General features: G+C 33.0%; 1 protein-coding gene and 1 non-coding gene across 2 annotated transcripts; both read left to right on the top strand.

The window, feature by feature from the left end:
* Positions 1-24,208: 24,208 nt before the first annotated feature.
* On the top strand, positions 24,209-24,317 carry LOC130977993 (small nucleolar RNA R71). The gene has a single exon (XR_009085658.1). It is a non-coding gene; the product is annotated as a small nucleolar RNA R71 (small nucleolar RNA).
* Positions 24,318-55,107: 30,790 nt separating this feature from the next.
* LOC130973504 (1-aminocyclopropane-1-carboxylate synthase 1-like) lies at positions 55,108-59,563 on the top strand. The gene is made up of 4 exons (XM_057898060.1): positions 55,108-55,383; positions 55,650-55,781; positions 56,249-56,409; positions 58,288-59,563. Exons 1-4 carry the CDS (start codon positions 55,228-55,230, stop codon positions 59,276-59,278), a joined length of 1,440 nt encoding a protein of 479 aa, XP_057754043.1. The 5' UTR covers positions 55,108-55,227; the 3' UTR covers positions 59,279-59,563.
* The last annotated feature ends 12,526 nt before the right edge of the window (positions 59,564-72,089 follow it).

Below are 72,089 nucleotides of genomic sequence, written 5' to 3'. Positions count from 1 at the left end.
TTTTACATTTTCTACCATTTTAAATACTAGAAATATAACCATTCATGTTATTTTCTACTATTAGTTTAAACTTTTGGGATGATTAATTTCATTTCATGAGATGGTATCTGAGCTCTATGTCCGAAAAGTCAAGAGTTCGATCCATGGTAAATTCCAAAAATAAAAAATAGCATAAGACAAATAAAAAAAGTCTTTGCAAAAATCAAGCAAACCTAGAAAAAAGGCTCTTACTTGAGGAATATTAGAGATACAACCACTTATGTTACCTCTTATCAACTTAAGCTTTTGAAATAAATAATTTTATAATATTAAACTAAATTCTTGTTGTTGTTGTAGAGAAATTTTTATCTTTAGTCGAGACAATTTGAAATATATATAATCTCTATAAACACCCTACTTTTTATTTTCGATCTTTAGTTGAAATACTCAATTATGAACTGAAGAACAAAATTCTAGAGCTCAACAAAACAAAATAAATTGATGAGCCAACAAAATAACAACACTCAATCTCACAAGTGAAATAATACAACACCCATACAACCAAACAAAACAAAACTCAAATGTCCAAAATACGTAAAAAAAAAAAAAAGACATTACAACAAGACCACCAATAAATCCTATTATCAAACTCTTCAAAAGATGAAATTCAATATATTTTATAATAAAATTCTGGTTCCTAACTCTACACCACTTTTCGTCTTCTTTAATTTTTTTTTCTAGTTATGTTGTCATCTATTTTGATATTTTCTTTCAGCTCCTCCTTACACAAATAATTCACCACAATTTTTTCAATATTACATTGCAAACCAAATTAAAATTCAAGTTCTTAAGTTTTTGTTTCCTCTTCTGAGTCATATATATCACTTTCATGACTTGTTCTTGAACTCTTTCTTTTCTTTTCTCTGAGTTTTGTACACCTCCTTTTTTTTTGTTTGATGATATTTTCTGCTTTCTTGTTATACCTTTTTTTTTAATTTGTGCCCGCTATTCTTTTATTTGTGTATCCTTCTATTTTTTTTAATTACTTTTGTTTTATTTTCCTCCTTTTTTAAAATTGCTTTCTCTAAATTTATCACTATTATTAAGGGATATTTTACTTATCTTCTCTCTCTGTCTCAGTTTAACTTGTTCCAAACACAAAAATATTTTTTATATCAGAATAATTAAATTTATTGTAGTAGAATAATTAAATATTAATTTTTATGAATGTTAAATATATATTTTTATCGATAGCTATATATATATGTCACGATTGAAATTTTTTTAGAATATTATTTTTTATTGGTGAATTCAAGTTTTAGTTAATTTATATGTTTCTTTTTAATTGACTACAAATCTTTAACCGTGAAAAAATAAGGCTAAGAAAAATGTATTATGATAGTTGAGACTTTAGACTGAAATTTATAATTAATGTATGTTACCGTACATTTTGTCTAACTTTTACTATCATTCTTAGTATAACCGTGATAAACGACTTTTTATATTACACTCAATTAATGTAAACAAATTTTATTAAAAACTTTTATGATTTATAGTTATTAAATAGTTATTAATAATAATTTTAATAGTGTAAAATTTTATTTAATAATATAAAATTATTTATTTTTTTTATACTAGTTATATATTAGATAAAATTTAATAAAGTTATTGAGCCTAGATTTTTCTATTTCGTTATATTATCTCAAGGAAGTAAAGCTACTTATAGCTACATACAGTTTGACTAAGTTGTAATTAAGTCAGTTACTTTGACCCCAACGCACAAGTTACGTGAGGCACAAGCACTGACCTTAGTAATCTATTCCTGTACTAACATGAGTAATAAACAAAAGGGTTTTCTTCTTCTTTTTCTTTAATTGAGGCTGGTGAATTTAAAAATAAATAATCAACCAGTTTTATTTGCATATAATAATTGAATATTGGAAGGAGAATTTTAAACAAAGAAATTTGCAAAAAGAAATTTTGAAAAGGAAATGATGAATATATATATATATAAAGACTGCTTTGCTAGCAGCTTTAGCTTATATATTGGGAATAAATATATATAATAATTTCTTAATGATTTATACTTTATTAAAATAATAATAATAATAATAATAATATTTTGAATAACAAAGGTTATATAAATGTATGTAAGTCTATTTGATTTACATATGCTAAATAACTTTTTAAACATGATAAATTTTATAAATTCAAATGTATAATAATCATATTATATTATTTCGATAAATAAGTATAAGGACTAATTTTTAATTATTTTTTTATTGTAAAATTATTCTTTTAATTCTCATTTTTTTAGAGTTTAGGATATAAATTTAGAATAAAAAATAATTTAAAAAATTAGATAATAAAAAAAGTTGACCCCTTAATTAAATTCTATCTTGATAATCAAGCTTACTAAATTTTAGAAAAATCATATATATATATACTCTTCTTTTCTACTCTAATTAAGCCACTTGTCATGGATATCTCGGCCTAACATATGTACAAGAATTTCCTCCTTAATTTCTTGTGTGTCATTGCTTTCACTTGGTTTATTTACACTATAAAATCTTATTGGCGTATTTTGTGGGAGGATTTGATGAGGGGACCAATTTTATGAAACCATGTTATCTTTGTCTCTAGGGGGATATCCCTATGGTTTTATATATAATACTCCTATGTTTATCAATGATTATGTTCCTACTTGTTTTTTGCCTCTTAAGTATTAATTCTTGGCTCCTTCCTAGCTACTTTTTGTTGAGAATTTCAATAGAAAATTAATTTTAATTAATTAGTTAATATTAGTTATTTTTATAATTTTTATTTTTTAGAAAATTTAGAATTTATGATGTAAGATTTAAAATGTAAAATAAACAAAAAAAATAAAAAAATTATCTGATGTTAGATGAAAAAAGTTAATTTTCTAACATTATTTTTTCAAAAAATATTAAAAAAAAGGAGGAATAATAATGTACGGATAGCAATAATTATACTTGAAAACTCGAGAGTCAAACTTCATTAACACGTGAAATACGTACAATGCATGACTTACTAGAATTTGACTTTTATACACAGTTGAAACTGGAAAATATGGTGTCACATCTTTCATTTTTGTACATTTATTCAATAGACTTATTGTTTGTTTATTATTATTTGATCCATAATTCAACGCAGAAGAAACATTAAAAAGAAAAATTTTAAGAGAAGCAAATAATAATCGGTTGAAATAACAAATGTTATTTTCCTCCAATCTATAATACATGGACTTAAATTTAAGTCCATAAATGTAGAATTATTAGTATTGGAAGTAAATTTTACTTGTTATAGTATTTTGAAAATTAAATTAATTATGCAAAATACTGAAACATTTTTTGACCACCTACTCATTTTAATTGATGCAAAAAACTGAAAGTATATTATTTTGAATTCTAATTAATGTTGAAAAATGATCTAAATATTAAAAAACTGTTGGGATAAACATGAAATAAATGCCCATTTATTGGGCGGTTAATAATCTTTCCCATGCAAAGAGGTTTATTTTCAAGGAAGAAATTTGAAGACCAACCTTTAATGAAGGTTGATTTTGTACTACTATAAATAAGGCATCATAGCCTTTACGTAGAACATACAATAATACAAAATAAAGCATTCCTCTCTTTTCTATATACAAATACTCTCTCTTTTCTTTCTTACACAGAAGCAAGTAATAAGAAATCTATTTCCTCTTTATGCTACAATCAAATACTATTCTCCTTATATTTCTACTACAATTCTTTCTCCTATTTTATTTTATAAGCATTTTAAATTCTATTTTCTATTACTCTTTACATATAATATTAATAGCAATATTAATCATCTTTATTATTTTGAGATAGTAACGATAAATAAATGCAATTCTCTCTCTCTTTATTTTTAATACTTTTTCTTATCTTTGTATATATATACACAATACAACATATAATATTATTATATATATATAAATTATTGAGCTAATTATATTAATAAAAGAGTCTTCTATCTTTATTTTATATATCTTTATTTTACAACACGTTATCAGCACGAGACTCTGATCAAATCTTTAGAAAGACTCAGGTAATATTTTCATTATGTCGAAACTCTCTCATCTTGAATTCAATGCTCTTGATATATCTGGAAACAATTATTTATCATGGATATTGGATGCTGAAATCCATCTTGATTCAATGGATCTTGGAGATACCATTAAGGTTGACAATAATGCATCCCAGAAGGATAAAGCTAAAGCCATGATTTTTCTCCGTCGTCATCTTGACGAAGGATTGAAAAATGAATATCTCACATTAAAAGATCCTGCAGATCTTTGGAAAGACCTTGAAGAAAGGTACAATCATCAGAAAACGGTGATACTTCCTCAAGCCCGGTATGAATGGACGCATTTGCGTTTACAAGATTTTAAATCTATAAATGAATATAATTCTGCAATGTTTCGAATCACCTCACGAATGAAATTGTGTGGGGAAAAAATAACTGATCATGATATGTTGGAGAAAACTTTCTCAACCTTCCATGCCTCGAATGTGCTCCTGCAGCAGCAGTATCGAGAGAAAGGGTTTAAAAAATATTCTGAGTTAATTTCTTGCCTTCTTGTTGCCGAACGCAACAATGAGTTGTTACTAAAAAATCATGAAGCGCGCCCAGCTGGCGCCGCCCCATTTCCTGAAGTAAATGCGGCAAATCATTACCCCAGAAGAGGTAAATGGCAAGCTTTTAATAACAAGAAAAATTATGGAAGGAAAAGGAATTATGTTCAAAAGAGAGGATCTCACCAGAAGTGGGACAAAGAAAAGAATATCGGGCAGAATAAATCAACCGAGGAGAAGTGTTTCCGCTGTGGTGGAAAGGGCCATTGGTCACGTACCTGTCGTACCCCAAGGCACCTAGTCGATCTTTACCAGGCATCTTTGAAAAAGAACGACAAAGGAAAGGAAACAAATTTTGTTTCAAATGATGCTGAGAACTCCACCACTCATTATGATGTATCTGATTTCTTTGAGGACCCTGAAGGAAATATTGGTCATTTGATCAATGATGGAATAGTTTAATATGTGAGATTGTGAAGTATTTATGTAAATAAATAATGTAAAGAACTTATTGTTAAGTTTTATTTTCTATGTATTTAAGTTTCAAATGTGATGTACATAAATAATGAAATATTAATGTTTATGAATTTTGAAATTATTAAATGTGTTAAAATAAAATTTTAGTATATGACATTATTTTATGTACAGTATTTCTTAGAAAAATAATTCTGATCAAGTATTCAATTTAACTGTGCATACTACTCATTTTATTATTATTTGTTTTTGAAGAATGGCAAGGATATGTAATGAAGATGTATGCCTTGCGGATAGTGCAAGTTCACACACTATTCTCAAAAGTGATATATATTTTACCCATCTTGTGCCAAAAGAGGAATATGTTGACACTATTATTGGCTCAGGCAATGTGATAGAAGGCTCCAGAAGAGCTATAATTTTGTTTCCTGGAGGAACAAAATTTATAATAAATAATGCACTGTTATCTACCAAGTCTCGAAGAAACTTGTTGAGTTTTAAAGATATTCGCCGAAATGGATATCATATTGAGACTATGAATGAGGGAGATCATGAGTATTTATATATCACAACTCATGATTCAAATAAGAAAGTTATATTAGAAAAATTACCCTCACTTTCATCTGGGTTGTATTATACCAAGATTAGTGCAATTGAATCACATGCCATTGTAAACCAGAAGTTTACTAACTCAAATGAGTTCATAACTTGGCACGACCGATTGGGTCATCCGGGAACAACCATGATGAGAAGAATTATTGAAAACTCTCATGGGCATTCACTAAAGGACCAGAAGATTCTTAAAACTAGTGAATTTTGTTGTGCTGCATGTTCTCAAGGGAAGTTAATTTTAAGGCCATCACCAGTAAAGATTGGATTTGAGTCTCCTGAATTCCTAGAGAGGATTCAAGGTGATATATGTGGACCTATTCATCCACCATGTGGATCTTTTAGATATTTTATGGTCCTGATAGACGCATCTTCGAGATGGTCACATGTGTGCTTATTATCTTCTCGCAACCTGGCGTTTGCGAGATTACTGGCTCAAATTATTCGATTAAAAGCACAATTTCCAGAAAATCCAATCAAAGCAATTCATCTTGATAATGCTGGTGAATTTACTTCCCAAGCTTTTGATGCTTATTGTATGGCTAATGGAATAAGTGTTGAACATCCAGTGGCTTATGTTCACACACAAAATGGGTTAGCAGAATCACTTATTAAACGCCTCCAATTGATTGCTAGACCTTTACTTATGAGAACAAATCTCCCAACCTCGGTTTGGGGGTATGCTATTTTACATGCCGCAGCACTTATTCGTTTGAGGCCAACGAGTTACCATCGGTTCTCTCCTATGCAATTAGCTTTTGGCCAGCAGCCAAATGTCTCCCATTTAAGAATATTTGGGTGTGCGATATATGTTCCCATTGCACCACCTAATCGCACCAAAATGGGACCCCAAAGAAAATTGGGGATATATGTTGGATATGATTCTCCCTCTATAGTGAGGTATCTTGAGATACAAACTGGTGATGTGTTTAAAGCCCGGTTTGCGGATTGTCATTTTGATGAATCAAAATTTCCAACATTAGGGGGAGAGAATAAGCTTCCTGAAAAGGAACTTAATTGGAATGCATCATCGTTGATGCATTTAGATCCTCGATCAGGGCAATGTGAACTAGAAGTTCAAAAGATTATACATTTGCAAAGAATAGCAAATGAATTGCCTGATGCATTTTCCGATACAAAGAGGATAACCAAATCTCACATACCAGCGGAAAATGCCTCAATTCGAATTGATGTCCCAGTAGGACAAGTAGCCACTGAAGCAAATTCACGCCAAAAGCGTAGCAGAGCGGAAAGTGCCCCAATTCGAATTGATGTCCCAGTAGGACAAATAGCCACGGAAGCAAATACACGCCAGAAGCGTGGCAGGCCTGTCGGTTCCAAAGATAAAAATCCTCGAAAGAGAAAAGAGGTAAATACGATTCCTGTTGAAAAAGACATTGTAAAGACACCGGCAGTTGTCCAAAATTCTGATATAACGCCAGAAGACGTTCAGGTACCTGAAAATTGTGAAAATGACGAGATCTCGATAAATTATGTCTTTACAGGAGAGAAATGGGACCGAAATAAGACAATTGTCAATGAAATATTTGCATATAATGTGGCATTAAATATCATGCATGAAAGTAAGGATCTTGAGCCAAGATCAGTTGAAGAATGTCGACAAAGAAATGATTGGCCAAAATGGGAAGCAGCCATGAAGGCTGAATTAGACTCACTTACAAAACGTGAAGTCTTTGGACCTGTAGTCCGTACACCAGAAGATGTAAAACCTGTTGGATACAAATGGGTATTTGTGAGAAAACGAAATGAGAAAAATGAAGTTGTGCGCTATAAAGCCCGACTTGTGGCACAAGGTTTTTCACAAAGGCCCGGTATAGATTATGAAGAAACGTATTCCCCTGTAGTGGATGCGATAACATTGCGTTATTTGGTCAGTTTATCTGCATATCATAAACTGCATATGCATTTAATGGATGTGGTAACAGCCTATTTGTACGGCTCATTAGATCGGGATATCTATATGAAAGTCCCTGAAGGACTAAAGATATCTAAACCATCCAATGAATATTCGCAAGGGTTATACTCAGTCAAATTGCAAAGATCTTTATATGGTCTAAAGCAATCTGGACGAATGTGGTATAATCGTCTTACTGAGTATTTGGCCAAAAACGGATTCAAGAATGATGATATCTGCCCATGTGTTTTCATAAAGAAATCTGCATCTGGATTCATTATAATTGCTGTGTACGTTGATGATTTAAATATCATTGGGACTCCTGAAGAGATTCCAACAATTATAAAAACTCTAAAAGAAGAGTTTGAGATGAAAGATCTTGGAAAGACTAAGTTTTGTCTCGGCCTGCAGATCGAGCATATAAAAGGTGGGATCTTTATTCATCAAACAACATACACAGAAAGAATCTTGAAAAGATTTTATATGGACAAGTCACATCCATTAAGTACACCAATGATCATAAGATCTTTGGATGTGAAAAAGGATCAATTCCGTCCTAAAGAAGAAAATGAAGATATCCTTGGTCCTGAAGTACCATATCTTAGTGCCATTGGAGCGCTAATGTATCTTGCTAATAATACGCGACCTGACATATCATTCGCGGTGAATTTACTAGCAAGGTATAGTTCCTCTCCAACCAGAAGACATTGGAGTGGAATCAAACAAATCTTTCGATATCTTCATGGGACGGTTGATATGGGATTGTTTTATCCCTATGGATCCAAGTCACAACTAGTTGGCTATGCAGATGCCGGATACTTGTCTGATCCACATAAAGGGAGATCTCAAACAGGATACTTATTCACATATGGTGGAACAGCTATATCATGGAGGTCTACGAAACAGACGATTGCTGCAACATCCTCTAATCATGCCGAAATACTGGCGATTCATGAAGCTAGTCGCGAGTGTTTTTGGCTGAGGAGTCTGATCCAATATATTCTGTCATCATGTGGACTGATTGATCATAAGATAGCTCCAACTATCCTGTTTGAAGATAATGCAGCATGTATTGCTCAACTTAAAGGCGGATACATCAAAGGTGATAGAACAAAGCATATTTCTCCCAAATTCTTCTTCACTCATGATCTTCAAAATCAAGGGACAATTGATGTGCAACAGATCCGCTCAAGTGACAATCTGGCAGATTTATTCACAAAATCACTCCCAAAATCCTCCCTTGAAAGATTGGTACATGAGATTGGAATGCGCCGATTTCGAGACATTAAATGATGTCGGCAAGAGGGGGAGACTGTACTCTTTTTCCCTTGGTCAGGTTTTTTCCCATTGGGTTTTTCTTGACAAGGTTTTTAATGAGGCAGTCCCCATCACTAAAGGATATTGTACTCTTTTTCCTTCACTAAGGTTTTTTCCCATTGGGTTTTCTTTAGTAAGGTTTTAACGAGGCATAATCCTTAATGGGCATTCAATGGGGAGTGTTGGGATAAACATGAAATGAATGCCCATTTATTGGGCGGTTAATAATCTTTCCCATGCAAAGAGGTTTATTTTCAAGGAAGAAATTTGAAGACCAACCTTTAATGAAGGTTGATTTTGTACTACTATAAATAAGGCATCATAGCCTTTACGTAGAACATACAATAATACAAAATAAAGCATTCCTCTCTTTTCTATATACAAATACTCTCTCTTTTCTTTCTTACACAGAAGCAAGTAATAAGAAATCTATTTCCTCTTTATGCTACAATCAAATACTATTCTCCTTATATTTCTACTACAATTCTTTCTCCTATTTTATTTTATAAGCATTTTAAATTCTATTTTCTATTACTCTTTACATATAATATTAATAGCAATATTAATCATCTTTATTATTTTGAGATAGTAACGATAAATAAATGCAATTCTCTCTCTCTTTATTTTTAATACTTTTTCTTATCTTTGTATATATATACACAATACAACATATAATATTATTATATATATATATAAATTATTGAGCTAATTATATTAATAAAAGAGTCTTCTATCTTTATTTTATATATCTTTATTTTACAACAAAAACGTGTTTCTTTTGTGAACAAGGGAAAAATAAACACACTCTTAGACTTTTTTGATAATAAGAAGATCAAAGGAGATCCCTTGATATAGACAAATAATTAAATGGTATATATGCTGTTTAAATTACGTGATCTTCATAATTATTGCAAAACACAATCTATCATGAAAGGAGCACAAGTGAAAGGGAAAACCTATTTGAATAACAAAAGTCTTCCTAGATAGATATCACAAAATGGGGACAAGTCTATGCTTATCTTTCAAAAACACAATTGTTCTAAATGTCTTGTGTTTTATTTTTTTTTAATTTTTATTTATAGAACCACCGCTATTAGGCTATAATTAGATAGTTAGTTATAAATAAACTAAGTCAAATTATAACCATCTAGATTTGAAATATAATAATTTTATTTGTGTTCTATCACTTCCTTTAAACTAGACATTGCTACACAAAAGTTATGTTTGGATCATAACTATACATCGAAAACATATAATGATTCTAGATCTTGATGAATTGAAGGTGTATATATAAGAGTATTAATGAAAATGAGTCTTTTTTAGGACGCAAGTAGAGTTAAAATTGAAAAATTTTTAACTCGTAAAAAGGGTTAAATTTTAGAAAAAATTTAAACTAAAAAATAGAGTTAAAATTAGAGTAAAATCTAAATTCTATCTTATTTTATTCATTGTGAGTCCTAATTACAATAAAATATTTGTTATAAAAGTAAATTAAGCAATTACAATGACAATTGATTAGGTAAAACAAAATGATAAACTAAATTCTAAATCTAATAATAAGTTTAAAACAAATAAAATTATTCGAAATATAAAATAAATTTTAATGATACCTACTTTATTTATATTCTATCATACTACGTCCTATATTTTTAATATAATGATGTTATTTGTATATAAAAAATTAATTATTAAATAAGTTATTTTATAAAATATATATTAAAAATTATGAGAAATAACACATATTTATATTTCAATGCATAATAATTTATTTGATGGCTAATTATTTATGTATACAAAATATTTTTATTTTAACATAAAATTAAAGTAAATGTTTTTTCAAGTAATAATATATATATAGTTTTATACATGTAGGGGTGGAAATAGACTTTTGAAATAGCCTGTTGGATCTGTCAGGCTGGCTTGAATTTGCAAATATTTATAAAGAGTTTTATTATACTAGTAAAAATGCTATTGGAAGGATTTAAACTTGGATTTTTTATCTTAAGAAAATGCCTTTATCCACTCAACCATTTGTCTCTTTAATTATATATCTGTATTTTGTATCAATATTATTCATAAATTTATTATTTTATATTTTATAATTTTAAAAATTAAATTATATCTTAAATTTAATTATTATTAAAAAAAACAGACCTGTTGACAGACTTTAGGCCAGGCCAGATTTAACAACAGGCCAGGTTCAATACTCATTAAAAAATTTATATTAGACTAAGGTCAATATACTTTATTATAGGCCTGGCCTGTTTCTACCCCTACATATATGCTTCGTGAGATAGTAATTATTGTCATAAGTAAACATTTTTAAATGGTAATTATGATTAAATCTTTTTGTAAAATAGCTTTTAGTTTCCACCAAATATATAAATCTTTGTAACAGACTTTTATTCAAATTATTACCAATAATATGTATTTGTCTTTAAGGGATACGAACTTTAACAAACACTAACATAATGTCTTTTTCTCCACTTTGGTATAAAGTTAAACTTTTGACGAAAGAGAACCGAGTAGAAAGAGAATTAATAAGAACAAAGAAGGAGAATGGATATAGATTCTATTAGAAAGCAAGGAGCCAAGGAGTCCTCTTCATATTTTCGTTCTCACTTTCCTCGTTTACTTAATTAGAATTTCAAGGTCATTATTAAATGCGTAAGTAATGACGATTCAAACTTCCTCAATTTGTGACATGGATAAAACTTCGTAGATGTTTCTCATATATATAAAAAAAAACAACACAAAAATCAAGCAAATTTTAAAAAAAGTATTTTTATTTTAAAAAAAATTAAAAATATAATTATTTATCTTGCCTCTTTCTGTTATAAAATGTAACACCCTACCATACAGAGTCTTATGCTTAAGTCATAATTCAGAGATGGCAAGGTATTACGACCTCTAAAATAAAAATTTAGTACCTATAGTAGTATGAATGATTGATTATAACTAGGAGCCTTTGTAGAAAAAGGGGTAAACAAAAATCGCAACTCGAAAGCGCAACACTCCGATCGACATCGTAACGAACAAGGATAACCAACGCGAGATTATATATATACAAAGGAGTGTCAAAAACAGGAATATCAAGGCTCAAGATCCGGATGCGAAGATAACCGGTCCGAGCATAGCAATATATACATATGATAAAATAAGGAAAACCCCAAAGGAAACCCAAAGGGACACAAATACATAAAACCTATTCTCCAAAATCTCCCATAAGAGGAGTCATCACAGTTTGTATTATTTAATGGAGATAAAAGTATCTAAGCAAAACATATAAACCAAAACATAGCCCCGAGAACAAAGGATCTTCGCAATATAGAAGTCTCCAGCATGCATCAGCGGGACACCTCACGTCCTGCATCTGAAAACCACAAAATCCGCATGGGTGAGAACCAGAGGTCCCCAGCATGGTAACAGTTTCCACATATATAATACATAATAATAGAGGAAAGCCAAAGGCAATCCTATAACTCCCTCTAGATAATATCAAAGCTCATAAACAAGCTAAACCATATAAGGGCATCTGACTAAAGATTCTTCAGTCTAACTAATACTTCCCTTTCCAATCCCTTCAAACCTCCCAACCACCAGCAGGAGTATATTATAGCAAACACAGATATATCAAACAAAGAATATACAAATAGTAGCAGTTAAGACATTTAGACAATTAGCAAGTAATATGCAGTCAAATAGGCAATCTCAAACAATTCACATAGTATGCATATGATGAATGCCTGTCCCTAGTGGCCGATGATATCATCTTGTCGGTTATATAGCCAACCCGACAAGTCCTGGTCGCTAACCATTGGACTGTCCCTCTGTCGTGCATCCCCAAACTCGAGTTATACTCGTTATAAACTTGATCATAACATGATCCATATCCATCACCCTCACTGGTGATTATTTACGGGGTTCGAGCTCATCCGGGCCTTTCACAGTGCCCGGCCACACTTACGACATAGGGTTAACAGAGCTTCGAGTCTCGACCTGGAGCACGTGGTGGCTAGCCACTGCTACTACCCAAGGAAACTCGTACCTCAGATAGTGGAAGTGCAATTCACAATTATCAATAATTCAGCATCAACATGCATGAATTCTCATCCATGGATCAACATCCATATCAGCCATTCCGGCTCACGGTTAAATCCATAACCAGCCAATATTCATAGCATACACAGCTATTCCGGCTCACGGTTAAATCCATAACCAGCCATTTCATTAACAATTACAGCCTTTCGGCCCATGGCATAACAAACACTTCCACCACCATCCTCCGCATCTCACATAATCATCTTGATCCTCATTGATCATACATTTTTCCCTTGCTTCACTCGCAAGTTATCACATTCACTAGCCCCTTTCTAATAGCTAGGCATATTAGAATGATTTAAGACATGAATGGTGAGATCGGAGGCTTAGAAGTATGAGATTTGGCTTTTAAAACTCAAAAATCAACTTTGGGATGAAAACAGGGCCACGCGTACGCGCACTCCACGCGCACGCGTGGATGGCCTCAAAAACTCATCGACGCGCAAGCGTCATGCACGCTAACGCGTGGATTCAAAACTTGCCAATCGACGCGCACGCGTCAACCACGCGTACGCGCAGGTGTTCTCGTGCCCTAGGCACAACACAGGCACAGTTTTGGCATAACTCTCGGGTAAATGACTGGGCATTGGGTGCAGCACAATCGGCGCGCCCGCGCACATCACGCGTACGCGTGGATGGCACTTTTCGGAAGATCGGCGCGTACGCGCCAGGTGCGCCCACGCGCAAGGGGTCATTCTGCTAAAATTTTTCTAAGTTAAAGGCTGCAGAATTCACAGATTTACACCCCAATCTTCCAACGGACATAACTTCCTCATTTTAAATCGTTTTTCACCCGTTCTTCGAACGGCATGGACATCCCGGATCCAATTTCATTTCTAAACAGATTTGGTACAAAACGGAGATCCGTAGTCCAAGTTATATCCCGTCAAAGTATGCCCAAAAACCATATTTTCATACAAAACCACAATATGCCATTTTCAAAACAAACCATTTTCAACCCTTTTCAAAATCAATCAAAACATGTCAATTTCATCCCTTTTCTTTGAAATCAATCAAAATATCAAATTCAACATCAAGCCTCCTCAACTCACACATTGACACATTACCACAATATACAAAATCACTATCTCATCATTTTAGCCCACTTCACCCAAGTGGCTCAAACTCAAACATATTGACATATCATATACTAATCCTCATGCCAATTCTCAACAACATCAATTCCAATAAATCATCATTGTACATAATCAACATCATACTCACCATCAACATGGTTCAACCCACAATTCAACCATAACCAATCATCAAGCATATATCACGACATGCATATTTCTCATACATCATACCACCAAGGCATCAATATTCATCATCACATATATGACCACATCATATATCTCAATCATTCATCAACATCAACAATTCAATGCCTATCTTAGGGCCTCTAGCCTAAGTATTTCCTACCACATTACATATTAGATACGGAAAACTGAAACCATACCTTAGCCGATTTTCCCAAGCTCAACCGGAGCACTTCCAAACCACTTATCCACAAGCTCTCAAGGTCTCAATACCTCCAAGAACAGATTTTTCACCACCAAGCCCTTTCCAAGCTTTTCAAAATCACCAATCAAGCTCCAATATCCACACACACACAACCTAAGCCACAACCATCATACCCATACACAACATCTCAAAACCCAAACATCATAAAACAACAAAATACACTAGGGTTGAGAATCTTACCACCTCCAAGGTCCAAGGAGACAAGATTAACCTTCTCCTTCAAGAGAGTTGGGTCCTATAACATCAAAGAACCCAAAATCTCAACATTTAACCCATGAAACTCGAAAATAAGGGCTGAGATTTCGAACAGCAACACGTGGCTTACCTCAAGATTGGTTGTATGGGTTTTGTAGAGCTCTCCGCGGTGAACGCGTGGCCGCAAACGGGGCGGCAATCGGAGCTCTAGATCAAAAGTTATGGTGGTTTGAAGATCAACCAAGGGAGAGAACTTGAGAGAGTGTTCTTCCTCCCTTTCTTTCTAATTTCAGCTTGTGTGTAACAAATGAGGAGAGAGAGTGCTGAAAACTAGGGTTTTGGTTAAGTTATGTTGGGCCAAGGGCCCACTTTGGGTCCGGTTGGCCCGGTTTGGCCCGTTCGGTCCAATCTTGGTCCGAATTCTATAAAATTGGTACCAAAATTCTCATCTCAGTCTCCTCTATCACATTTAGCCATAAAAACCACATTTTAGGCTTTCTAGAATAAATTCTCATTTATGGGTTAATTAGCCGTTAATTAACCGGGTTTTACATTCTACCCACCTAATTGGGAATTTTGCCCACAAAATTCAAATGCAATTACCTGAGAATAAATGCGGATAATCCGTTCGCATCTCCGACTCAAGTTCCCAAGTGTGTTCCTCAACACCGCCTCGACTCCAAGCCACTTTGACTAATGAAACCTCTTTTCCACGCAACCGTTTGATACTAGTATCATCAATTCTGACTGGAGCCACTGGAAGCGTCAAATCTTCCCTCAACTGAACCGATTCAGGTTCTAACACATGGCTAGCATCTGGAGTGTACTTCCGAAGCTGCGACACGTGAAACACGTCGTGCAGGTTCGAAAGATGAGGTGGTAGAGCCATCCGATACGCCACCGGTCCAATCCTCTCCAGGATTTGAAATGGACCAATGTATCGAGGATTCAACTTCTTTGCCTTAATCGCCCTACCTACTCCCGTAGTCGGAGTAACCTTAAGAAAGACATGGTCTCCTTCCTCAAATTCTAAGGGCTTTCGCCTTTGATCGGCGTAACTCTTTTGACGACTCTGTGCCGTAAGCATCCTATCACGGATTTTCTTGACTTGTTCAGTAGTCTCAGCTATCATTTCTGGCCCCAACAAGCTTTTCTCTCCAGCTTCATACCAACATAGCGGAGATTGACATTTTCTCCCATACAAGGCCTCATACGGAGCCATTCCGATGCTCGCATGATAACTATTATTGTATGCAAACTCCACTAATGGTATATACCGATCCCGACTCGCCGGTTGGTCCAAAACACAAGCTCTCAACATATCCTCTAGGGTTTGGATCGTCCTCTCAGATTGACCATCTGTTTGAGGATGGTAAGCCGTGCTCAAGCTTAATCGGGTTCCAAAAGCTTTCTGAAATGCACCCCAAAACCTTGAAGTGAAACGAGGATCTCTATCAGAGATTATAGTAGCAGGTACACCATGGAGTCTCACAATCTCCTTTATGTATAACCGTGCTAGCTCCTCAAGGGTGTAAGTCATCCGAATGGGTAAAAAGTGAGCTGACTTCGTCAATCGGTCCACAATCACCCAAATAGCATCAAAACCAGCCCTAGTCCTTGGCAATCCTGACACAAAGTCCATTGCAATACTTTCCCACTTCCATTGTGGAATCTCTAAAGGTTGCAACATACCGGCGGGCTTTTGATGTTCAATCTTTACCTTTTGACAAGTTAAGCACTTTGAAACATACTCCGCCACATCATTCTTCATACCCGGCCACCAAAACATCGCCTTTAAATCATGGTACATCTTAGTACTTCCCGGGTGAATGGAGAATCCGCTTTTGTGTGCCTCTTTTAAGATATCTTGCCTCAAAGTGCCAACATCCGGCACAATGATTCTACCCTTGAATCTCCATATCCCATCTTTTTCTTCCGACACTCTCCACTGTTTCCCTTGCTCAATGGCCGGTAACACTTTCCATAATGCTTCATCATTTTGATGAGCCTTTAGGAGTTCGGACTTGAAATCACTTGAGATCTCTAATCGGCTCAAACACAAAGTTCCGGATACTTCTCGAGCACCAATTTTCAAACTCTCAAATCCCTTGAGCAACTTCTCCTCTTGAAGCATCATCCAAGCCGCATATAACGACTTCCGACTTAACGCATCCGCCACCACGTTCGCCTTTCCCGGATGGTAATGCAACTCAAAGTCGTAGTCTTTCAACAATTCCATCCACCTCCGCTGCCTCATATTGAGCTCTTTCTGATCAAAGAGATACTTCAAGCTCTTATGATCAGAGAAAACTTGGAACTTAACCCCATAGAGATAATGCCTCCACACCTTCAAGGCAAACACAACCGCAGCGAGTTCCAAATCGTGCGTAGGGTAACTAACTTCATGAGGTCTCAACTGTCGTGAGGCATACGCCACCACATTACGATGCTGCATCAGCACGCACCCTAGACCCTTCAATGAGGCATCACAATACACCTCAAAAGGCTCGTTCGACTCGGGTAACACTAACACAGGTGCAGTAGTCAACTTTTTCTTCAATGTCTGAAAGCTCTCCTCGCATTCAGGAGTCCAAACAAACGGAGTATCTTTGCGGGTTAACTTTGTCATTGGCAAAGCTATCTGTGAAAAGCCCTTGATAAACCTTCGGTAATAGCCAGCTAAACCCAGAAAACTCCTTATCTCTGTTATGGTGGTTGGTTGTTTCCAGTCCATCACCGCCTCCACCTTAGTTGGATCTACTGCTATTCCCTTCTTACTCACCACATGACCCAAAAACTTCACCTCACTCTTCCAAAACTCACACTTAGACAGTTTTGCATAAAGTTTCTTCTCCTTTAGAATCTGCAACACGGTCCTTAAGTGTTCCGCATGCTCTTCTTCAGTCTTGGAATAAATCAGTATGTCATCAATGAAGACAACAACGAATTTATCCAGAAACGGACGGAAGACTCTATTCATGTAATCCATGAATACCGCAGGAGCGTTCGTCAACCCAAAGGACATCACAGTGTACTCGTAATGACCATAACGAGTTCTGAAAGCGGTCTTAGGGATATCCTCACCCCTCACCCTTATCTGGTGGTAACCGGATCGCAAATCAATCTTAGAGAAAACTCCAGCTCCTTGTAACTGATCCATGAGATCATCAATTCTCGGCAATGGGTACTTATTCTTTATTGTAACCTTGTTCAACTGCCTGTAATCCACACAGAGCCGCATACTCCCATCTTTCTTCTTCACCAATAACACTGGAGCACCCCATGGAGAAACACTTGGTCGTATAAAATTCTTTCCCAACAAATCCTCTAGCTGAGACTTTAGCTCGTTCATCTCTAACGGTGACATCTGGTAGCGCGAAATTGTGAACAATACTTTTCACAACTCTCATAATCCCTGGTCATGAACTCCAAAAACTTGGTGGTTCAATTCCATGGCATTACACAACTTCGCACAACTAACCAGCAAGTGCACTGGGTCGTCCAAGTAATACCTTACGTGAGTAAGGGTCGATCCCACGGAGATTGTTAGCATTGAAGCAAGCTATGGTCATCTTGTAAGTCTTAGTCAGGCAAACTCAAATATATATGATGATGAACGAAAATAATATAAAAGATAAAGATAGTGATACTTATGTATATCATTGGTGTAAGAGCTTCAGACAAGTGTATGAAGATGCCTTCCCTTCTGTCTCTCTGCTTTCCTACTGCCTTCATCCAATCCTTCTTACTCCTTTCCATGGCAAGCTCGTGTAGGGTTTCACTGTTGTCAGCAGCTACCCTCCCATCCGCGCAGTGAAAGCTAATGCACGCACTCTGTCACAGTACTGCCAATCACCGGTTTGGTTCCCTCCCCTACCGGAATAGAATCCCTCTTTTGCGTCTGTCACTCAACCATGCATCGTGCAATCGGGAATCCAAGAGATATTCACTAAGCCTCAGATGCTTGTAGAACAAGAATGGTTGTCAGTCACCTTGTTCATGAGTGAGAATGGTGATGGGCGTCAATCATCACCTTCATCATGTTGAAGAACAAGTGATATCTTGGAAAGAACAAGCGGAATTGAATGGAAGAACAATAGTAATTGCATTAATACTCGAGGTACAGCAGAGCTCCACACCTTAATCTATGGTGTGTAGAAACTCCCACCGTTGAAAACTCCACCGTTGAAAATACATAAGAACAAGGTCTAGGCATGGCCGAATGGCCAGCCTCCAAAGGTCTAAGATAGCATAAAACAAAGATAGCTACCCAAAAGTCTCTCTCAATACAATAGTAAAAGGCCTACTTATAGAAAACTAGTACATAGATGAGTAAATGACATAAAAATCCACTTCCGGGCCCACTTGGTGTGTGCTTGGGCTGAGCAATGAGCTTTTTCGTGTAGAGACTCTCCTTGGAGTTAAACGCCAGCTTTAGTGTCAGTTTGGGCGTTTAACTCCCAATTAGGTGCCAGTTCCGCGTTTAACGCTGGAATTTCTTGAGGTGACTTTGAACGCCGGTTTGGGCCATCAAATCTTGGGCAAAGTATGGACTATATATTGCTGGAAAGCCCAGGATGTCTACTTTCCAACGCCGTTGAGAGCGCGCCAATTGGGCTTCTGTAGCTCCAGAAAATCCACTTCGAGTGCAGGGAGGTCAGAATCCAACAGCATCTGCAGTCCTTTTGAGTCTCTGGATCAGATTTTGCTCAGGTCCTCAATTTCAGCCAGAAAATACCTGAAATCACAGAAAAACACACAAACTCATAGTAAAGTCCAGAAAAGTGAATTTAACTAAAAACTAATAAAAATATACTAAAAACTAACTAGATCATACTAAAATATACTAAAAATAATGCCAAAAAGCATACAAATTATCCGCTCATCACAACACCAAACTTAAATTGTTGCTTGTCCCCAAGCAACTGAAGATCAAATAAGATAAAAAGAAGAGAATATGCAATGAACTCCAAAAACATCTGTGAAGATCAGTATTAATTAGATGAGCGTGGCTTTTATCTTTTTGCCTCTGAATAGTTTTGGCATCTCACTCTATCCCTTGTAATTCAGAATGATTGGCTTCTTTAGGAACTCAGAATCCAGATAGTGTTAATGATTCTCCTAGTAAAGTATGATGATTCTTGAACATAGCTATTTCTTGAGTCTTGGCCGTGACCCAAAGCACTCTGTCTTCCAGTATTACCACCGGATACATACATGCCACAGACACATAATTGGGTGAACCTTTTCAGATTGTGACTCAGCTTTGCTAAAGTCCCCAATTAGAGGTGTCCAGGGTTCTTAAGCACACTCTTATTTGCCTTGGATCACAACTTTATTTCTTTTTTATTCTTTCTCTTTTTTTTTTGGTTTTTTTTTTTTTTTCGTTTGCTTTTTCTCTTTTTTTTTCTGCTTTTTCTTGCTTCAAGAATCATTTTTAATGATTTTTCAGATCCTCAGTAACATGTCTCCTTTTTCATCATTCTTTCAAGAGCCAACATTCATGAACCACAAGTTCAAAAGACATATGCACTGTTCAAGCATACATTCAGAGAACAAAAGTGTTGCCACCACATCAAAATAATTAAACTATTATAAAATTCAGAATTCATGCAATTCTTTCCTTTATCAATTAAGCACGTTTTATTCAAGAAAGGTGATGGATTCATAGGACATTCATAACTTTAAGGCATAGACTAAGATACTAATGATCACAAGACACAAACATGGACAAACATAAAGCATAAAAATCGAAAAACAGAAGAATAAAGAACAAGGAAATCAAGGAACGGGTCCACCTTAGTGATGGCGGCTCTTTCTTGCTCTTGAAGATCCTATGGAGTGCTTGAGCTCTCAATGTCTCTTCCTTGTCTTTGTTGCTCCTCCCTCATGATTCTTTGGTCTTCTCTAATTTCATGGAGGAGAATGGAGTGTTTTGATGCTCCACCCTTAGTTGTCCCATGTTGGAACTCAACTCTCCTAGGGAGGGTTTAATTGCTCCCAATAATTTTGTGGAGGAAAGTGCATCCCTTGAGGAATCTCAGGGATCTCATGGTGAGAGGGGTCTCTTGTGTACTCCATCCTTTTCTTGGTGATGGGCTTGTCCTCATCAATGGGAGTATCTCCCTCTATGTCAACTCCAACTGAATAACAGAGGTGACAGATGAGATGAGGAAGGCTAACCTTGCCAAAGTGGAGGTCTTGTCCGCCACCTTGTAGAGTTCTTGGGCTATAACCTCATGAACTTCTATTTCTTCTCCAATCATGATGCTATGGATCATGATGGCCCGGTCTATGGTACTTCGGACCGGTTGCTAGTGGGAATGATTGAGCGTTGTATGAACTCTAACCATCCTCTAGCCACGGGCTTGAGGTCATGCCTTCTCAATTGAACCGGCTTTCCTCTTGAATCTTGCTTCCATTGTGCGCCCTCTTCACATATGGTTGTGAGGACTTGGTCCAACCTTTGATCAAAGTTGACCCTTCTAGTGTAAGGGTGCTCATCTCCTTGCATCATAGGCAAGTTGAACGCCACCCTCACACTCTCCGGACTAAAATCCAAGTATTTCCCCCGAACCATAGTGAGATAATTCCTTGGATTCGGGTTCACACTTTGGTCATGGTTCTTGGTGATCCATGCATTGGCATAGAACTCTTGAACCATCAAGATTCCGACTTGTTGAATGGGGTTGGTAAGCACTTCCCAACCTCTTCTTCGGATCTCATGGCGGATCTCCGGATATTCACCCTTTTTGAGTGAAAAGGGGACTTCGGGGATCACCTTCTTCAAGGCCACAACTTCATAGAAGTGGACTTGATGCACCCTTGAGAGGAATCTATCCATCTCCCATGACTCGGAGGTGGAAGCCTTTGCCTTCCCTTTCCTCTTTCTAGAGGTTTCTCCGGCCTTGGATGCCATAAATGGTTATGGAAAAACGAAAAAGCAACGCTTTTACCACACCAAACTTAAAATGTTTGCTCGTCCTCGAGCAAAAGAAGAAAAAAGAGAATAGAAGAAGAAGAAATGAGGAAGAGGGGGAAGGTGGTGTGTTCGGCCAAGAAGGGAAAGAAGGGGTGTTTAGGTTGTGTGAAAATGAAGGGTTGAAGAAGGGTATATATAGGAGAGAGTGGGGGTAATGGTTCGGCCATGATGGGTGGGTTTGGGAGGGAAAGTGGTTTGAATTTGAAGGGTGAGGTTGGTGGGGATTTATGAAGGATGGATGTGAGTGGTGAAGAGAAAGATGGGATTTGATAGGTGAAGGGTTTTTGGGGAAGAGGTATTGAGGTGATTGGTGAATGGGGAAGAAGAGAGAGAGTGATGGTGGGGTCCTGTGGGTCCACAGATCCTGTGGTGTCAAGGAAAAGTCATCCCTGCACCAAGTGTTGCTCAAAATCACGTTTTGAGCTATTTCTGGCGTTAAACGCCGGGCTGGTGCCCATTCCTGGCGTTTAACGCCAGGTTGTTGCCCTTTACTGGCGTTTAACGCCAGTCTGGTGCCCCTTTCTGGCGTTAAACGCCCAGAATGGTGCCAGACTGGGCGTTAAACGCCCAACAGCTAGCATTACTGGCGTTTGAACGCCAGCTTCTTCTCCTCCAGGGTGTGCTGTTTTTCTTCCTGTTTTTCATTCTGTTTTTGCTTTTTTCATTGTTTTTGTGACTTCTTATGATCATCAACCTACAAAAAAGATAAAATAACAAAAGAAAATAGTTAACTATAAAACATTGGGTTGCCTCCCAACAAGCGCTTCTTTAATGTCAGTAGCTTGACAGATGGCTCTCATGGAGCCTCACAAATGATCAGAGCAATGTTGGAACCTCCCAACACCAAACTTAGAGTTTGAGTGTGGGGGTTCAACACCAAACTTAGAGTTTGGTTGTGGCCTCCCAACACCAAACTTAGAGTTTGACTGTGGGGGCTCTGTTTGTCTCTGATTTGAGAGAAGCTCTTCATGCTTCCTCTCCATGATGATAGAGGGATGTCCTTGAGCCTTAAACACCAAGGATTTTTCATTCACTTGAATGATCAACTCTCCTCTATCAACATCAATCACAGCCTTTGCTGTGGCTAGGAAGGGTCTGCCAAGGATGATGGATTCATCCATGCACTTCCCAGTCTCTAGGACTATGAAGTCAGTAGGGATGTAATGGTCCTCAATCTTTACCAAAACATTCTCTACAAGTCCATGAGCTTGTTTTCTTGAATTGTCTGCCATCTCTAATGAGATTCTTGCAGCTTGCACCTCAAAGATCCCTAATTTCTCCATTACAGAGAGGGGCATGAGGTTTACACTTGACCCTAAGTCACACAAGGCCTTCTTGAAGGTCATGGTGCCTATGGTACAAGGTATAGAAAACTTCCCAGGATCTTGCCTCTTTAGAGGCAGTTTCTGCCTAGACAAGTCATCCAGTTCTTTGGTGAGCAAAGGTGGTTCTTCCTCCCAAGTCTCATTTCCAAATAACTTGTCATTTAGCTTCATGATTGCTCCAAGGTATTTAGCAACTTGCTCTTCAGTGACATACTCATCCTCTTCAGAGGAAGAATACTCATCAGAGCTCATGAATGGCAGAAGTAAGTCCAATGGAATCTCTATGGTCTCATTTTGAGCCTCAGATTCCCATGGTTCCTCATTGAGGAACTCAGAGGAGATTGGTACACGCCCACTGAGGTCTTCCTCAGTGGCGTCCTCCTCCTCTCTTTCCTCTCCATATTCGGCCATGTCTATGGCTTTGCACTCTCCTTTTGGATTTTCTTCTGTATTACTTGGAAGAGTACTAGGAGGGAGTTCAGTAATTTTCTTGCTCAGCTGTCCCACTTGTCCTTCCAAATTTCTGATGGAGGACCTTGTTTCATTCATGAAACTTTGAGTGGTCTTTATTAGATCAGAGACCATTGTTGCTAAGTCAGAAGTATTCTGCTTAGAACTCTCTGTCTGTTGTTGAGAAGATGATGGAAAAGGCTTGCTATTGCTAAACCTGTTTCTTCCACCATTATTGTTATTGAAACCTTGTTGAGGTCTCTCTTGATTCTTCCATGAGAAATTTGGGTGATTTCTCCATGAAGAATTATAGGTGTTTCCATAGGGTTCTCCTAGGTATTCACCTCTTCCATTGAAGGGTTCTCAGGATCATAAGCTTCTTCCTCAGATGAAGCATCCTTAGTACTGTTTGGTGCATTTTGCATTCCAGACAGACTTTGAGAAATCAAATTGACTTGTTGAGTCAATATCTTGTTCTGAGCCAATATGGCATTCAGAGCGTCAATCTCAAGAACTCCTTTCTTCTGACTAGTCCCATTGTTCACAGGATTCCTTTCAGAAGTGTACATGAATTGGTTATTTGCAACCATTTCAATCAATTCTTGAGCTTCTGCAGGCGTCTTCTTCAGATGAAGAGATCCTCCAGTAGAGCTATCCAAAGACATCTTGGATAGTTCAGAGAGACCATCATAGAAAATACCTATGATGCTCCATTCAGAAAGCATGTCTGAGGGACATCTTCTGATTAATTGTTTGTATCTTTCCCAAGCTTCATAGAGGGATTCTCCATCCTTCTGTCTGAAGGTTTGGACTTCCACTCTAAGTTTACTCCATCTTTGTGGTGGAAAGAACTTTGCCAAGAAGGCATTGACTAGCTTTTCCCAAGAGTCCAGGCTTTCTTTAGGTTGAGAATCCACCCATATTCTAGCTCTGTCTCTTACAGCAAAAGGGAATAGCATCAGTCTGTAGACCTCAGGGTTAACCCCATTAGTCTTGACTGTGTCACAGATTTGCAAGAATTCAGCTAAGAACTGATGAGGATCTTCCATTGGAAGTCCATGGAACTTGCAATTCTGTTGCATTAGAGAACTAATTGAGGCTTAAGCTCAAAGTTGTTTGCTCCAATGGCAGGGATAGAGATGCTTCTCCCATAAAAATCAGGAGTAGGTGCAGTGAAGTCACCCAGCACCTTCCTTGCATTGTTGGCATTGTTGTTGTTTTCGGCTGCCATGTGTTCTTCTTCCTTGAAGAATTCGGTCAGGTCCTCTAAAGAGAGTTGTGCTTTAGCTTCTCTTAGCTTTCTCTTCAAGGTCCTTTCAGGTTCAGGATCAGCTTCAACAAGAATGCCTTTGTCTCTGCTCCTGCTCATATGAAAGAGGAGAGAAAAAGAAAATGTGGAATCCTCTATGTCACAGTATAGAGATTCCTTGAAGTGTCAGAGGAAAAGAGAAATAGTAAGAAGAAGGAGAAGAAGAATTCGAACTTTATTAGTTAGAGTTCGAATTGTGCATTAAGAAGGAGTAGTACTCCATAAATAGAAGGATGTGGGAAGGAGGGAAGAGAATTTTCGAAAATTCAATTAAAAGGATGTTAATAATTTTCGAAAATTGAAAGTGGAAAAGAATTAAAGTGATTTTTGAAAAAGATTTTGAAATTAAAAATTAAAAAGATTTGATTGAAAACTATTTAAAAAAAATGTGATTAAAAAGATTTGATTGAAAAGTTATGGTTTTAAAAAGATGTGATTGAGAAGATATGATTTGAAAACAATTTTAAAGGATATGATTTGAAAACAATTTGAAAAGATGTGATTTAAAAAAAAAAAAATTGATGACTTGCCTAACAAGAAAAGATATGATTCAAACATAAAACCTTCCTTAATAGAAAAGGCAAAAAATGTTCAATCAAATCATTAATTGTTAGTAAGTATCTTTGAAAAAGGAAAGAAATTGATTTTGAAAACATTTGATTGAAAAGATATGATTTGAAAAATATTTGGTTTTGAAAAACTTTGAAAACTTGAAAAAAAATTGATTTGAAAACAAAATCTTCCCCCTAGCACCATCCTGGCGTTAAACGCCCAGAATGGTATACATTCTGGCGTTTAACGCCCAAAATGCTACCTTTTTGGGCGTTAAACGCCCAACCAGGTACCCTGGCTGGCGTTTAAACGCCAGTCTGCCTTCTTCACTGGGCATTTTTGAATGCTCAGCTTTTTCTGTATAATTCCTCTGCAGTATGTTCTGAATCTTCAATTCTTTGTATTACTGACTTGAAAAGACACAAATTAAAAATATTTTTGGATTTTTTTAATAATCAAAATGCAACAAGAATCAAATAACAATGCATGCAAGACACCAAACTTAGCAGTTTGTGTACTACTGACACTATATGAGACACATAAATACTCAAGCCAAAAGAATTCAAAGATCAGAGTAAGAAATCATCAAGAATTACTTGAAGATCCTTAAGACACATGAATGAATGCATGTAATTGACACCAAACTTAAGATGAGACACTAGACTTAAGCAAGAAACAGCAAATATTTTTTTGGTTTTTATGATTTTGTAATTTTTTTGTGTTTTTCGAAAATTAAGTGGAAAAAGGTATCAAAATTCTTAATGAGAATTCCAGGAATCAGTGCAATGCTAGTCTAAGACTCCGGTCCAGGAATTAGACATGGCTTCACAGCCAGCCAAGCTTTCAAAGAAAGCTTCGGTCCAAAACACTAGACATGACCAAAGGTCAGCCAAGCCTTAGCGGATCACTGCTCCCAAAAGCAAAATTGATGAAAATCAACAAGCTCTTGTGGTGATAAGTTGAAACCTCGGTCCAATCAGATTAGACATGGCTTCTCAGCCAGCCAGATTTCAACAAATCATCATGAAACTCTAGAATTCATCTTCAAGAATTTCGAAAAAATAAATACCTAATCTAAGCAACAAGATGAACCGTCAGTTGTCCAAACTAGAACAATCCCAGGCATTGTTACCAAAAGCTTGCTCGAAACTTGAACAATCCCCGGCAACGGCGCCAAAAACTTGGTAGCGCGAAATTGTGAACAATACTTTTCACAACTCTCATAATCCCTGGTCATGAACTCCAAAAACTTGGTGGTTCAATTCCATGGCATTACACAACTTCGCACAACTAACCAGCAAGTGCACTGGGTCGTCCAAGTAATACCTTACGTGAGTAAGGGTCGATCCCACGGAGATTGTTAGCATTGAAGCAAGCTATGGTCATCTTGTAAGTCTTAGTCAGGCAAACTCAAATATATATGATGATGAACGAAAATAATATAAAAGATAAAGATAGTGATACTTATGTATATCATTGGTGTAAGAGCTTCAGACAAGTGTATGAAGATGCCTTCCCTTCCGTCTCTCTGCTTTCCTACTGCCTTCATCCAATCCTTCTTACTCCTTTCCATGGCAAGCTCGTGTAGGGTTTCACTGTTGTCAGCAGCTACCTCCCATCCGCGCAGTGAAAGCTAATGCACGCACTCTGTCACAGTACTGCCAATCACCGGTTTGGTTCCCTCCCCTACCGGAATAGAATCCCTCTTTTGCGTCTGTCACTAACGCCCAGTAGGTTACAGGTTTGAAGCACGTCACAGCCATTCAATCATTGAATCCTACTCAGAATACCACAGACAAGGTTAGACCTTCCGGATTCTCTTGAATGCTGCCATCAAGTCCTGCCTATACCACGAAGACTCTGATCTCACGGAATGGTTGGCTCGTTTGTCAGGCGAGCACTCGGTTGTCAGGCGATCAACCATGCATCGTGCAATCGGGAATCCAAGAGATATTCACTAAGCCTCAGATGCTTGTAGAACAAGAATGGTTGTCAGTCACCTTGTTCATGAGTGAGAATGGTGATGGGCGTCAATCATCACCTTCATCATGTTGAAGAACAAGTGATATCTTGGATAAAGAACAAGCGGAATTGAATGGAAGAACAATAGTAATTGCATTAATACTCGAGGTATAGCAGAGCTCCACACCTTAATCTATGGTGTGTAGAAACTCCACCGTTGAAAATACATAAGAACAAGGTCTAGGCATGGCCGAATGGCCAGCCTCCAAAGGTCTAAGATAGCATAAAACAAAGATAGCTACCCAAAAGTCTCTCTCAATACAATAGTAAAAGGTCCTACTTATAGAAAACTAGTACATAGATGAGTAAATGACATAAAAATCCACTTCCGGGCCCACTTGGTGTGTGCTTGGACTGAGCAATGAAGCTTTTTTCGTGTAGAGACTCTCCTTGGAGTTAAACGCCAGCTTTAGTGCCAGTTTGGGCGTTTAACTCCCAATTAGGTGCCAGTTCCGGCGTTTAACGCTGGAATTTCTTGAGGTGACTTTGAACGCCGGTTTGGGCCATCAAATCTTGGGCAAAGTATGGACTATTATATATTGCTGGAAAGCCCAGGATGTCTACTTTCCAACGCCGTTGAGAGCGCGCCAATTGGGCTTCTGTAGCTCCAGAAAATCCATTTCGAGTGCAGGGAGGTCAGAATCCAACAGCATCTGCAGTCCTTTTGAGTCTCTGGATCAGATTTTTGCTCAGGTCCCTCAATTTCAGCCAGAAAATACCTGAAATCACAGAAAAATACACAAACTCATAGTAAAGTCTAGAAAAGTGAATTTTAACTAAAAACTAATAAAAATATACTAAAAACTAACTAGATCATACTAAAAATATACTAAAAATAATGCCAAAAAGCATACAAATTATCCGCTCATCAACATCCTGTAAGGAGCACTTGAGATTGGTCCCGCCCCGGGCACCAACTCAATAGCAAACTCAACCTCTCGGTTAGGTGGAAACTCATCAATATCATTGGGAAACACTTCCGGAAACTCACACACAACCGGAATCTGTTCCAACCTTTGATCATCTCCCGAAACACCCGCGGCTAACAACAAGATACCCTGACATTCGGTTCCGGAACAATTCACCATCATCGAATTCAAGTAATAATTATTCACTACGACCGGTCCTTCAGTATCCTCCGGCATAAAGTACACCGATTTTGTAGAACAATCAAGCAGAACATGGTTCTTAGATAACCAGTCCAATCCCAAGATAAGATCAAGACCAATCATCGGCAAGCAGATTAAATCATGAACAAAATCACGCTGCTTGAATCTAAGGGAAACTTCCGGACATCCTAGCCTAGTTACCATGGCTTCATGGGTAGCATTATATACCTTTAGGTCATAATCTAAGGTTACAATCTTCAATCCTAACTCATGAGCTTTCTCAAATGCAATGAATGAATGTGATGCTCCCGAATCAAATAAAGCATTTAAAGTTTGACCAGCTATTTCACAGTTACCTCGAATGAGTGTCTCAGATCCCTCAGCTCCTACAGCCGAAGTGGTGAACACCCGACCAGTCTGTTGTGCCTTCCCAGCACCTTGTTTCTGCCTCTCCAGACAATTGGCGGCTTTATGCCCCGCTTTTCCACAATTGTAGCACAAATCCCATCCGGCCTTGCATGGTGCTCCCGGATGGTGACTCCCACACCTAGTGCAAGCTTGATCATTCTGAGGCTGCTTCCCAAACTTCTTTCCTTGGGAGTTGTTGTTGTTGGGCCTCCTGAAGGAGCCTCCCCTCTTGAAAGGCGGACCTCTAGGTGCAAAGCTCTTCCCTCGGTTCTGTGGGAATGATCCTTTGTGACTCCCCTTCTCAGCGGTTGCCCTTTTTACACACTCTTCAGCAACCCTACACTTGTTCACCAACTCGGAGAAAGTCCTAATCTCCATTGGTCCCACTGAACTGAAGATATCACTCCGGAGTCCTCCTTCATACTTAACACACTTCCATTCCTCATATTCCACCGGGTCCCTTGGCACATACGAGAGAACCTGAACAGCTCCTCAAACTTGTCAGTATACTCTGATATGGACATAGTACCCTGCTTCAGCTGTAACAATTCAAGTTCCTTAGCCGTCCTAGCAGAAGTCGGAAAGTACTTCTTATAGAACTCTTCTTGAAAGACATTCCAGGTGATATAGTCATCACCCTGCTGCAGAAGACGTCGGATACCTTGCCACCAATGCGACGCTTCACCGACAAGCATATAGGTAGCAAACTCGACACGCTGTCCTTCAGGCACCACTTGCGCTTGCAACGCTCGCTCTATAGCCTGAAACCATGTATCAGCCTCAGTCGGACTAGTAGTTCCCTTGAACTTAGGTGGATTAACCTTCAAAAAGTTTGCCAGTGTCATCGGGCCTTGAACTCCACCTCCATCATTACCATGGTTGTTCATCTGTTGACCAAGAGCCTCAGCAGTGGCTTGCATAGCAGCAGCCATGTTCTCCAACGCAGTCATGAAGTTCACCGGGTCATTAGGGTTATTCTCCGGTGCACGAGCATTCGCACGACCTCTCGCACTACCTCTACCGCGTCCACGAGGCGCCATCTGGTTCCTATACATACCAAACAATCGATATTAAGTTGATCAGTCTCAATATCGGAAGTCTAGTACTTCAAAGTCCCAAATGCATGCTCATGAACGTTTATGCCAATTATATCAAGCAGATATACTAATAGCACATAACACACGCACAGAGAATGCACAGAAGCATAATCAGTCCATCCCTCAGGCTCTACAGGAACGAACTGCTCTGATACCATAATGTAACACCCTACCATACAGAGTCTTATGCTTAAGTCATAATTCAGAGATGGCAAGGTATTACGACCTCTAAAATAAAAATTTAGCACCTATAGTAGTATGAATGATTGATTATAACTAGGAGCCTTTGTAGAAAAAGGGGTAAGCAAAAATCGCAACTCGAAAGCGCAACACTCCGATCGACATCGTAACGAACAAGGATAACCAACGCGAGATTATATATATACAAAGGAGTGTCAAAAATAGGAATATCAAGGCTCAAGATCCGGATGCGAAGATAACCGGTCCGAGCATAGCAATATATACATATGATAAAATAAGGAAAACCCCAAAGGAAACCCAAAGGGACACAAATACATAAAACCTATTCTCCAAAATCTCCCATAAGAGGAGTCATCACAGTTTGTATTATTTAATGGAGATAAAAGTATCTAAGCAAAACATATAAACCAAAACATAGCCCCGAGAACAAAGGATCTTCGCAATATAGAAGTCTCCAGCATGCATCAGCGGGACACCTCACGTCCTGCATCTGAAAACCACAAAATCCGCATGGGTGAGAACCAGAGGTCCCCAGCATGGTAACAGTTTCCACATATATACATAATAATAGAGGAAAGCCAAAGGCAATCCTATAACTCCCTCTAGATAATATCAAAGCTCATAAACAAGCTAAACCATATAAGGGCATCTGACTAAAGATTCTTCAGTCTAACTAATACTTCCCTTTCCAATCCCTTCAAACCTCCCAACCACCAGCAGGAGTATATTATAGCAAACACAGATATATCAAACAAAGAATATACAAATAGTAGCAGTTAAGACATTTAGACAATTAGCAAGTAATATGCAGTCAAATAGGCAATCTCAAACAATTCACATAGTATGCATATGATGAATGCCTGTCCCTAGTGGCCGATGATATCATCTTGTCGGTTATATAGCCAACCCGACAAGTCCTGGTCGCTAACCATTGGACTGTCCCTCTGTCGTGCATCCCCAAACTCGAGTTATACTCGTTATAAACTTGATCATAACATGATCCATATCCATCACCCTCACTGGTGATTATTTACGGGGGTTCGAGCTCATCCGGGCCTTTCACAGTGCCCGGCCACACTTACGACATAGGGTTAACAGAGCTTCGAGTCTCGACCTGGAGCACGTGGTGGCTAGCCACTGCTACTATCCAAGGAAACTCGTACCTCAGATAGTGGAAGTGCAATTCACAATTATCAATAATTCAGCATCAACATGCATGAATTCTCATCCATGGATCAACATCCATATCAGCCATTCCGGCTCACGGTTAAATCCATAACCAGCCAATATTCATAGCATACACAGCTATTCCGGCTCACGGTTAAATCCATAACCAGCCATTTCATTAACAATTACAGCCTTTCGGCCCATGGCATAACAAACACTTCCACCACCATCCTCCGCATCTCACATAATCATCTTGATCCTCATTGATCATACATTTTTCCCTTGCTTCACTCGCAAGTTATCACATTCACTAGCCCCTTTCTAATAGCTAGGCATATTAGAATGATTTAAGACATGAATGGTGAGATCGGAGGCTTAGAAGTATGAGATTTGGCTTTTAAAACTCAAAAATCAACTTTGGGATGAAAACAGGGCCACGCGTACGCGCACTCCACGCGCACGCGTGGATGGCCTCAAAAACTCATCGACGCGCAAGCGTCATGCACGCTAACGCGTGGATTCAAAACTTGCCAATCGACGCGCACGCGTCAACCACGCGTACGCGCAGGTGTTCTCGTGCCCTAGGCACAACACAGGCACAGTTTTGGCATAACTCTCGGGTAAATGACTGGGCATTGGGTGCAGCACAATCGGCGCGCCCGCGCACATCACGCGTACGCGTGGATGGCACTTTTCGGAAGATCGGCGCGTACGCGCCAGGTGCGCCCACGCGCAAGGGGTCATTCTGCTAAAATTTTTCTAAGTTAAAGGCTGCAGAATTCACAGATTTACACCCCAATCTTCCAACGGACATAACTTCCTCATTTTAAATCGTTTTTCACCCGTTCTTCGAACGGCATGGACATCCCGGATCCAATTTCATTTCTAAACAGATTTGGTACAAAACGGAGATCCGTAGTCCAAGTTATATCCCGTCAAAGTATGCCCAAAAACCATATTTTCATACAAAACCACAATATGCCATTTTCAAAACAAACCATTTTCAACCCTTTTCAAAATCAATCAAAACATGTCAATTTCATCCCTTTTCTTTGAAATCAATCAAAATATATCAAATTCAACATCAAGCCTCCTCAACTCACACATTGACACATTACCACAATATACAAAATCACTATCTCATCATTTTAGCCCACTTCACCCAAGTGGCTCAAACTCAAACATATTGACATATCATATACTAATCCTCATGCCAATTCTCAACAACATCAATTCCAATAAATCATCATTGTACATAATCAACATCATACTCACCATCAACATGGTTCAACCCACAATTCAACCATAACCAATCATCAAGCATATATCACGATATGCATATTTCTCATACATCATACCACCAAGGCATCAATATTCATCATCACATATATGACCACATCATATATCTCAATCATTCATCAACATCAACAATTCAATGCCTATCTTAGGGCCTCTAGCCTAAGTATTTCCTACCACATTACATATTAGATACGGGAAACCGAAACCATACCTTAGCCGATTTTCCCAAGCTCAACCGGAGCACTTCCAAACCACTTATCCACAAGCTCTCAAGGTCTCAATACCTCCAAGAACAGATTTTTCACCACCAAGCCCTTTCCAAGCTTTTCAAAATCACCAATCAAGCTCCAATATCCACACACACACAACCTAAGCCACAACCATCATACCCATACACAACATCTCAAAACCCAAACATCATAAAACAACAAAATACACTAGGGTTGAGAATCTTACCACCTCCAAGGTCCAAGGAGACAAGATTAACCTTCTCCTTCAAGAGAGTTGGGTCCTATAACATCAAAGAACCCAAAATCTCAACATTTAACCCATGAAACTCGAAAATAAGGGCTGAGATTTCGAACAGTAACACGTGGCTTACCTCAAGATTGGTTGTATGGGTTTTGTAGAGCTCTCCGCGGTGAACGCGTGGCCGCAAACGGGGCGGCAATCGGAGCTCTAGATCAAAAGTTATGGTGGTTTGAAGATCAACCAAGGGAGAGAACTTGAGAGAGTGTTCTTCCTCCCTTTCTTTCTAATTTCAGCTTGTGTGTAACAAATGAGGAGAGAGAGTGCTGAAAACTAGGGTTTTGGTTAAGTTATGTTGGGCCAAGGGCCCACTTTGGGTCCGGTTGGCCCGGTTTGGCCCGTTCGGTCCAATCTTGGTCCGAATTCTATAAAATTGGTACCAAAATTCTCGTCTCAGTCTCCTCTATCACATTTAGCCATAAAAATCACATTTTAGGCTTTCTAGAATAAATTCTCATTTATGGGTTAATTAGCCGTTAATTAACCGGGTTTTACATAAAATCAGTCATTTCAAAAGTTTAAATTAAGGGAAATGTTCCCATAAAATTACACAAAACGTCTTTTTTTAAAGATATTTTTTAATAATTAAAATTTAACATATATAATCACTTAAATTATGTTATTTTTGTCAAAATTAGGACAGACAAATTAATTTGACCGAAAAATAGTGAATCAAAATTTGAATCTGTCTAAATTAATATTATTTTTTTATAAAGATGACTACAATATCCCTATTATATAAATTGACTAAATACTTTTATTATATATATTAATTTTTGAGAATTCTAAATTCTAGCCCTTTTCTTCTCTATCGTTATAGAGTTAGAATTTAAACTTCTCAAAATTAATATATATATATATATATATATATATATATATATATATATATATAATAGGGATATTTTAGTTGTGTTTTATAATAGAGATATTGTAGTAATTTTTTATAAAAAATATTAATTTATACCGGTTCAAAATTTAATTTATTAATTTTTTTATTAAACTGATTTGTCCGGTCTAATTTTAATAAAAATAATATAATTTAATTGATTATATGTGTTAAATTTTAATTTTTAAAAAACATCTTTAAAAAAAGACGTTTTTGACATCTTTATTTAAGTGACTCCCTTAAATTAATAGGAGAAAGTAACACTAATAGTTATATCTCTAATATTTTTCCTCAACTAAGAGGTCTCTTTTTTTTGGAGTTCACCACTAATACCATGTCATAAAACTATTTATCCCAAAAATTTAAATTGATAGAAGAAGGTAACACTAATAGTTATATCTCTAACACTTCCTATATATATATATATATTTATATATTGAATAATATATATATATAAAAGCGTTGTGGGATACTACATACCAAAAATTTTTTTAGCAAACAATGATATTAGAAACAGATAACTAAGGAGTTTCAGTAAAAAATATTTAAAAAGATATATGAATTATGAATAGATAATTAATTAAGTTGAAGAAACTAGCTAGCTAACTAGAGTGAATCAAATACACAAAATATGTGACGTGGATAATTTTGTGACACATATTTGCACCGCCCGTTGAACTTAATATAACAAATTCTAATTGTGTGGAACTATTTTCCCGTGAGATCGTTAATTGAGTTAACTATTTCTAACTTTATATATCAACTTACTAGCAAAGACAAAGTGCTTGTTTTTATTTTTTACTTTTTCTTGGTATCCAATTATCCATAAGCCAGAAATGAGGCTGGTTTTATGGAATATGGAATGTGTTTAATTAATAATAATATTGATTATTGCATTGAGAAATTCTAAAAGTCCAGTCTCAGAATGAACTTTCAAAAGATATTAAATTTAAAATTTCTCATTTTGAAAATAATATGCGAATATAACCTTGCATTTTAATAATAATTTTTTTACTTCTATTTGATCAGTGCTGATAAATTATTTAAAATAAGGTATTGTTATAGTAGTTACATACTACATTTGTTCATTACAATGCTAGTAAATTTGGAATATATACATTTCAAATAAAAATGTAGATAGTTTTGGAGATTGAATGAGAAAATAAATATTCACCATTAAACTGGTTAAGGAAAACTTCTTACAACATATATCTGTGAAGAAAGTACATTATCCAAATCATTTATGGAAACTTTTTTGTGGCCAGACATATGATATTTCTTGTAGTTTCATTCATCTATTAGTATTTGGCGCAATAGTAATAATTATCAGAAACCGAGTTTCTTCTAGATGATTCTTCTTTTAATATAGTTCAACTCTATATTTTAAAATAAATTCATATGTAAAAAAAATTAATTATTGAATTATATATAAAATATATATATATTAAAATATAAAATATATATTAAAATATAAATATTTATACATAAATATAGATAAAAAATTTTTAATAATTAATTTTTAGTGTATATATAATATTTTTATTAAAATAATTATTTTATATGAATAAAATAATATATAAAGTAAAATCATATATTGGTAATTTTAAAAATATATTTATTATTATTATAAATATAATTTTTTATTTTTTTCTTTTTATCAGTTTAAATTAAAAAAATAGTGATATGAATTATAACTATTATAACCTAAAAATTTAAAGTTTGAGCTTTGCTAATTGTAAAAAAAAAAATTCAGCATAAGACTCAAATTAAGAGAGAAAGAAAGTCTTTATAAAAAAAATTATACAAATAATTTTTTTTAAAATTATGTTAAATATATAAAGAAGAGATTAAGACTGAGATTAAATTAAATTTTTGTATTATATTTAGTATAAAATATATTAGACTGAATTATGTCTAAGTATTATATTTGATTTAAGATAAATATAAAAATTGATGGATAAATTTAAAATTAAAAAAGTCAAATAATTTTTTTTAAATATTTTTGTGTTATAAGACTGAAATTTTAATTTTTAACTACCAAATACAATAATATTAAGTCTTAGTCCTCTAATTTCAATTTTACTCTCTAAAAAACAAACACTAATTAAGTGTTACGTACATTAAGTTCATTTATTTGCTCAATGTAGAAACTCTTAATATTGTGTTTACATGCATAATTAACAATGATTTTTTTAATCAATTTGTATTTGTCAAATCAACTTGTTAGAAATTGTTATAATACTATTTTTTTAAAAGTTTAAATTAATAGGAGGAAACAATATAAATAGTTATATTTTTAACACTCTCTCAAATAAGAATCTCTTTTGGATTTGCTTGATTTTTGTATAAGCATTCTTTTCTCCTTTTAATTACCTTATACTTTTTTTTGAGTTCAATAAGAAATAAATTTTAAACCTTTCGAACATAAAGATGCCATATCATTATACTACATTTTCTAAAAGTTTAAACTGATAGTAAGAGATAATTAATATGATATCAAAGCTCTATATCTAAAAAGGTCTAAAGTTCGATTCTTAATAAACCCCAAAATTAAAAAAAATAACATAAAACAAATAAAAAAAGAGGTCTACATCTATAAAAAAATCAATCAAACCTAGAAAAAATTTTTATTTGAAGAAAAGTATTAAAAATATAACCATTAATGTTGTCTCTTTTTATTTGTTTAAGTTTTTGGAAAAAATTGTATTGTCTGCTTAAATAAATATCAGAAAATTAAAATTTGTATTGTGTATATATTAATTTATTAGTTAACAACATATCGTTAATAAAGTTTAAATTTACGATGAATCAGTTCTTATCTTATCAAGTTGAAAAATATTGTTGACAAAAAAAACAATGCTTTGTTTTTTGTTAATTAATTAAGAAAGATCGAGAACAAAATTAAATCTTGCTTGGAATGAATATGATTGATATATCTTAGATCCCTTGGCTTTCATTAATGGAACTGAATGGATAGAATTGTGAATGATAAAGATCATTAGCCGCGTGAGGATCCTGACGCGGATGTCACTTGGTATGTGTGTATATATATATATGTTTGATTCAATAATAATAAGTACTTCCCCAATTTCCATTTATTGAACTACTTCACATACTTCCAAATTCTATGCGATTCATAATGCATACACGTCCTATAAAGTACCCAAACTTTTCCCGGCAAAATTGAAAGTATTTCATCATGCTTTCATGCCTCCTAAATGGAGCAAAATAGAATTTCAAGTGCTTAGAACAAAAATATATACCAAAGTTAGCAAAATTAGGAAAAATCTCGAATAATCAACCCTATAATTAATTAATACACTATATTATTATTATATAGCTAATGCTTGTTATTGTTTTAGAAGAAGCCACTTAGATAAAGACGTCAAAAATATTTTTTTAAAGATGTTTTTTAATAATTAAAATTTAATATATATAATTAATTAAATCGTATTATTTTTGTCAAAATTATGTCAGACAAATTAATTTGACCGAAAAATAGTGAATCAAATTTTGAATTGATCTGAATTAATATTATTTTTTATATGAAAAATGACTACAATATTTTTATTATAAAAAATGATTAAAATACTCTTATTATATAATATTAATTTTGAGAATCCTAAATTCTAGTTCTTTACTTCTCTGTCGTTATAGGGTTAGGATTTAAAGTTTTAAATATATATATATATATATATATATATATATATATATATATATATAGGAGTATTTAATAAAATATTATAATTATTTTTTATTAAAAATAATATTAATTTAATTTGATTTAAGATTTGATTCATTATTTTTTATTAAATTAATTTGTTTGGTCTAATTTTAACCAAAATAACACGATTTAATTAATTATATATGTTAAATTTTAATTATTAAAAAATATTAAAAAAAAATATTTTAAATGTCTTTATTGAAATGACTCCCTAATTAAGAGGTTCCTCTTATATTATCTAACCTTATACATAAATGGTTGATGCAATTGCGGTTTGTCTTGGTTGGGCAACACCAATAATACTCTTTTGAGAATAGGTTTTAAATACCGACTCAAAAATTTCGTCATAAAATCATATCTCTCTCCTTTGTCTGATTTCTAACCTTATCATTAAATAAAGATAATGTAAACTTAGGTCATATTGTATTAAGGGGCAACTTTCTTGTATTCTTCTTCAAAGAGGAAAAAAAAAAATTCGAATCATAACTAAAAGTCTTTTTGAGGCACTACGCATCTTTATTATGAATGAAAAACAACTCCATGCATCTTTACTACTACTACTACTACTACACGGCCATATATTATCCTAATAAACAGTATTTAGTTTCAAAATTATGTTAAGATATCATTTTTTATATTTTCTTGGTTGATAGTGTACTATTGCCTTACATTTACCAATCCATGAAAGCTTACTCTTTCGTTTATACAAATTATTTAACCAACTTGAATTGTTAAAATGGTTAGTTGACTTATTTGTTTAAGTAAGTATTGTGTTCAAATTTCATTTTATACATGTACCAATCTATTAATTAATAATAAATCTTAAAATAAATATCAAATTCACAAAAAATGAGTTCTTGACATTTTAGATTAAGGAACACCATGAAAAAAAAATTAAATTTATGTATTACATTTATATAATAAGAAAAACAATTCATGCAAAATTGATCGAATATACAGTAAAATAAATAAAATAGTAAAATAAAAAATAATAAGATTATTCTTGAAATTAAAATAGTATAACTGATATATGAAGATAGAGTCATAAATTTATTCAATGGTGATTAGGTAAGGTTCGAAAACTAAACTGATGATTAAATCGCTTAATAAAACTAGAGTTTGAAAGATTTAAAAGTTTAATTGATTGAATTGGATATCATAAAATATATATTTATATATAAAATATATAATTTTTTTAATTTTTTATTTTATTATTTTAAATCCACTAACTTTTAAAAAATATAATTAGTTTAACCGATTAACCAATTATTTGATCAATTTTTAAATTTTTTTAATTAATTTATTGTTAATCAATTTTTATTTTAAATCGAACTAGCTAGTTTGATGACTGATTTTAAATTAATTCGGTCGAACTAATCGATTTAATCCGATTCTCCGAACAATATTTTACATGATGTTCAGGAGTTTGATTTTTAAAAGCGTAAGAGAAAAAATAAAAAAAAAACTTAATCCACTACTTTTAGTATTTCGAGGACAAAAGTTTTAGGCCATGTTTGTTTAAAAGGAAAATAGAGGAAAAGAAAAAGAAGAATGTAAAATCCGGTAAAATTGTAGTTAATTAAATAAATTATTAAATAGGAGCGGATATGGTTAGAAAATTTAGCAATCAGAATTTGATAATTTAAAAATGATATTTGGACTCAGTGAATTTTTCTAAGTTGGAAGCATAGTTTTTTGAATAAAAAAGGCGCACTGAAAATTTGACCGGCAGTACCGGCTGTGGTCTGTCTGATAGTGGCTGAAAAAATTAATTAGAAGTGAATAATTTTAAGAAATAAGAATTTATAATTTGGGAAGATAGAAATATTTAAAATTCTAATCTTAAAGGTTTTGGCCCAAAATTGGGCCAACGGGCTAAAATAAGTGAACCGGGCCCAAGTGGACCTAAGCCCACATATATATAACATCATTAAGCACACTTTCAGCCACCATACTCTCCCATTTGTGAGTGAGGGCCGAAATTGAGAGAAAAAAGAAGAGAGGAGAAAACCTAATCCTTGCTCCACCTTCAAATGTCCATAACTTTTGTTACGACACTCCAATTGACGAGCCGTTTATGGCCACGCATCGCTGTTCTCATCCTCTACAATTATATCTAAGTTTTGTAGTGAGTATTCCACTGTCCTATGTCTAATTTTCATTTTTTTTCTTTAAATTCAAATTTGATTTGGGTTTTTAGGAAATCTTGTAATTTTGGTTATTTAGGAGTGCTCTAGTATGAGTCATGGGTGATATTCATCACAAACTTCAGTGGGTTAAGGTAGCAAACCCTCCAACCCTTGTGATTTATCAATTTCATGAATCCTAGGTTGATTATAAGTGTGAAAATTGATTATGTTATAGTATTGGGTGATTTTGGTGCACAATTGGGAGAGTGATGTTGCTTGTGGGGCCTTGGTGAGGCTTGGAGATAAGGTTTGGTGGAGACTTCCAAGAAGAAGCTCAATTATTTTGGCTACAAGAGATACGATCTAAGTTTCATTTAAGTACTGTGTGGTGTGATGAGAATTCCTAGGCTAGATCCCCCTAGGATTAATTTTGGATTATGTAAATGGTTTGTACTAATATGTATAGTTGATATGTGATGTAAATTAATGATTGAGTTGAGAATTGTGTGAATTCGTATGTTTGGTGTGTTGAGAATGTGATGAATTGGATAATGAATATTGGTTTGTGAAATATGCATTTAAATTGTGAATTTGGACCGGGGGACGTGAATCTTAGGCCGGAGGCTGGAAAGTGGTAAGGAAGGAAAATGATGTGTGTATATGAGATTGAATGGATATTGAATATTGAGTGTATGAATAAATGGGAGGAATGTGGAATAAAAAGAAATTAAGAATTTAGAAGCGGAAGGTGATGAAATGGAATTGAATTGTGTAGATGAGGCAGGTTTGGTTTTGGTTGAGTGTAATTATGCGAATGTGGTTGGGTTGTGGTCATTTGAATGAGTGAAAATGAATTTGGCTTGTGAACATTGAAAAAATTGGTGATTTCTGTTTTTGGGTGAAAACTGATTTCTGACCAACTTCGGTGGTCCGTAACGCGGTCCTCATAGTTAAGAATTCTTAAAAATTAGATTTTTATGAAAGTTCATTTAATGATCTTTCCAACGGTTCAAAAATTGTTGAAAAAAAGATTTTCGTAGAAGAAGTTATGTGTGGCGGAAGCTTGAGGTTTAAAAATGAAATTCTGCAGTTTTTTTAGACTTAGTAAAACTTTTAAGAAAACGTACTCCGACGTGCACGCATGGCCGGCGCGCGCACATCAGTCACGACTTTCACTCTCTCACGCGTGCGCCTGGCCGACGCGTATGCGTCGCTGTATTGATGTAGGTGCCCCAGTAGAAAATCTAGAGAGTTGCGCGGGTACTGTGCCAGTTTTGTGCGAGGAGCACAAAACGCACCCACGCGTATGCATGATTGACACGCACGCGTCACATTACCTCTCTGGTTTCCATGTGTATGCATAGACGACACTCACGCGTCACTCTACTTTTCCGCCTTCCACACGTGCGCGTGGGCGATGCGCACGCGTGACCCCGTTTTCAGTAAAAATTGATTTTTGAGCTTTTAAAGCCGAATTTTAGACTTTTAAGCCTTCATTTTTATCCTGTAAGTCCCAAATTTTGAATGAATGCATGTTTGAGATGCATGAGTAGTAGCAAGGGTTGTAGTTCGTCCCACTTGCTCCAAGTCAGAGATTGTGACGGCTGGGTAGTAGCGGCAGTAGTGGTTATTCCACTCGCTCCAAGTTGAGCTTTTAAACACCTGCGTGGGTAGATGCAGTGGCATTGATCCACTTGCTCTGGGATGTGGTGGGATATACCTGCCTGGGTAGATGTAGTGACATTGATCCACTTGCTCCGGGACATGGTGAGACATACCTGCTTGGGTAGATGCAGTGGAGTGATTCCACTTGCTCTGGGTTTGGTTTTGAGACTCCTGGGGTAGATGCTGTGGTTAGCCCCCACTTACTTCTAATCGAGTATGTTTTGAGATTGAAACTATTTAAGTCCCGGATTTCCTTGGGTAGATGCAGTGGGTCAGCTCCATTTGCTCCAGGTAGAGATCCGAGATTCTGTTGACCCTGCGACATAAGATGTGGTCGGACATTTAGACCTTTTCGGATGAGCTCTCACCCATGGATATTTTATTTTGATTGATTATGATTTTGAACTTGAGAATGCGCGCTCGCAGGGACTGTCCAATGGTTAGGTACCAGGACATATCGGGTTGGCTTTGTAACCGATAGATGATATCATCATGCATAGGGAATGCATACATCATTTGCATATGTTTGAATTGTTTGGGTTTGCCTATTTGTTTTAGATTGCTATATCATCTATGCTATATTACCTGATTATGTGCTACTTATTCTACTTGTACCTTAATGTGTATTACTTGCCTGTATTGCTTGTGTTTGTACAATGAGAGGTCCCTCATGCTGGTGTCAGTTGACATTGAGGGCTGTTGTTGATGAGATGAGTTGATGATGAAATTGAATAATGATGATGATTATTGAACGAGGTAATTGAGCTCCGTGGATAGACGCAGTGAAGTGATTTCACTGCTCCAAGTAGAAAATGAGATAATTTGAGTTTTATGGGTAGATGCAGTGAAGTAATTTCACTTGCTCTAGGTAGAAAATGAGATGGTTTGAGCTCCCTGGATGGACGCAGTGAAGTGATTTCACTTGCTTCAGGTGAGGATATGAGGTATTGATATAGAATTGCTGAGACAGAATAACTGGTGATGGTTTTGTTTATAATTCTGATTGTGAATTGTCGGAGAGTTAGAAAGTTGGGAAGCATGAGGAAGAGGAATTAGATTTAGCATTCCCTTATGACAGTTGCCTATTTATGGATTAGCGAGAACATAGGATGAATAATTGGTGAAAGGAAGTTTAGGATGCTTAGTGAGTTTTTATTACAATGCATTGTATTTATTTGGCACTTTTACCGTACTGGAGACCCATGGGTCGAAGGCTCTCATTCCGTATATATATCTCTTATTTTTTAGATACAGGTTCAGGTGCTCAGAAGTGAGTTGTGGTTTGTCTGAAAGACGCGGCGAAGACCTCTAAGATCTCTTATCTACATCTTGCTTAGATTCTCTCCACTTTTGTTTTTAAAGAACTCATGCTATGTATTTTATCGTTTTAAAAACTTGCCTATAGAGGCTCTTGTGTATCTTTTGGGAGAGATTAGGAGATATGGTTGTCAAACTGTTGTTATATTGTACCGTAGCTAGCCTAAACTTCGCGGGTCATGACTAGTGACTAATTATTTATGTTATCTATCTATATTTTGTTTTATCTCATTCTTCTCGACGAAATTATCTTTATATCGTCTCAGTTCACGCTTTACCTTCTTGTTGTCGATGCGTGAGTGATACAACTTCGCGATTTTATTTTTACTCATTTTCAGACTTCTCGATTAATACTCCTTTCGATTTTACTTATAATTATGTATTAATAATCCCCTTTGAGAGTCGTACCATCTTATTATCATTGACTTATGACTTGAGTATAAGGATTTGAATATTAGGGTGTTACAAAGAAAAAAATAGGAAAGAAAATGATTGTTTTCTATTATTTGGTTGAGTTGAGAAATAAGAGAAAAAGAAAAAGAGATGAAAAAAAGTGGTGGGACCTACTAATTTTTTTTCTCTCCAACATTGGAAAGAAAATAAAGAAAAAACTAATTCTCTCTCTTTACTTTCAATATTACGCTCTTTACTATTTTTAATATATTTTATAATATGAAGGTAAAATTATCTTTTTATAATATTTCTTTCCTTCTTATTTTCTTTGTATCCAAATATATCTAAAAAAAATAAAAAAATTACTCAATTTTTTTCTTTCTATTTTTTTTCTCTATTTTTTTCTTTCCAACCAAACATAATTTTAAAGTTTTTTCTAGCCGTCTAAAATTTGTTCAGACTTCTCATTTTCAAATTCCCCAAATCAAGGAGTTTATGAGATTTAAATTTGATTTTTTTATATAATAACTATTGTCATCTATTACTATTCATCTTTGTATTTCTAATATTATAATAAAATATTAAATCACAAAAACATATAATAAGTTATCTAAAATCTTCAAAAAAGTCCTCTAAAATCCAATTTTTTAAATTTGTAATTAAAAAGGATTTAAAAATTTTAAACTCTCTCTTCACAAAATGCAAAAGAAATTCAAAAAGAAAAATATTAATTAAATTAATGTGAAAAGGGAAATTTGCAAAGTTAAGAATAAACAGACTACCGAAAATTCGAATTTGAGTATGCTTTAATTAAATATAAAAATGTGCCATCTTATGAAAGGAAAAAAAGTTTAATTATTCTGTCGGTTCTTACAATTTTACTGAATTTTCAATTAAATTTTTATACTTTTATTTTTAATTAGATTCTTATACCATATTAAATTTTCTAACTAAGTCTTGTGACAAAAACATTAAAATTAACGAAATATTCTATTAAACTATATAAAATATTCAGTCAAATATTAGGTATATTATTTAATTTGTTTTGTTTAATAGATTATTTCGTTAATTCTAGCATTTTGTCATGACAGGGATTTAATTACAAAATCTAATATAATATAGAGACTAAAAAAAAGTATAGAGACTTAATTGAAAATTTAGTAAAATTATAAAAACTAATAGAATAATTAAAAAAATTTACGAATTATAGTAAATAAACCTTTTTCTTTTTCACTGTTATAATCAAATATCTTAGCTTGTACCGCGAAAAAAATTATATAAACTTGGGCATAAGCTATTGAAAAACCAAATTAATACAACTATACCGATGTTTAAAACTTGTGTGAACCACGTTAAAATTATATTTCTCATCGTCAACAGATCAATGTTTCACGGGTCATAATTATAGGTTGTCCTAAAATTTTCATCACATGGGAGTGATGCCTCATTTTACACCATACCAAATAATTGTGTGAATCACATTAAAAATATGTCTCTATTTGATACTTTTTTTAAACATATATAACAAAAACCTTCAATAATGGTTTACTTAATTAAACGCGTAAAATAATAAGTCACTAAAAATAGTATATATGCATCATAATATAAATTCAAATATTATTAACATTGTTTTCGATAAAAGAAAATTTATTAGCATTAATATAGAAAAATTACAGAAAATAAGCCTACGTGATAGGGTGTGTGAAGAATAAATACTTAGAGAAGAGTAGAGAAAAAGAAGCGAAGATAATTAGAGATTCTGCTACAAGTATGTTAAACTATTTAGTTAGTTACAGAGTTTTTTTCGGCTCCTTCTAGATAGTTTTCATCACTATTTTGTCTATATATACACTTACACTCTAGTAAAGTTGATTTTGCTTAAACTTCAAGAACGAAAACTAAGTTCCTCTATTCTTCATCTCCTTTTTTCTCTTCTTCATTTCTCTCTTCTAATCTCATCTTTCTCCCACTCACTAGTCCCTGGTATTCTCTTCATGGTATCAGAGCTTGAACCTCACCACAAATGGCTGCGATAAGAATTTTGCTAATTGTTGCTTTAAATAACCAAAACTCAATACAAACGGCAAGGGCTCCTAATTTCACAGCAAATTCAATCTACATAAAGTTTAATAACAATAATTTTCTACAGTATAAGGATCAAGTAGAAGCAATGACTGAAGGCAATGATCTGTTAGATCACATCATTGAACAGAAAATTTTTCAACAGTTTCTTGAAAATGGAGAAGTGAATCAAGGATTTCAAAAATGGAAGAAGCAAGACGCACTGCTGAAGTCCTGGCTACTAGCTTCAATGACAAAGCCATACACAACTCGAATGGTTGAATGTACGTTTACCTATCAGATCTGAAATAGGTTAAAGAGTCATTTTGCTTCACAAATTCAAGCCAGAGTAATGCAGTTGAGAAATAAGATGAGAAATACTCGAACTGGTGCTTCTGTGAGTGACTATGTGTTAACAATTAAGAGTACGATTAATGCACTGGTGTTTGTTGAATAGATAGCTAGTGAGTGAGAATGATTATATGAATGCATTGCTGCACGGTTTCACAGAGGAATATACACCACTGCTCACTTCACTTTTAACAAGATCTCAAGGAATCAATATAGCTGAGCTGGAGGGGGTACTGTTTACACATGAAAGCATGATAGAAAGGTTTAGGAAGCTAGAGCCAGGCCAATTCTTGTACGCTAATGCTGCTAAATCTGGTTACATAAGCCAGCTTGATTAAGAAAGGTCTCAAGATAGATTTAAAGCAAACTTTGTTTAGAGAGGAATGTTCAGAGGAGGCTTCAGAGGCAGAAGACGATTCATGAGAGGAGGAAGGTAGCAACAAGGCTTTGGTATGAGTCAGCCACAATATACAAAAAAAAAAAAACACAAGCCTAGGGCTATGATAGGCCTCAGAATTATGAAGCACAAGGCCATGGAGTACAAGGCAATGGATGAACACACAATTATGAGAGACAAGGGTATAAAAGATTGCAAGTTTGCCTTCAATGCCAATTGTACAGTAAGTTTGGTCATACAACAAAATCATGTTTGTATAAATATAAGGATGCTCCATCACCATCACAAGGTCAACACACAGAAAGAGACTCAAAAATAGTTCAATCAAGTGAGCAGGCAAGAGCAAACTTTAGTAGTGTTCTAATAAATCTTGCAACAATCCATGACTCCATATGGTACACTGACTTAGGAGCGACACACCATATGACCTCAAATCCAAAAACTGTTGTTGAAAAAGAAAATTATGCAGGCATTGATCAAGTGGTGGTTGGTGATGGAACAGGTTTAGCCATAAACTGTGTTGAAAAAGCTTACTTCAAAACTAATTTGAGCTATAATAATCTAATCATGCACAAACTATTACTTGTACCTGATATCACTAAGAATCTACTTAGTATCTATTAATTTTGTTGTAATAATAATATTTTCTTTGAGTTTCACTCTCATGACTGCTATGTTAAATCTCATGATACTAAAGAAATATTCCTAGAATGGGGTGTTGACAAAGGAATGTATAGATTGTTCAAGTTCTACCCAACTCACTCACCATCTGCATTACTAAGCTTGGTGGAGTTAAATTCAAATAATTACATGCTTTAGCATGCTAGGCTTAGTCATGCCTTAGCTATTGTTGTGTTAAATATTTTAAAGTATTGTAATATTTTCCTTTCTTCCAATAAATATGTTTGTAGTTCTTGTTGTATTGGCAAGTCTCGTTGCTTACCCTTTTCTGAGTCAAAAACAGTTTATTCTACTCCTTTGGAGCTTGTCTATTTTGATATCTAGGGCCCTACTGCAATTTCTAATTCTAATAAAAATAACTACTTTGCCAATTTTGTTGATGCTTACTCCAAATTTACATGGTTATATTTTATTAGAAGTAAAGCTCAATTGAAGTTAGTTTTTTCACATTTTCACCACATGGCTGAATTTCAATTTAACACTAAGTTGAAAATATTTCAAAGTGACAATGTTGTAGAATATGTCAGTGTTTTAAAGATGCTGCAAGCACAAAGCATAATTCATAGATTCTTCTGTCCTCATATTCATCAGCAGAATGGTATGATTGAGAGAAAGCACAGGCATATAGTTGAAAAGGGGTTAACTATGTTGGTAGCGGCTTCCATTCCTATCACATTTTGGGGAGAGACATTCACAACAGCAGCCCAATTAATCAATGTTCTTCCAACTCTATTGTTGAATGGCATGTCACCAGTTGAAAAATTGTTCAATAAGTATCCTCCATATGCAAATTTGAGGGTGTTTGGCTGTCTATGCTTCCCTTATCTTAAACCATACAACAAGCACAAGCTTGATTTCAGATCAACTCCAAGTGTGTTCATTGGTTATGAAACTAATCACAAAGGGTATAAATGCCTGACACCATTAGAAAGAGTGATAATCACAATACACGTGATATTTGATAAATCTAAATTCCCATTCAAGGATCCAACCTTAGAATTCAGTGTTGCAAATCAAAACAGGCAGCAATCACCTAACTATACACCTTTACCACTACTTCCCATTATCCCTAACTCTTCCCCCATCAATTCACCACCCTTATTATCCACTCAAGTTCCAATTACTTCACCGGCTTCAAATCCTCCAACCTCATCCATTCCATCTCTCTTGCCACTCAATTCCTCTTTTTCACCCTCTGTTTCTGTACCAATTTTCTCATCCTCAGTTTCACTCATCTCTATGTCTTCTTCATTCAATCACCACAACCAATCACTATAATCCATCACATACAACCCCATCTGACACTTCGATCTTAGTTTCTATCTCAGACCTGGAGATTGTTCTTTCGTGGGCCTCCAACGACACAGTACACCAAGATACAGCAAATGTTCACCCCATAATCACTCGCAGCAAGTCAAGCTCCATAAGACTGAGGGACTTTCAAGCTTGTGTTGAACCAATGAGTGTTAAACAAGCCTTGGCTGATCCTCTATGGAAGGCCACCATGGATGCTGAATTTGATGCTTTCTTAAAGAATCGTTGTTGGAAGCTTATCTCATTACTCGTTGGCCGATAGGCTATAGGTAGCAAATGGGTTTTTAGACTCAAGTATAATGTTGATGGCAGTTTGCAGAAACACAAATCACGGTTAGTAGTCCAAGAATTCTCTCAATATCCAGGTTTTGATTTTATAGAAATATATAGTCCTGTTATTAAACCAATTTCATTTGTATCATCTTGACTATAGCTTTAGCAAGGTCCTGGTCTATAAGATAGTTGGACGTAAATAATGCTTTCTTGCATGGAGAACTCACTGAAGATGTATACATGTGGCAGCCACAAGGATATACAAGGGGAGAATTCTAACCTCGTGTTCACACTCACCAAGCCCCTATATGGGTTTAAGCAGGCACCACAAGCCTGGTCCTATAAGCTCTTTATAGCACTTCAAAATTTGGGGTTATCAGCCACCAAATCAGATGTGTCTGTCTTTGTGAAGCATGATCACTCCTCCATCACCTATGTTCTGATCTATGTTGATGATATCATGGGTGATTTGCATTATTTTATGGGTATTCAGGTGACAAGAATGGATGATGGAGGCTTAATGATGACTCAAAGAAAGTATGTTCAGGATCTATTGGCAAATGCTAATATGAGTGGCTGCAAATAGTGTCACACACCACTCTCCTCTACTGTAAAAATTAAAGCCACAAGTGGTGTACTCTTTGACAATCCTCACTTGTATCGATCTGTTGGTAGCAGTCTTCAGTACTTGACTGTCACCAAACTTGATTTGGCATATAGTGTCAACAAAGTAGCTCAGTTCATGCCAAACCCTCCTGGAGTTTCATTGGAAATTGGTTAAGCAAATTTTACAGTATGTAAGTGGAACAACATCATATGGTCTAAGACTTCACAAAGGCTCTTCATTGAATATTACATCGTATTGTGACTCTGATTGAACAGGTGATCCAAGTGACAGAAAATCTATTGGAGATTTTTGTGTCTTTTTGGGAAGGAATTTAGTCCCATGGCATTCAAAGAAACAAGGTGTGGTAGCCAGGTTGAGTACAGAGGCAGAATATGAGGCCTTCGCAAATTTGGTAGCTGATATGATTTAGATTAAAGGTCTCATTGGTGAATTAAAATGGAGTGTGACAGAAGTACCTATGGCTTACTCTGATAATTAAAGTGTAGTGCTTCTAGCTATAAATCCTATTCTCCATTCAAAATTAAAGCATTTCGAGATCGACTTGTACTTTGTGAGAGATTATGTGTCAAAAAGAGTGATACAAGTAAGTCATGTACCAAGCACAGTTCGAATTGCTAACACGTTCACAAAGGCATTCCCCTCAATAGCTTTCATTCTACTTAGAGACAAACTCAAGGTGCAAAATTTGTCAAATTCAGCTCTCTTGAGTTTGCGGAGGCATGATAGAGTGTGTGAAGAACAAATATCCAGAGAAGAGCAAAGAAAGAGAAGCGAAAGCAGTTAAAGGTTCTTTTACAAGTATGCTAAACTGTCCAGTTAGTTACATAATTTCTTTCAACTCTTTTTAGATAGTTTCCATCTCTATTTTGTCTATATATACACTCACATTGTATACTGGTAAAGTTGATTTTGCTTAAACTTTAAGAATAAAAACCAAATTCTTCTATTTTTTTCTCTTTTCTCTCTTCTTCATTACTCTATTTTGATCTCATTTTCTTCTCACTCACTAGTCTCTGGTACTCTCTTCACTATGGATGTATAATTTTTCTTAGCATAAGCATGAAAAACATATTAATTACTTCAGCTTTTACGTTGTATTGAGAAGATGAGAAGATGAAACAAAAAAGAAAAAATAAAGAGTTAAAAAAAGAAGAAGATGATGACGACGAAGAGGAGGAAGAGTGAAAGTTTTTAATTGTGTAGAATTTATCAGAAAAATAGCACCAAAATGTTCTAACTGTAACACAAGAAGTTTCTTAATTTTGAGAATGTGAAAGAGAAAGAGGAAGATAAAAGTTTTGAACTGTGCAGAGTTTATAGAAAAATAGCACTAAAATTTTTTAATCGTGACAAAAAAAGTTTTTAATTTTCATATTAAAAAATTTTAACCGTGACATAAGAATTTTTTAATCGTGTCATTTCTAATTAAATGATGTACTTTTCTTATCATTGAACTAGTTGAAGGGAATTAAAATCATATATAGTAGGTCCAGTCATTCATATGTTATTTATAATAAATTGATGTATTCTTTTGTTCCAAACACATTTGAAAGTATTTTGTTTGTTGAGTAAATTAAGATTTTGGACTTGTCATTCTTTAAAAATTTGTTACGTTATTTATAAAAAATTTATGTGACATTTTTAATTAAATACTGTATTTTTATTTTCACGTAATTGATTGTATAATATTGAACTAATATATATAAGAGATTTAGCCATTCTTTTGTCATTTGCAAAAAATGATATGTCATTTGAATCTAATACCTATTTAAATATATTTTATTAGTTGAGTGAGTCAATTTTAGACTGGTGATCTTTTGAAATTTTCTTGTGTCATTCACCAAAAAATTTGGTACCATTCACAGAAAGCTCATGTGTCATTTACAACTAAATGATATGCTTTTATTATCGTTAAACTAATTGTGTGATATTTAACTAAATAGAAGAAGAAGATGATGATAATGAAGGAGCATGAGAAAAAAAAAGAAGAGAAGAAATTAAATGGGAAAAGAAGAAGGAGGATGATGAGAAGGAAGAGGTGACGATGACGACAATGATAATAAAGGAGGAAGAGGAGAAAAAAGAAGGAGAAGAAAAAGAAAAAAAAGAACCAGCAATAGCGTACATATGAAGAAGAAGAAGAAAAAATGCGTACAACAGAGAAAAAAAAACACACGCACAATAATTTAATTGGACTTTGTTATAAAATTACTTTGCTATCTAACTTTTCTTAACAAATTAACAACAAACACTACAAAAAAATTTGGTAATTACGTCAGTTTTTTTGGCATTTATAGCGGTTTGAATCGTCATTATTACTAAAAACGGCGGTTTCAAAAAACAACGTAATCCTGATGCCATTCTGGTTATTACGACGGTTTTAAAAAAATGCCACAATTTTTCGGATTAAATTGGCGATTTTTTATATGATAAAATGGCGGTTCTAACCGCCGTTATATCCAAATAAAACGGTATTTTTTATTAGTTAAAACGATGTTTTAAAGCGCCATTTTTATCAGGTTAAAATCACATTTTGTGTTGTTTAAAACGGCGTTTATAAACCGCTATTTTTACCGGGTTAAAAAGGCGTTCTTCGGTTGGTTAAAACGGCGTTTGAAACCGTCATTTTTACCGGATTAAAATGGCATCTCGTGTTATTTAAAATGATGTTTATAAATCGTCGTTTTTATTGGAGTAAAAGAGCATTCTTTAGTTGGTTAAAATGGAATTTGAAACCACTATTCTTACCTAATTAAAATAGAGTTTCATGTTGTTTAAAATAGGAGTTACAAATCGTTATTTTTATCAGGTAAAAGTGATATTTTTTATTGTTTAAAAATATAATTTTAATCGTCGTTTTTATCGTAAACAAAAAATATTACATAAATAAAGTGTTAAATTTATATATTACATATATATATATATTAAAGTTCACAATAACAAAAAATAATATTCATAAACAAAATATTAAATAAATAAAATATTAAACATAATATATGATTTTTTTAGTATTAAAAATCAAAAGTAATAATCCCTGTACAAATAAAATATCAAACATAACATAATTTTTTAATTACACTTAGACTTTTGTCTTTCGTTTCACGTACATTTTCTTCTTTGTTCTAATCTCAGCAAAACATGACAGTACAATACAAAAAAAAACTATATCCTACCATAGTTGAACTTGATTTAGAATTACGGAAGGAATAAAAAAACTGCCATAATATATATTATTGCGGTTCTTTAAAAATCTCTTGTTAGTGAAATATACTTCTTAAAAGTCCCTTATTTTGAGGGGATATGTTAGTGAAGTGTATTTTTTAGAACTTTCTTCAAATTAAAAAGTAGTTATGCAAACTGAAATATAGTTTTGTCAACTCACCCTCAGATAGTTAAATTCTCAACTAACTTGTATCATCACACTCTTCACACATCATTTAGCTTCTGTTTATATACATTAGCATTGTAATTTTTCACTTTACTTTTCAATCACTAGGCAAGGCATAATGGGTATCCACAGGGATGGAAACATGCCTCCACCCCACCTCCATATCCAGTCCCCGTCTCCGTCTCGTCTCCGCCACGGGTAACGGAGACTTTATATCCGTCGGAGATCGGAGATTCCACGGATATTCTGAAATTTTTAAAAAATAAAAAAAGAAAAAATTGAAAAAAATGAAAAATCCATATCAATCATCATGTTCCTTGTCTCTAAAGATATTAATAATATTAACAACAATAAAGACATTAACATATTCATAGTCTCCAAAGACATTAATAACAACAAACAATATCAAATATATCTATAAAACTACCAAAGTATCAAACATATCCAATAACTACAAAGCATAATTCATCACATTGTAGAATCCTCGAGCCTTTTTTATGATGTAATGATAGTGATGATAGATTTCGATTTGTTTGAATCCTACATAAAAAAGAAGAATACAATTAAAAGTTAAAATCATAAAATAAATAAAGAATAAGTCAATAATATGAATTAAAAGTCAGAAACTCAAAATCAGAATCAGAATCCCATTAACCTAACTTTAGATTAACCAAAAATTGACTCAGAAATATAAATCAAAATTAGAAATCAAAATCACATAAACCTAACTCATAAATATAAATTAGAAAACAGAAATTCAGAATTAGGATCGCATTAACATAACTCATAAATATAAATTATAATTAAATTAGAAATCAGAAATCATAATCTCATTAATCTAACTCCAAATTAACTCAAAATTGACTCAAAAATATAAATAAGAATTAGAAATTAGAATCATTTCAACCTAACTCAGAAATATAAATTAGAAATAAAAAATTCAAAATCAAAATCTCATTAACCTATCTCCAGATTAACCCAAAATTTATTCAGAAATATAAATCAGAATCATATCAACCTAACTCAGAAATATAAATTAGAAATCAGAAATTCAGAATCAGAATCTCATTAACCTAACTCCAGATTAACCCAAAATTGACTAAAAAATATAAATCAGAATCACACCAACCTAACTCAGAAATATAAACTAAAAATAAAAAATTCAAAATCAGGATCTCATTAACCTAACTCCATATTAACCCAAAATTAACTCAAAAAAATAAATCAAGAAGACGACGACCGGCAACGACGCGACAAGGAGAAGAAGACGACGTGGCCGCGATAGTGGGCTCGAGAGGTGCACTGAGTGACCGAGCTACTCAGGAGGTGGGAGACGGCGCTAGGGACCGAAGAAGTAGAAGGTGGCGGTCGGCGGTGTTCGAGAAGGAGACAGGAGAGGCTGAGGGTTTGACGAGGAGCGGAGAGGAGAGGAGAAGAGATTCTCTGCCTCTGAAGCAATGAAACACCGAAACGTTGAGTATGTGACGGCTAGAGTTCTTCTTCAATGGCTCACATATGTTATATATATTAGGAGTATTTTTGTCTTTTCACATAAATAGGGATTTACCGGGTCTCCACGGGATGGGGCCTCTACCCCCGCCCCGCCCCGTTTATTACGGGGCCCTGTCTCCCGTCTCCACAGGTAGAAATTAGTCCCCTACCTGCCTCCGCCAGGTAAATTTTCACAGATATCCGCCTCACCAAAAATTTTTACCATACCTATCAATCACGGTAATTTTGCACATTCTATCAACAATAGAAAACTGTTCTCTTTTTTTCTTCTCCACTTTTTTTCTCTCTAATCACTTACTTGCTTTCATTGCAATTTAATCTTCTTTTTTCATTGAGTTACTGATCCCCATCGCCTTATTAAAATTTTAAACCTATTTTTTTTTAATGAAAAACGATGAAAGAATTTTATATTTACATCAATATATTCATCCTAAACACAACTAAATTTCTTATTTATTTATGCAACAATTCATATAGATTGAAAATTAAACAACATCCAAAATTGTAATTGGAAACGTGATTCTGTATTAAGTAAGATAAATATTCTCCTAAGCTTTGGATATTCATTCCATTTTCAGCTTTGACTTTTCTTACTTCTTTTTCTATGTCATTTTGGGATAAAATTTGCTACCTCCAAGCTAATCTAAGTCTTTGTTTCAACAAAATTAAAAGTAAATCTTAAGTATTTATGTGTAGCTTCGGGGGAAGCTTCACATGGAACAAAAATTTCCTCCCTCATACTATATTACTTTTCATGTTTTCATAGTTTTGTAAAAGGAGCAAAAATAAATAATCCCTAGCTGACATCTATGTATATATAGCAATCCAAATTAAATGAAAATCCACTTGTATTTAATTTAATTTAATTTAAATAATTTTTCCCTCCTTATTAATGCAAACATAACAACACTTCTTCCACACGTGGTAGGGTTCAAGATATCATAAGAACGCACGCAAGCTTAATATTTGGATTTGAGTATTTTGACCAACACAAAAAGGCCATTATATTCCGTTACATATTTTCCATTTTCTTGATTAAGGTTCAGTCTTCATAGAACTTCGATGTTCGAAGTGGACTTTTCTTCTTTCATTAATTCTCTCTCAAATCTAATGCTTCGTTCTAACCCCCACACCTCACGCCATAATTTTCTCTATAAATTGGATCACATTCTCTTTCATTTTTCCTCACATCACTTCTTTAGCTACTCATCATAGAGAATATAAATATACACATTAACAACATACACTCACGTTCATATCCATTGCTACCTCTATTGTACTATAGTTTTATATAGTAACCTTTATTAAAAAAAAAAAAAAAACATCATGGGTCACCAACGACTTTTGTCCAAGATTGCAACCAATGACAAGCATGGAGAGAACTCGCCATATTTTGATGGGTGGAAAGCTTATGATAGAAACCCATTTCACCCAACAAATAATCCTCAAGGTGTTATCCAGATGGGTCTTGCTGAAAATCAGGTATATCTATACATATATAATTATATTTTTTTTAATTTTTCTTCTTCTTCTAAAATTCATATAATGGGAGGAAAGTGTTGCATGCTTGAGAAGTTGACTAATATAATATAGCTTTAACTAATTTTCTTTTAAACTCATATATAGTATTCTATAATATAATAATATATGATTTTCTGCTGGCTACAATATCATGAGATGAAGTTTGCATGCTTGACAAAGTTGACTAATATATTTATTTATTTATTGTCTTTTATTTTAATTTACAGCTTTGCTTCGATCTTATTGAAGAGTGGATAAGGAACAATTCCAAAGCTTCCATATGTACTCCTGAAGGAGTGCACCTGTTTAGAGATATTGCTAACTTTCAAGACTATCATGGATTGCCACAGTTCAGAAAAGTATGTATATTATTATTATTATTGCCACCTAGCACTTAAGTTAATTTCACAATCATAATGATTATTCATAAATATATATTACTATTTCCATTTCAAACTCAATTTATATTAAATAAAATAACATATTTAAAAAAATAAAAAATATTATTTATATATTAAAATAAATTACTAAAATTAATCATTATGTATTTATATATAATACATATATGTATTATTTAATTTATTTTTAATATATATTTTATGGTAATGGTTGATTTTAGTGTGTATATACATAATTGTCAAAAAATTAATAATATATTTGTTAACATAGATTTAAAAAAAAAATTAAACGATCATTCATAACAATATTTTAAAGAGTTTAACTAGTTAGAAAATAAAAAAAATTAACTAATTAAAAAAAATCTAAAATTAACTAATTAAAAATGAATTTCTATACTTAGTGTATTTAAAATACTTTTGAAATGCAGGGTGTGGCAAATTTCATGTCAAAAGCGAGGGGTGGTAGGGTCAAATATGATCCTGAGCGTATATTGATGAGTGGAGGAGCAACAGGTGCAAATGAATTAATAATGTTTTGTCTGGCTGATCCTGCTGATGCATTCATGGTTCCCACTCCTTATTATCCAGCGTATGTACCCTCACTTTCATCATCATCATCATCATATATATATATATACATCACCCATCATCATATCAAAGCTTTATTTTAAAGGTGGTTGGCAGCAGAAAGTTCATTAACTATTTTGTTTTGTTCAAAAGGGAATGAAATTGGGATATTAGTAGTGGGTTCATTAAAGTGCCATTTAATTAATACTATTCTTATAACAATTTTGATTCAAGTTATTTATAAATAAACTTATATAAAACAAAATACGAGTACGTTTTCAGCTAGAAGTAATTAAGAGCAATCTAAGTATAAAAATCAACAAAAAAACAAAAGTAATCTCTATATAGATCTTACCTGAATAATATTCCAATGTAACAATCAAACTAAAAATCATGACAATTAATAAAATGGATCTTTTTAACTTATTATTTGGAATATAGTCGTTTTTATTTTATTTTTATATTTTTTTTAGTGCGCAAGGTAAATTATGAAGAGTAAGTTGGTATAGTCAATTTTTAGGTCAAGTTTTGACATTTTTCTTAAAAAAGAATGTTTTTAGTAAGTGCTTGAGTGCTTCAGATACTTTTAAGAAAAATAATAAAAAATATAATTTTCAACTTATTTAGAAATAAATAATTTATATTTAGATTATATATTTCAATTATTATAACCGTATTCACATTCACAATTCTTACTCATTTTAAAATTTTCTTATATAGTAATTGATAAGTATATATTTTGAAGGTAAAAATTCAGATTCAGTTAATTTTACGTGAAATTTTATATGAAGTTGATAGTTGAGAACTGTTAAATGATAATTTAATTAAATTTATTAAATTATTTAATAATTTTCAACTATTAACTTCAGATAAACATAAAACTGCACTTGAATTTTTACCTATTTTAAATAGAATCTAAGGTTTAATAAAGATGAAAAATTATAAGAACATTAGTAAATATAATTAAGCACTCGCAAAAAGGTTCAACTTTGCTAGCGCTGCTCTATTGCCTTATAGGTCAACAAGCATGCGTTCTTCATATTATATATGATTATATGTAAATCCAAATTAGAGATTTGATAAAACCCTAGTTGAGTGGTACACTTGGCATTGACTTTTAATTTTGAAACCAGGACCACCTTATATGAGAGTATTAGTATTATATATCATCTTTTGTCCACACTTGAACATAATAGAACCAAATCGTACCATACACACATGCACAAATATAAAATAATATGCTATTGGAAATATTATTGTACGATTCATACACCTTTATGAGGCACAAGCGAATTCCAACTTTGTTAAAGAAATTTCATGGCATGCGTGTTAGCTAGCATATATGTATTTATATTATACACTATCTTTAGAACAATTTCCATAAAATCTGTCAAAGTTTCTTACCAGTTTAAAGTCAATTATTCGTCAGAGGAAGAAATGACTTTTAATAAATTAATTTATGTGTAGAAAAATCTCTATTGTCAACTTTTTAAACCAAGCCCATTCATTCTATTCTCTAGTCTCTTCTTTGACCATTACGGTCACAGTTCAAAACAATTTTATTAGTAGTTGTGGACTTATGGTCAATGTGAAAATTTTAATTTACATGTTCAATTAGAAAAAGTTTAAAAGACCAGTATTTTTATTAAAATTTAGCCAGTATTTAATCATTAAAAAAAAAATAAGTAATTTTACATCATTAAAAATATTAGTAATAACTAATTGATAACTACAAATCACAAAATTTATTGTTCCTAACACTCTTCTTAATTTTAATCACTTATCTTAACTCTCTTTTAATAGAGAAAAATAATTTTTAAATTTTACTGTCATAAAATTACTTATCTTAAAAATTATATTCGCTGATACTAAATTTCGCATGTTACGATTTTTTTCGCAGATTCGTGCGTGATCTTGGTTGGAGAACTGGGGTGCAACTTGTTCCTGTTCATTGTGATAGTTCTAACAACTTCAAAATAACAAGAGAAGCCCTTGAAGAAGCTTATCGTGAAGCAAAACAAAACAACATCAATGTGAAAGGTTTGATCATAACAAACCCTTCCAACCCTTTGGGAACCACATTGGACAAAGAAACCCTTAAAAGCCTTGTGAGGTTCATCAATGAGAAGAACATTCACTTAGTTTGTGATGAAATTTATGCCGCCACTGTTTTCACCACTCCAAGATTTGTGAGTATCTCTGAAGTCATGCTAGAAATGGAGTGCAAGAAAGAACTCATTCACATAATCTATAGTTTATCAAAGGATATGGGGTTACCGGGTTTTAGGGTTGGCATTGTTTATTCCTACAATGATGATGTTGTGAGTTGCGGCCGCAAAATGTCAAGTTTCGGATTAGTCTCTTCTCAGACTCAACATTTTCTAGCATCGTTACTTTCTGACGAGGATTTTATCGACAGATATTTAGAAATTAGCAAAAGAAGGCTCGCGAAGCGTCATAGTTTCTTCACGAAAGGGCTCGAAACGGTTAACATTACTTGCTTGCCAAGCAATTCAGGACTATTTTGTTGGATGAACTTGAGGAGGCTATTGAAGGAGAAAACTTTTGAAGGTGAAATGAAGCTTTGGCGTGTGATCATCAATGAGGTGAAGCTCAATGTGTCACCGGGGTCAAGTTTCAATTGTTCTGAGCCTGGTTGGTTTAGGGTTTGCTTTGCTAACATGGATGATGAGACTGTGGAGGTTGCATTGAAAAGGATTAGGGCTTTTGTTGGGAGAGAAACTAATAATGGGAAAAGGGTTGAACTGAAACGTTGGAAAAGCATTAATACTAATAAGTTAAGGCTAAGCTTCAACTCTAGAAGGTTTGATGAGAATGTTATGTCACCTCATTCACCAATGCCTCACTCACCCCTTGTTCGTGCCACTTAATCAATTATTGGACCCTATTTAATTTGTTGTCATGAACATAAAAAATTATATACCTTGTGTCAAGTGTAACTACATTAAAAAAAAGCTTGATATATGTATGTATCCAGCTATCATGTTGTTCTAAATGTTTTTTACCCATTTGTTTTATGCTAGGAAGCTTTCTAATGGGATTATAATATTATTAGAGTAAAATTATGTATGCTAATTATTGAAGTGTATGTATGTATGTATGTATGTGTGTTGGCCTATATATTCATGGAGGCCTGGCCTGATTCTTCTATTGTCTACGATAATGAAAGAATTTCCATTATTATTCTACTATTGTCCTTTTTCTTTGTAGATGTTGCATGCGTGGCTTGATAAATTTCCATATATACGCCTCATAATAGGTATATTCTACATATATAAATTATATGTTATAAAGAGAAAGTAGTAGGAACCTACACTTTTTAACTAATGAAATAGTCAACAATTAATTATTAAAAAATTATAAAATTAAAAATAATAAAAGTGTTTAAAATTCAAGTAAAAAAACTTTGAAAATGAAATAAGGTAGAACGAATTTAGTTATAGAATTTAAGATTTAAAATTTAAAATTTGTGGTTTAAAATTTAAGATTTATAATTTAAAATTTATGATTTAGAATATAAAATTTATGGTTTAGAATTTAGGGTAATAGTGGTTGGCCGATGACGGATTGCCGGCGGCGGCCAGCAGTGGTTGACGGTGACTGATGGTGGCGACCGTGATGATTCATCGTGAGTGGATGAAATTGTTTTATATAAAAAAATGAAAAAAGACAAAAGAATAACTGAAAAAAATATTATTTTTATTTTTTAGACTTGTTGATCAATCCAATGCTTGTTGGTCAGCCATTCAACCAAGGTTTTAAGTCTACTAATAGTTCGTTACATGAAAAAATTTAGAGAGTCAATTATAGTATAAGCCAATTAAATTATTTTTTATTTTTTATTTTAAAATTTAAAAAATTAAGATAATAAAAAATATTTTTTATTTAGTTTATAATAAATCTGTTTTTCAATTAGTCGATTAAAATTGGTTTTATCTTTAGTTGGTTTTCTAACGAAATTGGAGTTATGTATACTACATATTAAGGTTGCAAGAATACATGCTTCAGCGGTAACATATGTTTTGTGATAAATTCTAAGAATTCTAAGGTATTATTTACGTGTTTGGAAGATATTTTCATTTTTCTTGAATGGCTAAGAGTGATATAATTCTTTATTTTTTTATTTAACAGTTATATACATTATTTAATTATAAAAAAAAACTGATTAGAATTGAGTGAGAATTATTATTCCTTTTATCTTTGCAAATATTTCCCTTAGGTCATATATACTTTCCTTCTCTAGGAGGAAGAGTGGATAAACTCTTCCTAACATAGTAACATGTACGAATCTTAATGAAGAAATAAGATAAAATATGATGAATGATGGATGATTCTGTGATGAAAGAATAATAACTTCTTATCCTATATATAGAAGAAAGAATAAGCTCCTTTTATCTTATTAGAGTATGTGAGAACTTTTCCTATATAGTGTACCCCGACAATGTTCCATCTCATAGAATTTTGAATTTCACTAAAATTATATTTGCGGTCGAATTATCATTGGACAGATAATCATTATCCATTCATGATTAATTTATCCATATAGTAGTTAACACTTAACAGCTTTGAATTACCTAAAAAGAATATAATATTTTTGTCTTAACCAACTAAACCATGCATGCTATTGCATTGATCATTTATGTAGTTTTTATTTTAGTCTTGTTAAGTATTTTTATCCGTCTAATTAAATTACTCCAAACTCAACAAATAATATTTATAGATATACATATAAAATTACATATTTTTTTATAAAAAAAAAACATCAAATTTTTTAACTAACACAAAAATTTCTTAATTTAATACAAATTTTTTTTAAATTTTGATACCAAAAATTTTCAACGTTCTGGACTTAATGTTGCATTTTTTTTTACTTTTTCGTATTCTTATTCTTTCTTTTTTTTTTGCGCAAAAATTTTATATTTTTATTTATAAAAATCACGTATTTTTTCTTTAAATATTTTTGTATTTACTATTAAAAAATAAATAAATAAATTGTAGAATTCTTTCTTTTTATTCTTTTATTTATTTATTTTATTTTTATTCCTCTTAAAAGATAAAATAATAACAATAATATAAGTGTACAACAAAAAAACTATGAAAACAAAAAGAAAAAAGAAGAAGAAGAGTAGTTATTTGAGAAAAAAACATAAAACAAAAAAATAGTACCGAAATTTCTTAATTACGACACAAAAATTTCTTAATTTTGACACTAAAATTTGTTAATTATAACATGTAAAATAGAATGATATATTTTTTTTTTAATTCTTCTTCTTTCTTTGTGTAAAATTTTTATATTTTTATTTATAAAATTATTTATTTTTTCAAAAATTTTTTTGTTTATTGTTAAAAGGATAAACTAAAAAATAAAATAAAAAGTTACATAAGAAATCTTTTTATTTTTTTTATTTTTTATTCTTTTTAGAGAATGAAATAATAAAATTTATCAGAATATAAAATAAAAAATTATAAAAACGAAAAAGAGAAGGAGAAAAAAGAGAAAGAGGAGTTATTTGACAAAAATATAAAACAAAAAAATAATACCAAAATTTTTGAATCGTTTGACATAAAAATTCTTTAAATTTGACATCAAAATTTCGTAATATATTTACTATTCTTGATCTATTATTTCTTAGCTTTACTTCTTTTTTCTTTTCTTTATAATATTTTTTCACTTTCCAATTAATTATATTATTGAGTAGCTTATATGGTGATAGACTCAACTAAAGTGATTTTTGAATTAGTTTTCGAGAGAATAACAACCAGCTTTCGTTGTTTTCTTATAGAGAAATTAAAGTATAAATAAACAAAATAAATATTGAACAACATAAATAATAGTTTAAAAAAATTAAATTAATTATTGAAAAAATTATATTCTTAATTTATTAGAATAATCAATTTTGAATTTAAATTATTAGGGTTAGGCAACGTAACCTTCTCTCAATATACCGTCACATCACATTCTCATTTTATTTCAATCTTCTTCCGCTTCTTCACTCACACCGTCATTCATCCTGATCCTCCCTTCTGCCGTTGAGTCTGACACTCCTCCACCTCTGTTCGTCAGCCGAAACGCACCTCCCGTTCCGATGCTCAGCTCAATGCATCTCTTACCCACCGTCCATCCATTGTTGTCGCTGTTTTTCCTTCACTTTTCATTCTCCTCCTGTGAAGTCAATAAAAATTGTACAATTTTACTCTCTTAATCATTTCTTCTTCTTCGTCCAATCCTTCATCCTCATCGGTTGAAGGAGTAGCAGCAGTGTTAGTCATTGCGTAGGCTTTTACATCAATGAGCATTTGAGTTAGTGGTTGCATGGTTTTCACTTGAGTCAGTAGAGAAGAACCTTCATCTTCCCCAGTGGCCGCCGCCAGTAGTTGTCGAACTGTTGAAGGTGCAGTAGCAGTGTTAGTCGTTGCGTCGTTTTCGCCATGGTTTTTCAGTAAAGATACTTCAATGGTCAGTTCAGGATGATCATTTTTGTAGATATGCGGATAGTTATTTTAATTCTTATGTGGATGGTTATTTGATTGGATTGAATTTAGTTATATACAATTAAAATATGCTGGATGTTCAATTTATTAAGTATGCGTATGATTATTTTATCTTTAAGTGGAGCGTTATTTTCACTGGGGGTGAGTGATACCGTTCATTTTTAGTCTGGAGGAGAGCGACACTAATGAGGGTTCTTGTTGACGTACCAGCGGTGGTGAGGAGGATTCTGGCAGTGACGATGGAGGCTAGTTGGCGACCAAGCGATGGTGGCGACGGCAGAGGGCTTGAGGGTGAAGCTGATGCTTTGTTAAATTAGGGTATAATGAATGGTTAAAATTTTTGAATTATTGAATAGGGTATTTTAGTCGGATAATTTGGGTGGAGTGTTTTTTTTTTTTAATTTCATTGGGCCAAATCTTCAACTTTTTATTTATGTCAAATTTTTCATTGTCTATCTAACGGAATTGTTTTTTATATTATTTGTGATTCGATACCTTTAATAAAAAATATATTAAAAATATAATTATTTATATTATTTTTTAACAATTTAGCCTTTTAAAATAAATAGTTTCATCACAATTACTAATGCAAGTTAATTAAGCAAAAATATTAGCTACAAGCTTGTTTTTGCTATTTGTAGTAATCTTCTAATTATTGAAGATACCCTATTTTTATCTTCGGTCGGATGCACATTATTTATATATTAAGATGAAGCTAAGTGACAAAATACATTAGTAACTTTCAATTTGATGTGACTTTCCACCATGAGAGGGGAACAAATAGCGACCCACATATGACTATGGAAAACATCATACAAGAGTGTTGTTTCAAAACTTTAGATTATATACTTGTCGTTTCCCGGCAACCAAAACCGACCCTTTTAATTTTGCTGTGGATATCTTATGCATAATTTGGTATTGCTTGGAAAACCTAAATTGATTGTTCTGACCTTAAAGTACTTGACCTTTTTTTGAGAGCTTTTCTTGCCGTCTGGGACATTCTTGTTCTTCACACACTAATGATCATAGTGCAATGATAATTGCATCATATAGATAGTGGTTTTCTAATGGTACATATCCGCTTCTCTATTACCAAAAAAGGAGATTATTATTATTAGATTAATCTCTTTTCGTGGTAATATAATGAAGACATATTCTCTTACTATAATCTTTTTTACAACCATATACGTACATATAGATAATGTATAGAAATAATGCATATTTAGTGGTTGTGAAAATGTTTGATATGTTAGTTGTTGGCAAAAAAGTTGGATTATTTTGTCATTATATGTTTGATTATTTTACGTATAATTAATACTTGATTATTCTAAGAGTTGGTTATTTTGCTAAAATAGCGTGCGAAGTAATATATATAAATTAGTACTATTTTTATGTTTATGATACATTTTTACTTTTTTTTTTTTAAAAGATGAGAATCCGTGCGTGTAATCTCTTAAACTACATGCGTATGTATAGCACTACACTAAAAATTAGTTTAACTTTTTGTTGTTATCTTTATTATTTGATATACTTGAAAATAACATAAAGAAAAAGAGATTTATATATACTATAAATCTTTCACAGTAAGTTTATTTAAAATATACATATATATAATTATTTATATATTTTTATTTATTAATTTAAATTTTTAAAATAAATAAAAAAAAGCGATTTGATGATATATTATCAAAATTTTTATATATAATAATTAATTATAAAAATTTGATGTGTTACTTCGAAATTAACAAAAAAAATTATTATAAGATAATAAAAAATTTATGCTTCAAATATGAAAAAAAAGTTCTTGCATTAAAGAATATATATATATATATATATATATATATATATATATATATATATATATATATATTAATTTAAAATTTTAGGATAAATTTTTATGACATAATTATCAAACCCAGTTATATACCTAACTTTTTCTTAGTTATTAATGCCTACTAGATGAATAACCAATCGATATCATTTTAATACTTATCGTAAATGATACGGAAAAAAAAACCAAAAAGATAAGAATTAAAATAAAAAAATAAATTGAAATTGAAAATAAAATAATAAAAAATAAAAAATAGGTTAAAATTGAATATAAAGAGAATTATTTTATTTTTTATTTAATTTTTTAATGTAATAAAAAAAATTCTTTAACTTAATTTATCTACACCATAATTTAAAAATTGAATCAATAGAACTCATAAATCCTTTATCTAATTCTCTGATATAATAAGAGAGATATTCACTCAATCTCACTTGTCTATATCATAATTTTATCATAACACTAAAAAGTAGGGCTATCAAACGGGCTAGCCCAGTCCATTTAGGCCCAGCCCGTTAAGCCCGTGGGTTAAATGGGCTGGCCCGTTTAAGCTCCTCTTTATTCGTGGGCCAGAATTTTTTAACCCGGACTGTTTATGGTCAGCCTGATGGATTAAACGGGCTAGCCCGTTTATCATCATTTAATTTTATTTTTTGAAAAATATTTTGACAAAAAATACCATTTTTAGGTCAAAAACCTTTAAAAATAATAATCTTTTAGTTGATGGGTCGGATTTTCGGGTCGGATCGAAAGAAATATCAACTAAAAGTGCTGCTTTTTTTGAAAAAAAATGTAAAAAAATTAAACGGGCCACCCGTTTAACCCATCATTTTTTTCGGGTTAATCGGGTTCAACCCGTTTAACTCGAAATTTAAACGAGCTTAATTTTAGAGGCAAAATCTGTCCATTTAAATGGGTAAATGGGATGACCCGATGAATTTAGCCTATTTTAACGGCCTTACTAAAAAATTTTTTGATATTCCTCTAATTATTTTATATGACAATTATAATAGTTTATAAGGTATTTATAATATTTTATTAGATTAAAATAAAAAATTTTAAACTCATACATATAAAATTTAATTTAATAACTAAATAAATAAAATTAAAATATATTAAATTAGATTAAATATTTTAAAAAATATAAAATATAATTTATGAATAATATTTGAGCTTTTTATATCAACAATATTTAAAACACTTATCGCTAAATTTTGTTGATGTTGATCAATTTGAAGAAAGGAACATGCATGCATCCACGAAGAAATTGCATGAGAATGGTAAAGTATATATATGTGCCTCCTTGAAAGTGATCTTACTGGTTCCCTATTTAAACCGTTGCAGCATATGGCTGGTAATTTATTGCGATGTCTTGATTTTGATGGTGATTTGGCCGACAAATATAAACCTAAAGTTCCACGTAGCTTGTTGGGTTTACAGGCATTTCATTCTTCTTAGTGGAGTGGGAAAATATATAATGTTATCATTTTTCAAACATGTTTTAGATACTACTGTCCTAAACTATATTTGGGACCCGCTAATAATAATACATAATAATTCAGAATTATTGTTAAACTATATGATTATATTATGTCATATATTATGTTATTAGAGGTTGAGTTATATGTTATTTGTACTATTTACTTTTGTGTAATTTTTCAAAGATAAAATTTTTAAAAAATTACAAATGTAAAATATCTCGCTTCACATGAATTAAATTCTTTCAGAATATAATAAAAAAACAAAATAAATGTATATTATTTTAAAACAAGAAAAATATACACCTTAAAATTAAAAAAAATGATACAAGTATGATTTCTCGTCTGTTAAACCCATGGTTCTAAAAACCGGATCGGACTGCCTAGTTCGACCGGATTAATCGGGAACCGGTCTTATGGCCGGTTTAGTTGACATGCAAAACCGTCTTAAAAAAATCGGTTTAAAAATTGGCCGAACCAGTGGTTAATCGGTGAACCGACTGAACCGATCGAGTCAAAAAACCGATTCTCTAAAAAAAAAAAACACGTAAAAACCTCACCCCCCAAAACACCCCACCCCCCTTCTGTTTCACTCTCACATTCCAACCAAATCCCTAATTTGCCTAACCTTTGAGAGAAAACACCGTCGCCACCATCAGCTCCCAGCCACCGCCCCACTAGCCACCGTTAGTCCCCCAGCCACCGTCAGCCCCCTAGCCGCCGCCACTCTTCTCTTCCTCACTGTCTCTGTTCATCGGGAAGCCCCACCAGCCATTGTCACCCCCAGCCGCCGCCACTCTTGTGTTCACCGTCTCTGTGCTCGTCGTAAAACCCGTCGCCTCTGTGATCGTTGTCGTTGGCAGTGACAGAGGGTGTCGTCGTTGTCCTCGTCGTCGATCCTCTTCTCCTCTATGTCACGCAAACAGTTACTCGATCCTCTTCAAGCGCATCTCTCCTCCGTGAATCTCTGCCCAGAGTCTCGCCGTGAAATCACTACTCGGGGACTCGCCGTCGCAAAATGATCCTCTTCCGAGCTTATTCTGTCACCGCCGTTCTTCCTTCGCCCTTTCTCTGGTAATAATTAAGCCACTGCTTCTTCAGTTTCAATTTCTAAGATTCTGGTTTCTAAATTGGGATTGTGTTCTGAGTTGGATTGCTGCTCATGTGGGTTTGAATTTAGTTTGGAGGTTAAGTTTGGATTATTTTGGTTAGGTTTTCTATTTCTAGATTCTCTGGATTTGGATTTTGAATTTAGTCGTTTATTGAATGTCTGAGTTGTGAGTTGCTGAATGATTCTGTTTAATATTTTTTCCTGAGTTAATTTTGTTCATGATTTTTTTGGTTGTATGTTAAAGATGGAACAATCACAAAGTGGTCAACAGCCACCAGATGATTATTGATAATTGATAACTTACACTTACATAATGCACTGAAGGTGTTTGAACCTTTGCTCATTTGAATGATACATATCTTTTGTGCACTTGATTAAGCCATTGATTCTTGTTAGTGAAAAAAATCTTTTCTCCTCCTAGTAGTAAAACACAGCCTGTTGCCCACCAGAATAAGAGGCTAATTTTTCATTCTGTCGAAATCTAAGGAAGAATCAACTTGGTAGTGTCATATTTGGTTGCAAGAACAGTACATTGAAAAAATGCTAATCTAAACAATTCTTTGATTAGCCTTTTTTGCAACTGTTTGATTTTTATTATATTCTTTGTAATAGATAGTAATAACAATTAAGATGTGATATTTATATTTACCCTTGTATACTAATAATTTATTGTTTGTGAACTTCTAATATTAAATTATGAATAAATTATTATCTAAAATTGTGAAATTTTTAATTTTATTAAGTGAGAAATTATTGAATTTATATATTTAAAATTATATATAAATTTTTTAATATTTTAATTAATATTTAATTAAACTGGTTGAATCTCGGTTGAACTTCGGTCGAATTAATAAACTATTAAACTAGTGATCTTACCGGTTTATTGACCGGTCTGGTTTTCGCAACCTTAATTAAACCGAAGACTTCAGATTTTAGTCCAGGTGGAGAGTGGAAAATAAAAGCACGGGTTGAATAAAAATAAATGTATATTATTTTTCAGCTAAATTCTTCGTGCTATCGAATTCTTTGAATTTTTTAGGTTATAAAAAGATTAGTTTTTTTTTTTAAATGTTAGAATCTAAAAAATAAATATAATGGGGAAAAAATTACTTGAGCCCAATAACATAACAATTAAATAATTTTAGTTTGAATATGAATATAGTTGCGAAGGAAGGCCTGGCCCATACTACATACTTGGTAAGTTGGTATACTTGCTAACTTTGTTTTCAGTAAACCATTCTTGTAATGTGAACCCAAATTTTTATTAAAAAAATTAGTAATATTTTTTAAAAAATAAAAAATAATTAAATTAGTTCAAATATTTTATTATAATTTAAAATATCAAAATTCAATCTTCATCTCTTATTTTTATTGCACAATAGTTTTTAGTTTTAAACATTCAAAACATGTTGGATTTAGACTGAATTGAGTGTATTCGCATTTCGCAACTCTCTATTCAATAAGCAACACTCTCTCTACCTTTGAGTTCAAATATAAAAAAATTAGATATTTTTTATTTATATTATTTAATATTATTTTATATTTGACTGTTTATTTAATTTAATTTTTTATATAATAAAAAATATTAGAATATTCAATAAGTATTAATACTATCATATTTGTATAAATTAATAAAAAAATTCAATAAATATTATAAATTTTAATATTTGTCTTTCTAACTTTTTTTTTTACATATTTTACAGGATATATATTCAAATTTTTATATAAAATAATCATGAAAAATAAAAGAATTGATGTATTTTTTAAGAGGAAGGTTAATATTTAAAAAGGAGAATATATAACTTTTACAATATCAACATCTGTAAATAGTTCTTCTATTTTAATGAATTACAAAAAAAGTAAGATACAACTTTCAAAAGTTCAAAGAGTTACATCTGATTAGTTTGACCTTAATTTTTTGAAATGAAACCCTGGAAAAAGGCTTCAAATTTGACAATATCACCCAAATCAGAGAGATAGGGTTAGACGAGCTTATCTTAAATGTGATTTATATCAAAAACATATTGACAATTTTCTTTTATCTGGCCCCCCAAAATTTTATTTCAAACTCCGCCACTGACTATATATATATATATATATATATATATTGAAATTATATATCAATCTTAAAAAAAAAATATGCTGTTAGTCCATTTTTTCCCCTGTTGGGATAAGGGTCAAGGACCCCAAAATACAACTAATTTTTAATTTAAAGATATATAAATAATTTTATATCTAATACTACGTGTTTGTTTTGCTATTATTAAATTATCACAAAAAATTTAACGAATTTTTTTTTTATTTTTTAGTATGCTTAGTAAAATTTTAGTAGTAAAAATAAAAAATAGATAAAAAATTTAAAAATATTTTTTTAAAAGTTATAATTAATATTTTTTAAAAAATTATTTAAAAATATATTTTTAATATAATAAATAAAAAAATTTATATTATTGTACCCAAACATACATAATTACTAAATATAAAAATATTTTTATATGAGATATTCAAACATAAAATTATTTTATTTTTCTAAAAAATATTAAAAAAAACTTAAAAAAAATTTAGTAAAAACTCACCCAAAACAAATCCTATAAATATTTTCTCGCAAAAGTCTAGGGCAATTTATAAATTGAATTTGTTTTATAACAAAAATCGAGTTCGGAAAAACCGCCGCTAATTAAATAAAAGGATCAAACGTTTCTTTTTATTTTTTTATATAAAAAATTATTATATTATGGAATTCTTTTTCTGATATTTTAAATGGTTAATTAGAGATCCCTAATTGAATCAATGAATCTATATCTAACACTAATACCCAAAAACGATTTGCAACTTTGTGGTAGTTTCTTTTCATACATTATTACACACACTATACTAATAGGGTTTCTAAAGCTACATCCCAACCTCAGCTCTTGTTACTCAACATCTATGAAGAATTGAAGATACACATGCATTTTCTTTTGGTTTTAATTGAGCCCAACTATGGCTGCCTACTCATTTTCTTGTAAGATCTACAACATCTACTTTGGATATATATTATTAGTTTCTTGTCCTATTAACTAGATTTGGTTCCTTTTCCACCGAATCAAATTCAGTTTATTGATCATGTATGCCAAAAATAAAATTATTTTTTGGTAATTGTGTTATGTATATTTGTCCTCCTTCAATGTATATTTATATATGTGCCTAGATACATTCATCAATAAGTTAGCTATATGTTCTTAGATATTCATCAATTAATGAGATAGCCCGTCTTTGAAGGGTTATTAGAATTATTAGAATCATATTATATGAAAATTGGTCGTAATAATATATCAATAATGTTTAGGAGATAATAAAAATTAATTTAAACAGTCTAAATTTATTTTATTTGTTAATTATAATTTGTTTTATTATCTTTCTAAAATTTCCGAAAATATATATGTATTTGATGAAATTCGGATCCTAAAATACCTATTTTTTACCTTAACAAAACGGTCATCTAAAAAATTTTTTACATTAAATATATTAAAGCTCCATCTTAATTAAAAACACAAATTAGTTGGATCAGCAACCTTTATATATGGAGATAGAACCACACGTACAAAGGAGAACTAGATCAATTTTATTGTAAAGAAATCTCCAAAATTAGTTGGTGTGCCCACTTTGCCAACTTAGATCACTTTTATTGTTTTTAATTAATTTTCAACATGGGGTGGATAGGCATTCTTTTTGTTTCAAATAATGAGTATCAATAATTTTCTTGCAATAATATAGTTTCCTTTGATCTTTAAATCCGCTTGCCTTTTTTGTTGATGAACTCCTATTATTAGATGCATACCCTTTTTCGTTTGTGACCATGAATATGAATGACCAACATATATATTGCGTCTTCTCTTAATTCGCTTTCCTTAGTTTTATATGTTAGAGTATACTTATGATCGATTATTAGATCGTATTATTTAATATATTTAAATATTTATTATAAGATATTAGGTTTTTATTATTTTAATTTTTTTAACACTTATAAATATATTTTTATATTATATCATTTTAAATAATTTGAATATACACAAATTTTTTATGGGTGTCATTTAGATAAAGATGTCTGAAACGTCTTTTTTAAAAGATGTTTTCTAGTAATTAAAATTTAACGCATATAATCGATTAAAATGTGTCATTTTTGTCAAAATTAGTTCAGATAAATTAATTTGACCGAAAAAATAGTGAATCAAATTTTGAACGGTCTAAATTAATATTATTTTTTATAAAAGATGACTACAATACCTTTATTATAAAAAATGACTAAAATATTCCAATTATATATATATATATATATATATATATATATATATATATATATATATATATATATATATATATATCGAAAACTCTAAATCCTAATCTTATGACAATAGAGAAGTAAAAGGCTAGAGTTTAGGATTATTAAAATTAATATATATAATAGAAGTATTTTAGTTATTTTCTATAATAAGGATATTGTAGTTTTTTTATGAAAAATAATATTAATTTAGACCAGTTTAAGATTTGATTCATTAATTTTTGGTCAAATTAATTTGTCTGACCTAATTATAATAAAAATAGCACCGTTTAATCGATTATATGTGTTAAATTATAATTATTAAAAATATCTTTAAAAAAGACGTTTTAGGTGTTTTTATCTGAGTGACTCCCATCTTTTATTTATTATTCTCTCTTATCTTTCTAACGTTATGAAACAAATTTGTAGACAGGCGCGAAACTGTGTCTAAGAGGGACAATAGCCTCCTAAA

This window comes from Arachis stenosperma, chromosome 4, assembly GCF_014773155.1.
Source record: "Arachis stenosperma cultivar V10309 chromosome 4, arast.V10309.gnm1.PFL2, whole genome shotgun sequence".
In the NCBI taxonomy this organism is placed as follows: domain Eukaryota; kingdom Viridiplantae; phylum Streptophyta; class Magnoliopsida; order Fabales; family Fabaceae; genus Arachis; species Arachis stenosperma.
Note: the sequence above shows the minus strand (reverse complement) of the source record. Positions and strands in the feature narration are given on the sequence as shown.

What these genes read in the sequence shown, in the direction of transcription:
- LOC130973504 (XM_057898060.1), top strand. Translation starts at nt 55,228, where the DNA reads ATGGGTCACCAACGACTTTTGTCCAAGATTGCAACCAATGACAAGCAT. An exon ending in TGGGTCTTGCTGAAAATCAG is followed by an intron (nt 55,384 to 55,649) that starts GTATATCTATAC and finishes TTTAATTTACAG; the next exon opens with CTTTGCTTCGATCTTATTGA. An exon ending in GATTGCCACAGTTCAGAAAA is followed by an intron (nt 55,782 to 56,248) that starts GTATGTATATTA and finishes TTTGAAATGCAG; the next exon opens with GGTGTGGCAAATTTCATGTC.